General features: G+C 48.4%; 2 protein-coding genes across 2 annotated transcripts; one reads left to right on the plus strand and one right to left on the minus strand.

The window, feature by feature from the left end:
• Positions 1–10,768: 10,768 nt before the first annotated feature.
• LDLR (low density lipoprotein receptor) lies at positions 10,769–42,918 on the plus strand (the record flags this gene model as incomplete). Its single annotated transcript, XM_084249965.1, has 18 exons — positions 10,769–10,835; positions 21,181–21,303; positions 21,718–21,840; positions 23,160–23,546; positions 25,867–25,989; positions 28,477–28,599; positions 30,051–30,170; positions 30,603–30,728; positions 32,121–32,292; positions 32,370–32,597; positions 35,067–35,185; positions 35,493–35,632; positions 37,008–37,149; positions 37,250–37,402; positions 38,271–38,408; positions 40,695–40,772; positions 42,040–42,197; positions 42,883–42,918. The coding sequence occupies 18 exons, from the start codon at positions 10,769–10,771 to the stop codon at positions 42,916–42,918; spliced, it is 2,556 nt and encodes an 851-aa protein (XP_084106091.1).
• An 11,259-nt stretch (positions 42,919–54,177) lies between these two features.
• SPC24 (SPC24 component of NDC80 kinetochore complex) lies at positions 54,178–60,505 on the minus strand (the record flags this gene model as incomplete). Its single annotated transcript, XM_084249019.1, has 5 exons — positions 60,341–60,505; positions 55,994–56,178; positions 55,792–55,892; positions 55,587–55,663; positions 54,178–54,284 (listed from the first exon to the last, which is right to left on the minus strand). Exons 1-5 carry the CDS (start codon positions 60,498–60,500, stop codon positions 54,178–54,180), a joined length of 630 nt encoding a protein of 209 aa, XP_084105145.1. The 5' UTR covers positions 60,501–60,505.
• Positions 60,506–60,948: the final 443 nt, after the last annotated feature.

The raw sequence follows: 60,948 nt of genomic DNA on the forward strand, positions 1-60,948 counted from the left end.
GCATCTGTAATGGGTTTTATTCTGTCCATCCCTGTCTCCCAGTTGGCTGTTACAGATCCTTGTCTTGTTTCTGCTGTGATTTCAGTCCCTAGAATGTTCCTCGGATATAGTAGACCCTCAGGAAAAGTTTGTCAAATGAGGATTAAATATGAAGAAACAGAGATACAGAAAGGAAAAGTGATTTACCAAGGTCACAGAAGACACAGAAAAGAGATGGAAGGCTGACTCTTGGGGCTTCCAGTCAAACTGAAGCATTTCAGGGTCTTCCAGATCATTCCAAATATTTCAAAACTATTCAGGAAACCCTCCAAATGGCAGCAGTGTGTTAGGATTGTACTTCACTCAGATGTATTTCATAAACCATGACAAGACAAGGATCATTAATTAGCAAACTAGGGCCTCCCTGGAGGCACAAGGGCTTAAGTGTCTGCACTATGAAGCTATCCACAGCCACTGCAGCACAAGTTCGATCCCCAGCCAGGGAGCTAACACACATGGCACAGCAGACCTCTCCTGTCTCGCCTGCTGCTCCCCTCAGCAGTGTATTTCAGTCAATCCTCCTGTCTGTTCCCCACTCTGTCTCTGGTGAATCTTCTCACCCCCCACACCTCTGGCATGTACCCCAGTTCTTGTATGCATAAGTAAATATATCTTTTTTTTAATTTACGTATGTGCCTGAGCCACCAGGGAGGCAAAACGTAAATAAATCTTTTAAAATGTAAATAAATCTTTTAAAAATTAATTACTGAGCTATTTCAGGATTCATGTGGATTAATAAACTGACCCATGAGTTCAATATAAATATCTGTGATCTAAGAGATGGAAACTCTCCTTTCTTTCCTGCTCACCCTACCGCCTGGCAAGCCAACTCTTGCCCAGGCCCCTGTCACTCTCCTGTCCTATCCCCTTCTATGAACTAGCCAATGAGTCATCTGCCCCAATTACCCTCTATGATCTTGCCACTCCTCTAAACAGTTTCCTTCCTTTGAAAGGCATGCCAGGCCCTGGGTATGTCTTGATTTTATTTCAGCCTCCCATCAGTCCACTCACTCACCTTGTCTAACAGCCAGCCTCTCTCCCCTTTCCTCCACCTCAGTGCCTCCCTACTGTTTTTAGAGTAGTTTTAGGTTCACGGGAAACTTGTAGTGGAAATTACAGCAATTTCCCATATACCTCCTGCACTCCCACTAACCATGTCCCCCGCCACTGTGGTACATTTGTTACCGTCCGTGAACCTACCCGGATACATCACTATCACCCCAAGTACATAGTTAACATTAGCGGTCACTGTGTAAGCTGACACGTGTGCACCATGACAGTATCATACAGAATCCTTTCACAGCACTGACAGCTCTCTGGGCTCTGCCTATTCCTCCCCCCATAAACCTTGACAATCACTGATCTTTTTACTGTCTCCATAGCTTTACCTTTTCCAGAATGTCATATACTTGGAATTGCATTGTGTGTAACTTTTCCAGACGGAACTTCTTTCATGGAGTAACATGCACATAAGATTCCTCTGTGTCTTTTCATGGCTTGATAGCTCATATCTTGTTATCACTGAATAATATTCCATTTTGGATGTACCACAGTTTATTCACTCACTTGCTAAAGGATATCTTGGTTGCTTCCATGTTTTGGCAATTATGAATGTGTTTTTGTGTGGACATAATAAGTTTTCATCTCAGTTGTGTGAATTCCAAGGACCGCTATCGCTGTATCAGATGTAAGAGTATGCTTAGTTTTGTAAGCAGTTGCCAAGCTGTCCTCCAAAAGGGCGGCTCCATTTTGCATTCCCAAAGCACAAGGGCTCCAATTTCTCTGCATCTTCACCACCACTTGTTATTTTCTATCTTGGGTTTTTTAAATAATGGCCATCCTAATGGGATGAAGTGCTGTCTCCTCATTTTGGTTTGCATTTCCCCTAGTGATTAGTGATGTTCAACATCTTTTTATAAACTTATTGACCATTTTTTATATCTTCTTTGGAGAAATGTAAGAAAAATGAGTAAATCAGGCTATATTTCACCTTCTTTTTTTTATGATTTATTTATTTATGCACACAAGAGCTAGTGTATAGGCCAGAGACGCGGGAGGTGAGAGGATTCACTAGAGACAGAGTGGGGAACAGAACAGGCAGATTAACCGAAGTACACTGCTGAGGGGAGCAGCGGGTGAGTCAGGAGATCTGCTGCGCCATGTGGATTGCTCCCTGGGTGACTGGGGATCCAACTCGTGCTGCAGACGCTGCGGATTGCTTCATAGTGGAGTGCTTAACCCCTTGCGCCTCCAGGGAGGCCCTATATTTTGCCTTCTGAACAACAGACAGCCCATAACATTAAAATGTTATGTTTCCACCTTTCAGATATCCAGCAAACAAACAGATGGGCCTTGCGTTCACAATAATCTATCAGTTGTCTGGCTGTGGGCATTTAGCAGGGAAAGGGTTCAGTTGCTGTTCTGCCTCTGTCTCTGGTAGTGTATCTCTGTCTGCCTGTGTATATAGTCCCCTGAATTCAGGGGGTTGCAAAGGGCTGCAAAATTCACTGAAGTCTCCAAAATTCTCTTTTCTTCTGTGAGAACTGACAATGAACCTTCCCTGCCTGGGATGATTGAACAACAAATGCATATTTATTTATTTATTTATTTTTTTACAAGTGTGTGGTGAGGATTCAGTGACTTAATGTATATAAAGTGCTTAGAATAGTGCCTTGTACCCAGAAGGCACCATTAGTTTTATTATGTGTTATTACCTTTCTTTGCCATATTTACTCTCTCTGCCACATTAGGTAAAATACCAACAAATGCATATTTAAATTCTTCGCTCAAAAGAATATGCATTGGAGCAAAGAAAGTTTGTTCAATAAATGGTGCTGGGAAAACTGGGTCGCTACATGCAAAAGAATGAAGCTTGACCACTACCTCACACCATACACAAAAATCAACTCAAAATGGATTAAAGAACTAGACATAAGACCTGAAACCATAAAATACATAGAAGGAAATATAGGCAAAACACTACGTGATTTGCACATCAAAGACATCTTTACAGAAACATCACCCAAAGCAGTGATAGTGAAGGCAAAGATCAACAGCTGGGACTACATCAAATTAAAGAGCTTTTGCGGGCCTCCCCGGTGGCGCAGCGGTTGAAGCTGCCCGCAGCCTCTGCAGCGCCGGTTCGATTCCCGGCTGCTCCCTGGCCACAATAGGAGGGTCCCACATGGCGCGCAGACCTCTCCTGCCGCCCGCTGCTCCCCTCAGCAGTGTACTTCGGTCCTTCTGCCTGCTCTGCTCCCCGCTCTGGCTCTGGTGAATTCTCTCACCCTCCCGCGCTTCTGACTGTACCCACTGCATGTATAAACGAAACAAACGAACAAACAAACAAATAAGTAAAACATGCCTCTATAAAAGAAAAAAAAAATCATCTAGAATTAAAAAAAAGAAAAAAAGAGCTTTTGCACAGCAAAAGAGACAATAACAAAAACAAAGAGAAACCCCACCAACTGGGAGAACATTTTTGCACCCAACACTAATGATAAAGGACTGATCACAAAAATCTGCAAAGAGCTGATGAGACTCAACAACAACAAAGAAAATAATCCAGTCAAAAAATGGGCAGAAGAGCTAAAAAGAAACTTCTCTGAAGAGGAAATGCAAATGGCCAACAGGCATATGAAAAAATGTTCAACATCACTTGTCATCAGGGAAATGCAAATCAAAACTACAATGAGATACCATCTTACACCAGTGAGAATGGCACATATTAAAAAAACTAGCAACAACAAATGTTGGCGAGGGTGTGGAGAAAAAGGAACTATTCTGCACTGTTGGTGGGAGTGCAAACTGGTCCAACCACTGTGGAAAGCTGTGTGGAGATTTCTGGACCTACTAAACATAGAGCTTCCGTATGATCCAGCAATTCCACTCCTAGGTATTTACCCAAAGGACACAGAAACATCAATTCCAAAGAACACCTGCACCCCTATGTTTATAGCAGCACTGTTTACAATAGCTAAGCTTTGGAAACAACCCAAATGCCCAAAAATAGATGACTGGATCAAGAAGATGTGGTACATATATACCATGGAATATTACTCAGCATTCAAAAAAGATAAACACATGCAATTTGCAGCAACATGGATGGCGCTGGAAGGGATCATGCTCAGCGAAATAAGCCAAAAAGAAAAAGAAAAATACCAGATGGTCTCACTCATAGCAGGAATCTAGAAAACTTAAATAAGGGACCAGGAAAATGAATAACTATAAGAAAGTGAAAATCAAAATCAACAAAAAACTGTGAACCAGAGACACTTTTAGGGGGGCAGGGGCGGGAGGGGAGGGATTGGGGTCAGAATGGGGGGGCTGCAATTGTATGGGGAATATAACAATAAAATTTATAAAAAAAATTCTTCGCTCATTTTGTAGTTGGGCTATTTATTTTATTGTTGTGTTCTTTATATAGTCTGGATGTTAATCACTTATTAGATATATGATTTTTTTTTTAAAGATTTTTTTATTTATACAAGCACTGGGTACAGTCAGAAGCGCGGGAGGGTGAGAGAATTCACCAGAGCCAGAGCGGGGAGCAGAGCAGGCAGAAGGACTGAAGTACACTGCTGCGGCAGGAGGGGTCTGCGCGCCATGTGGGACCCTCCTTAGGTGGCCGGAGAGCAGCCGGGGATCGATCCGGCGCTGCTGAGGCTGTGGACAGCTTCGCAACCCAGCGCTCAACCGCTGCGCCACCAGGGAGGCCCCTATTAGATATATGATTTGCAAATATTTCCTCCCATACCGTGCCTTTTCATTCTGTTGATCATATCCTTTGGTATATAATAGCTTTTAATTTTGGTGAAGTTCAATTTATCTATTTTTTGCCTATCTTTTTGGAGTTATAGCCAAGAAATCATTGCCAAATGCAGTGTCATGAAATTTTATCCCTGTGTTTGCTCCTCAGAATTTTATAGTTTCAGCTCTTACTTTAAAGTCTTGGGTCTAGTTATTTTGATTACTATAGCTCTTTGTAAGTTTTGTAAGTGTGAGACCTCCAACCTTTTTTAAAAAGATTATTTTAGCTGGGACCTCCCTGGTGGCATAGGGGTTAAAGACAGCACTATCAGGCTATCGCCAGCCACTGCAGACCCCTGGCTGGCCAGGGAGCAACCCATATTGTGCAGCAGACCTTTCTTGTCTCGCCCACTGCTCCCCTCAGCAGTGTATTTTAGTAGATCTGCCTGTTCTGCTCCCCACCCTCTTTGGTGAATCCTCCCAACCCCCACCTCTAGTTTACACCCCAGTTCTTGTATAGATAAATAAATCCTTAAAAGAAAAGATTATTTTAGCTATTCAGGGTCTCTTGATATTCCACATGAAGTTTAGAATGGATATCTTCTATTTCTGCAAAAACCACTGGGAATTAATAGGGAGTGTACTGAATCTGTACATGGATTTGTGTACTATTGACATCTTAACCTTATTAAGTCTTCCAGTTCATGAACTTGGGGTATCTCTCCATAAACTTGTGTCTTAACTTCTTTCAACAATGTTTTTTAGTTTTTGTATCCATGTCTTTCACCTTCTTGGTTAGCTTTATTTCTAAGTATTTTTCACCTATTCAAGTGTTTTCACCTATTCAAACTCAATGAAAATATCTTTTTCTCGAGGAGCCTCCCACTTCTCATTTTGAATGGCCTCTGCATTGTGCACAAACCTGCCCTGTTCTCTCTTGGAGTCCTGAGGTCCAAGTGGTATCTTGGTCAGTTTTGACTTTCCCCTGACCACTGTTCTGGGCTCTCCATGTTCTCAATACATTTTTTAAAAAGATTTATTTATTTATGCATATAAGAACTGGGGTACAGGCCAGAGGTATGGGGGTGGTGGTGAGAGGATTCACCAGAGACAGAGTGGGGAACAGAACAGGCAGATTGAAATACACTGCTGAGGGGAGCAGCGGGCAACACAGGAGAGGTCTGCTGTGCCATGTGGGTTGCTCCATGGCTGGGGATCAAACTGCGGATAGCTTCAAAACGCTGACAACCCTTGCACCCTTCTCAATACATTTCTGATGTTGTTGCAGCCACACCAACAACTTCTCCTGTTTTCACTTATTTAATGCTTACTGCAGGCAGGTGCTGGGAGACCAGCCATGGTGTCTTCTCATGTGGTTTATGGGCGTTTTATGGAGATAATTCATGGGGAATGAATTAAGGCAGGTCCCTAATTGTACCTACTAGAAGGCACTGAGGTGTCTGTGGTTACTCCTGCTCTCTGCTGACCTCTGGGTTCAAGGCCAGATGGCAGCTCTGCTATAGCTCATCTCTGCCAAGTTAGGATTTCTTTGGGCTTCAGATATTAATTCGTGTCAAAGCCTTCTGGTGAATTAGAGAGGTGAAAACCAGCATGATGCTGGTTCATTAGAATGCTGAAAACACCCTCCCTGGGTTGTCCTAGAAGACTCTGCAAACCCAGGAGCTTTCAGATGAAGTAGGTTTAAAAGATTTTTTTTTTTTTAAGATTTATGTATTTATTTATACAAGCACTGGGTACAGTCAGAAGCGCGGGAGGGTGAGAGAATTCACCAGAGCCAGAGCCAGGAACAGAACAGGCAGACCGATGAAATACACTGCTGAGGGGAGCAGTGGGCATGGCAGGAGAGGTCTGCACGCCATGAGGGGCCCTTGCTGGTGGGCAGGGATTGAACTGGCGCTGCAGAGGCTGTGGGCAGCTTCGCAGCCCAGCGCTCAACTGCTGAGCCACCAGGGGAGGCCCAAGATTTATTTTTTTTAAATGCATACAAGAACTCGGGTACAGGACAGAGGTGTGGAAGTAGAAAATTCACCAGAGACAGAGTGGGGAACAGAACAGGCAGATTGACTGAAATACACGCTGCAGGGAGCAGCAGGCAAGTCAGAAGAGGTCTGCTGTGCCATGTGGGTCACCTCCCTGGACGGGGGATCGAACTGGTGCTGCAGTGGCTGCGGGCAACTTCATAGGTTGTGTCCTAACCCCTTGCGCCACCAAGGTGGTCCCCAAGGGAAGATGATTTTTAAAAGCCTAGGTGGAAGTTCTTCCCTGAAGAAGAAAATAAAAAGATGTATTGTAATACAAAGCCAAAAATAATTTTAAATCTATGCATCTATGGTATTTATTATGTCAGTCCAGTCATTTTATATTTTTTACTTAATCCTCCCTACAACCATATGAAGTAGTTTCAAGAGAGTAAATGAGGTTCCTAGAAGCAGAAGTAAATAGATTAAATTATTATTCTGGGAATATTCTTTTTAAAGCTGCCCTCACCTTTATGTAGAACTAACTCTGGAGACATTAAGCTCCTTTGCAGGTGGCTCTCTCCAGAAGAGAAAAGACCCCATACAGGTTTCTTTCCACCAGATGCATAAGGAAAAATTGGGCTCACAATAGAAACTGAGCTTATTAACTCTTGTAATTTTTCTGAAGGGAAATCAAACCTAATGCTCTGGCGGGGGCGGGGGGAGGAGAGGTTGGGGGAACAGCATTTGGTGTAAGGAAAGGAATTTGATAGTGACAGTCATAAATGTTGCAACAACTCCCAGAACTTGCCTATTCTTGTAAATTTCTCTCAGGTAATGCTAATTATCTCACTTGAGCCTGACCTTGAAACTACCATGGGAAGCAAGGCATTATTTCTTTTTTTTTTTTTTTTTTTAAAGATTCATTTTTTTATTTATTTATACAAGCACTGGGCACAGTCAGAAGCGTGGGAGGGTGAGAGAATTCACCAGAGCCAGAGCGGAGAGCAGAGCAGGCAGAAGGACCGAAGTACACTGCTGAGGGGAGCAGCGGGCGGCAGGAGAGGTCTGCGCACCATGTGGGACACTCCTCTGGTGGCCGGGGAGCAGCCGGGGATCGATCCGGCGCTGCAGAGGCCGCGGGCAGCTTTGCAACCCAGCGCTCAACCACTGCGCCACCGGGGAGGCCCAAGGCATTATTTCTTTTACTTTCCAGGTTGGGGAAGCTGATTTAGCTACCCAAGGTGTGTCTGATTTGTATGCTGGGGCTCTTAACTGCTCTACACTTTTTTTTTTTAAGATTTATTTATTTATGCATACAAGAACTGGGGCACAGGCCAGAGGTGTTGGGGTGGGTGAGAGGATTCACCAGAGACAGAGTGGGGAACAGAACAGGCAGACTGACTGAAACAGATTGCTAAGGAGAGCAGCGGATGAGACAAGGAGAGGTCTGCTGCACCATGTGGGTAGTTCCCTGGCTGGCCTGGGAATCGAACTATGCTGCAGTGACTGGAGATAGCTTGATAGCACTCTCTTTAACCCCTGCGCCACCAGGGAGGCACCTGCCCTACACTCTTGATAAAAATCTTCCTCTGAATTAACAACTAGTTTTCTTTCTGCTTCTTCTCTGTCTTTCCCTCATGAATTTCCCCATAAGCCTGCTGTGAGGTTAGTATGCCTGCCAAATTCAGTTTGTAAAACACCAGAGAAATCCACCTCTGGAAGAAGCCAGCAAGAAAGCCAGAGCCTTTGTAGGTACAGGAGATTCTCATAGGTGCCTTTTTGGTAAAGGGCCTCAAGCAACCTTACCAACCCCCAAAAGGCTCCCCAATTCTTAAATTATTCTTATGGTCTCTCTTGTGGCACAAGGGATTAAGTCTCAGCACTATGAATCTCTCCCCAGCCACTGCAGCATGCGCTCTATCCCTGGCCAGGGAGCTGACCCACATGGAGCAGCAGACCTCTCCTGTCCCCTCAGTGTATTTCAGTCAATCTGCCTGTTCTGTTCCCCACTCTGTCTCTGGTGAATCCTCTCACCACCAACTCCTCTGGCCTGTACCTCAATTCTTGTGTGCATAAATAAATAAATCTAAAAAAAAAAAAAAAAAAGTTACTCCTGGAGAGCAACTGTCCTTTGTGGGTTTGTTTTTTTTTTTTAATAGAGGCATCTTTTATTTGTTTGTTTGTTTGTTTGTTTGTTTTGTTTATACATGCACTGGGTACAGTCAGAAGCACAGGAGGGTGAGAGAATTCACCAGAGCCAGAGCGGGGAGCAGAGCAGGCAGAAGGAACGAAGTACACTGCTGAGGGGAGCAGCGGGCGGCAGGAGAGGTCTGCGCGCCATGTGGGACCCTCCTCTGGTGGCCAGGGAGCAGCCGGGGATCGAACCGGCGCTGCAGAGGCTGTGGGCAGCTTCGCAACCCAGCGCTCAACCGCTGCGCCACTGGGGAGGCCCTCCTTTGTGGTTTTTGATGGAGGAAAAGAATAGAAAACTTGGAGAGAAAGGAGGCACCATAAGACCAGTAATCTAGCTCCTACAATGCCAAGAGCTGGAGGTGGGGGTAGAATTGATTAACATGATTATTAAACTAGCTATGGAAATGACAATCCTTAGGCACTAACCTCTAGATCACAAGGTACAGACTAAGCAAGAGTCATGGGGGCAGACCAGAGGTGAGGATATGGAGATTAAGGGCCATTGTAGAATCTCTGGTCCTTTTCAAATTCTACATAGTTATTCAAAATCAACAAAAACAAACCACTCCACGAAGGAATGAGCCCCTCCCAAAGAGAAGACTGTATCAGGGCAATTTTTGCACTGACAGGAAGCAGCAGTCCTGCTCACCTGTGACTATGCAGGTGCTTTTCGCCCATTCTCTCCCTCCGCAGAGGCAGCTCTCTTCAAGGCTGCCTGCCTGAAGGCCTCTTTTAGCAAACCTGCTCCTTTTGGGGCAGCTCTTTCTGCCCACTTGTGTCTATGCAAGTTTCCCTTTTCTTTCTCTTTTTTCCCATAATAAACGTGCCCTTTTAGATATAACTAACGCCTCTGTCTCATGGAGAAACTTGCCTGGGAAATTTGGCATTGCCACTGAAAGAGGAGCTCTGGTGAAACTTTTCCCAGAGTTAATCCAAGGACCCCACTCTCCAAACCCAGCATCTCCCAAATTGACTTCAGTAATCAGGCAAAAGCCCTGTTTTGTTTTGATTTTGTTTTGGGGAGAGAAAGCAGCCTTCTTGTTTGTTAAACTCCTCTTACAAGGATAAATCAATATGTCCAGACCTTGAGGCTTGGGTCAACTGACTTTAGAAATGTTTTTGCTCATAATTCATCCAAGAACTGGATCCCACAAAATAAAATTATTTTTGGTGTACTTTCCTAAAGATTTTATTTAAATGCCTTGTTGATTGTTCTTCCAAATCTCTGTATAAACAATCTCAAAACAATATTCACTTACAGTCAATTAAAATCTATACACAATTCCTAGAAAGTAAAAGTGAGGTGTATGTGTGTGTGTGTGTGTGTGTGTGTGTGTCCAACTTAGCTAGTGTTTTTTTTTTTTCTTTTGAGGTAGAGGGGAGGTCGTCTTTAGATTATTAGACAATTTGGAAAAACAGCGGGATGTTAACAATCTTCCAGGAGCACCGTGGCAAAATCTCTCAGGAGGCACATTTCCAGCGTTGCAGGGTGGGGCGGGAGAGACGAGCTGGTCTCCAGCTGCCGAACTACAGCGTATCAAGCAGCCTGCCCTGGCTTTAGAAAGGGCTGGAGTCTGAGTCTGGGCTTCAAGGGTTAAGGCGTCCATGTCACATCGGCCGTTCCAAACTCCTCCTCTCCCAGTGAGGCGAAGATATTTGAAAATCACCCCACCGCAAACTCCTCCCCCTGCGAGAAACTTCACATTGAAATGTTGCAAAGGACTGGGGCCCCGCGAAGCCGGGTTTCCAGCGCCGACTCTGCGGACAGCTGCCAGCGCCCGGCCGTCGCGGGGGAGACAGCAAACATGAGGCCCGAAAACTGGGGACTGCGCTGGGCGGTGGCCCTGCTCCTCGCCGTGGCGGGGGCAGCAGGTAAGGCTACTCCGGGCGCCGCGGGAGGTTGGGGTGGGCCCCCCGAATTCGGAAATCCCTGGTAATTCGGGGGGAGAGCCAAATCACCCAATACTTCTAAGACTTGAGGAGAAATGGGACGTAGCTTTTCCCACACTGGGGGCGCTGACGAGAACCCTGGTGGAGGAAGGAAACCCCGAGCGGCTTTCCCGGGAAAGCCTCTTCCTGGTCTTCCTCAAAGCCCAGGGGGCGCTGGGCCAGGGAACTCCATGCCTGGGTAGGGTCTCCTCCCGGAGTTATTCCAGGGGTGAGGGTGACCAACCCCCGTCTGCTCAGCCTGAAAGTGCCTGCGGGCGTTCGCCGGCTACCGTTTGCCAGCAGGGGTTACCGCGGCCAGGTTGGTTTTGTGCGCCTCGAGGGCGCCGCGCGCTGCCGGCGCAAGGCCAGCACGTTCACCTCAGGCGCTTCACGCGCACTTCTGCCGCGGGCTGCCGCCTCCAGCCCGGCGGACCCGCCCTCGAGCTCCCATTGGGCGCGCTATGAACAGGCGAGTCTCGAGCCACTCCCCTTGGCCAATGGTATATGGCGGTTGCGGAGACACGCCCATCTCGGGGTGGGGCTTGCGCGCTGTGGGCGGGGCTAGCGCCAGTAACTCCAGCACCTGGTTCTTGCGTTGGCGAACCGGGAGCTTCCGCGGGAGCTGCCTGTCTCGAAGGGGGGCGCACGTCCGCTTCCTTGTAGCCGGGTCCGGCAGCAGGGACGGGGTGCGCTCTGGGCGCCGGGATCGCCTTGGCAAAGGCCGCAGTTTTCCGAGGGGTCCCTAGCGAAGCCTTCGTTCTCACTTGTCTCTGCGGCCGCCCGTGCTCTGCCTGCCGGGTCAAGTTGACCAACCCCACGGGGTTGTTCAGAGACTTTAAATGGGTTCAGCTTGTTATAGGGCCGCCCCGATATAAATAAAGCGGGTTCCTGGCTGTGGGTCCTCACCCGCGTGCTTGAAAGGGACTTATTAATCCTCCACTACAGGCACACACAAAAGGTTAATAAAAGGTTTATTTACACGGGAAAAGGAAATAAGGAAAATGTACAACTCAGGGAGAAAATAGGGAAATAAAGCCTTTAATGCGTCCTACCCGATCCGCCGACCTTCTCAGAGCTGGCCAGACGCTGCGAGCTGGCGGAGAGCCAAAATGGGGGACCCCTCCAAAGCCCACGTGTCTGGCTTTATGCCAACCTGGCTGCTTAACCCCACCCTCAGGTCCCAGCCACCTTCCCTTTGGTGGTGATGGGATTTGGAGTTCCCAGTGTCTTTGGCTTTGGCCTGGGGTGGGGGTGGAGTCCACAAAGCCTGTATGGAATTAGCTTTAGGACATCCTTTTCCCCCTAACAAGCTGAGCTACCCACTTGATTTTCATTTTAGGACGTTTCAAATTTAGATTTGGCAAGAGGATAGTGGGAGCTGGATTTTTTTTTTTTTTTAAGATTTATTTATTTATTTATTTATACAAGCACTGGGTACAGTCAGAAGCGCGGGAGGGTGAGAGAATTCACCAGAGCCAGAGCGGGGAGCAGAGCAGGCAGAAGGACCGAAGTACACTGCTGAGGGGAGCAGCGGGCGGCAGGAGAGGTCTGTGCGCCATGTGGGACCCTCCTCTGGTGGCCGGGGAGCAGCTGGGGATTGAACTGGCGCTGCAGAGGCTGTGGGCAGCTTCGCAGCCCAGCGCTCAACTGCTGCACCACCAGGGGAGGCCCTATTTTAGTAATCTTGCTCTTGATATCATTTGTGACATGAGCTCTAAGTACTAAAATTTAGAGATTTTTTTTTTAGGAAAATGCAGTATTTGTGTAATTTTAGTTATCTCCAGTATAAGGGGGTGTGGGGTGGTTCTCTGGTTTGCTTTTGCTGAACTTAAAATAAAACTGACATGGAAAATTCAAACTTTGATCTGCAATGAGGAGGGAACAAGAAAGACTTGGGGTTTCTTTGGGCTGAGCTGTTTGGAATAGGGCTAGTTCTTGTCTCCGGTGTTGGGGACACCTGTCTGGTGTGCGTCACTGGGTGATCACTCTGTTCCTGATGGCTGTTCCTCTCTTTCAACTAGCAAGCCAGTGAGAGTTCATTTCCCAGCCTGCTGTTGTCCTGCTGTGCCTGCCACAATTAAATCCATTCACTTTCAAACATTGTCCACAAGGGGTTAAACACAGCACTGTGAAGCTATCGAGGCCTCTGCAGTTTGATCCCCGGCCAGCCAGGGAGCTACTCACATGGCACAGAAGACCTCTCCTGTCTCACCGGTTGCTCCCCTCAGCAGTGTATTTCAGTCCGTTTGCCTGTTCTGTTCCCCACTCTGTCTCTGGTGAATCCTCTCATCCCCCGCACCTCTGGCCTGTACCCCAGCTCTTGTATGCATAAATAAATAAATTAAAAAAAAAACACAACAAAACATTGTCCAGAGCTGATGACAGCTATTGACAGAAATATGTAGTAGTTGGGGTCTTCCTGTTCATGAGGTCTACAGCCATCAGTGGCTAGCAAATATTGGACACTGTTGTCAGGGGACAGCTAGATTTCCAGGGTTTTTTTGTACTTTAAAGGGACTTAAGCTGTATAATTACTAGCTCCAGTCTTTCCAGGGGCACATTTTATAGATATGTCCTTGTGCAAAGCTTGGGAGAGGAGAGTATTGGGTGCGTTAGTGGCAACCCAAGGTCCATCACCTATGTGGGGGTGGGTGGAATAACAGGAGTTTCCCCTCTGAGCTATCACTGCAAATGCCCCCAGCCTGAACTTCCTTTTTAATTTTTTGAGAGGCCTGTGTGATAGCAGCAAAAAAATGAGTAATTTCCTCCTTTTGGCATTATCATGATCGGGCTGTGAGTCAGTGGGGTGTGGGGTGTATTATAGAGGCACCTCTGAGGGCGACATCCTGTTTGGAATCAGGTGTTGGACAAATCAATCATCAGTATGTGTGACCACAGCAGATTCCAGAGCCCAACTCACTGGTTTCTCTCCTCCCTCTCTCTCTTCTGCTCATTCTCTTAGTTCCCTGCACTCCTGAAAGTGGCCCCCTCACTTATCAAGTTCTGGAAATTCTTTTAAACACTCCTTGTATTCCTCTGTCTTTGTCACCTTTGTCCTCTTTTTGGCCCTTCTCATATCTCCTCTAATCTCACCTGACTGGTTTCCTGAGCAGGAGTCCTGGACTTGAACTTTACTCACAGTTTGTTTTCTTTTCTAATTGGGATGTAATTGACATACCTTTGATATTAAGTGAACTGGTCAGTTTGTCTTGCTAAGTGTCTATTTCCACATAGCCTCCTCCCATTAGGATATTATTCAATAGGATAATATTTCTAGTCTTCCAGAAAGTTCCTTTATACTCTTTCCAGTTTACTCACCACCCCACACACTAGAACAACCACTAATCTGATTTCTTCATAGATTATTTTTGCCTGTACTAGAACTTCATGTAAATGTGATCATGGATGCATATTGTTGTAAAAGACACACACAATGATTTGGAGATTTGGATACATCGATTGTCTTTTTTGTTTTTTTAAGATATATTTATTTATGCATACAAGAGCTGGGGTACAGGCTAGAGGTGCGGGGGATAAAAGGATTCACCCGAGACAGAGTGGGGAACAGAACAGGCAGACTGACTGAAATACACTGCTGAGGGGAGCAGCAGGTGAGACAGGAGAGGTCTGTTATGCCATGTGGGTTGCTTCCTGGTGGGCCAGGCCAGGGGATCAAACTCCTGCTGCAGAGGCTGTGGATTGCTTCACAGTTCTGTGCTTAACTCCTTGCGCCACCAGGGAGGCCCCTGATTTTCTTTTTTTAATCAGATGTTTATTATGTCAGACTTGGGTGGGTCCCTTTTTTGTTTTGTTTTTGTTCTTTTTTAAAAAAAAGGTTTAGGGCCTCCCCGGTGGTGCAGCAGTTGAGCGCTGCGCTGCGAAGCTGCCTGCAGCCTCTGCAGCACCAGTTCGATCCCTGGCCACCGGGCGAGGGTCCCACATGGCGCACAGACCTCTCCTGCTGCGCCTGCTGCTCCCCTCAGCAGTGTACTATGTCAGTCTGCCTGTTCTGTTCCCCGCTCTGGCTCTGGTGAATTCTCTCACCCTCCTGCGCTTCTGACTGTACCCAGTGCTTGTATAAATAAATAAATCTTAAAAAAAAAAACAACTGGGGTATAGACCAGAGGCTTGGAGGGATGGTGAGAGGATTCACCACACTCAATGTGCAGAGCAGAACAGGTAGATCTACTGAAATAGACTGCTGAGGGGAGCAGCAGGACAGGAGAGGTCTGCTGCACCATGTGGGTCAGCTCCCTGGCCTACTGGGGATTGAACTCGTGCTGCAGTGGCTGCTGATAGCTTGATAGTGAGGCCCCTGTGTTGTTCTTTAATCTTCTTGACACTGTCTAGGAAATAGAGACTGTTCTTCTTCCCCATTTTACATGGAGGAAACTGAGGTCCAGAGGGTTTAAGTCCATTGCTCAACAAGTTGTTCTATTGCATAGTTAAAAGGCCTGTAGAGCCCTTTAAAATCAGGCCTGTCTATTGGACCTCCCTTGTGGTGCAAGGGGTTAAGTCTCAGCGTTATGAAGCTATCCACAGCCACTCCAGCACAAGTTCAATCCCCAGCCAGGAAGGTGACCCACATGGCGCAGCAGACCTCTCCTGTCTTGCCCACTGCCCCACTCAGCAGTGTATTTCAGTCATTCTGCCTGTTCTGCTCCCCACTCTGTCTCTAGTGAATCCTCTCACTCCCCCCTCCTTCCTGCCCCCCCAACCCCCCCCACCCCGCAACCCACACCTCTGGCCTGCACCCAGCTGTTGTATGCATAAATAAAATAAATCTTAAAAAAAAAAACAACAAAAACCAGGCCTATCTATGTAAGCACTTCACTGCACTGCCTCTCAGGGAGTCTGCACAGAACCATCAAAGCAGAAATGGATCAAAAGGCATGTCTCTCTTCCATGTCCTTTACCAGAAATGTCAAATCAGAGTTCTTCTGTCCTTATGTTTTTGAGAACTCAAAGATATACAGATATACCTGTATATCTGACTTGTGCCTTCATCACAAGGATTTTCTGTTCCTCAATAAGAAAATCACTGTTGCTCCTGTCCTGGAGTTACCTGGGGCCCGCTGACAAGTTTTTCACTTTAGATGCCTCATAAGAACTTTAGGTCTCATGGCATGAACCCCTCAAGTTGGGCCTGGGCATACACCACACGTGGATCTTGGTACTTTCCCAATTTTTTTTGGCCTAAAGGTCAACAATTCTGCGTCTCCCTGGTGGCGCAGGGTTAAAGTTTAAGTGATATCAAGCTATCAGCAGCCACTGTGGCACGAGTTTGATCCTTTGACAGGGAGGAGACCCACATGGTGCAGCAGACCTCCCTCTCCTGTCTCACCTGCTTCTCCCCTCAGCAGTGTATTTCGTGGCTCTGCCTGTTCTGCTCCCCACTCTGGTGAATCCTCCCACCCCACCCCCTGCACCTCTGGCCTACACACCTGTTCTTGTGTGCATAAATAAATCTTTTTAAAAATAAAAAGTAAAGGTCAACAATTCTATTACCAGGGCTTTGGGAGAAATGAGTTTTGATGCAGGCTGTGTTGGAGCTTAGCTACGATGCTGTGCCCTACACCGCACTGCTCTGAATGCCTCCAGACACTGTCTCCGGAAGAGCTAAAGTTATCTAGAAAATAATAACTTTTTTTTTTTTAATAGAGGCATGCTTATTTATTTGTTTGTTTGTTTGTTTGTTTTTTTGTTTATACATGCACTGGGTACAGTCAGAAGCACGGGAGGGTGAGAGAATTCACCAGAGCTAGAGCGGGGAGCAGAGCAGGCAGAAGGACCGAAGTACACTGCTGAGGGGAGCAGCGGGCGGCAGGAGAGGTCTGCGCGCCATGTGGGACCCTCCTCCGGTGGCCGGGGAGCAGCCGGGGGATCGAACCGGCGCCGCAGACGCTGCGGGCAGCTTCGCCAGCTTCGCAACCCAGCGCTCAACCGCTGCGCCACCGGGGAGGCCCTAGAAAATAATAACTTTTACTGGGCGAAGCAACCCACATATTAATTTAGTTGTGCTCCATAGACTCCAGAGCAGGGAGAGATGATCTTTTTTGTAAGGGCAGTCTAATGTCCTAAAAATGCACAACATTTCTTGACAGCTGGAATCAGGTCATGGAAAATCAAAACCTATCTTGCCTTTTCCTGGAATGATGAAAGCCTTCCATCATCTTGTGTATGTGTGCCACGTTCAGCTGGATGGGGGGCAGTTTATCAAAGTAAACCAGAGGGGAGGAATATAGTACCACACGTGGAGTCCCACTCTCTGGAAAGGTGGATTCCAGCTGAGTTGCAGAGCCTCCGCCCAGCTTCAAGACTGTCCAAGGCTGGCTAAGATGCACCAGGGCGTCTGGACACCACTGGCCTTGTCTGAACCCCCACTGGAATGCCAAAGGCAACAAAGACCGCTTGGGAGGTGATAGAATCTGTGCGACTAGGGCTAAAGTCTAATTTTTTTGCTTCACATTTTAAACATTTCAAGAGCAAAGCATTACTAGGAGAAAATCAAACAACCCTCTGGCAAATTAAAGCAATAGCTCCCTTGGCCACTATTTTCTATGTAGAAACACAGCTAAGTTTTGTTTCTTATAAAAGCAGGGCCACGCAGAACTAATACCAACTATTCTGCACTTTGATTTTCCCCCACTTAACTATTGTGGGCAGCTTGCCACGTCACACCCGGATGCTCGACATTACCTTTTCCAGTCACGAAAGGCATCTGCATTATCATTACTCGATATACATTTTGCATTTATATATCTCTAGCTACACTTAGTCTCTTGCTACCCTAGTTATAGATGTACCTTTTTTATGTTATCTATTGCTGCACAAATAACCCTCAAGCATTGTGCCTGAAAACAGCCCACCTTTATTATTGCATGGCTGCGGGGGGTCAGGAATTTGGAAGCAGCATAGCTAGATGGTTCTGACTCAGGGTTGCGCATGAAGCTGCACTCCAAATGACTGCAGGGTCCAAGATGGTGCACTCAGGGGCTTTTGATGCGAAGCATGATGCAGTTTTGGGGGTTCTCCAGGGCACCTCATGACGCATAGTTGGCCTCCCCAGAGGAAGCGATCCCAAGAGAGGGATGGAGGAAGCTGCCCTGTGGGCTCAGAAGCCACATATCTTTACATTTGCCGTTTTCTACTAAAAGCAAGTTGCCAAGCTCAGAGTATAGGAAAATGAGACCCAGAGTGGAAAATGAGGCCTTACATCCTGAAGGGAATGTCACAGAATGTGTGGTCATATTTTAAACTGCCACCAGTTTTCTCTATTAGAAGTACAGCTTTGCAGGGCCTCCCCGGTGGCACAGTGGTTGAGCGCTGGGTTGCGAAGCTGCACACAGTTTGATCCCCGGCCACCGGGTGAGGGGTTCCACAAGGCGCGCAGACCTCTCCTGCCGCCCGCTGCTCCCCTCAGCAGTGTACTTCGTCAGTCTGCCTGCTCTGCTCTCCGGTCTGGCTCTGGTGAATTCTCTCACCCTCCCGCGCTTCTGACTATACCCAGTGCTTGTATAAATAAATAAGTAAATCTTAAAAAAGAAGAAGAAGAAGTACAGCTTTGCACATTCTTGAACTTGTTACCCATTCTTGTTAGTATTTCTTCTGGGTCCCAGAAACTTTGCGCTTTAAATTTTGACAGTTTCTGCCCTGCTGCCCTTCTAAAAGGTAGAGTGTGGAAGAGCCCACTTCCCCAAGCCTTGCTTAGCTAGGCGGTGGACTGGCCCTGATTTTCATACCTACTGAGTTATGTTATTACATCAGGCTGAAAGGACAAAAAAGACACCCCTACAATGTTATAATCCCAGTTGGTGAGATGTGGTGACCTCCAGAGCAGGTTTCAGGTAGGTGATTTAGAGGGAAAACAGATGTCTGCATATGTGCATGTTCAAAAGGAAATGGGGTGGGTGGAGGGAGCATCAGCCACACATTCATGCACTTTAGAAGCTTCTAGGCATGTCCTTACTGTTCCTTCTGGCTTTGGGCTAGCTCCACTCTTGCCATCTTCTGATTGGGCGTTAACTTGCCTGGATACTGAAGTGTTTCAGTTTTGGCCAAGATTGCGGTGAGCTGGAGGCTCAGTTCTTCCCTCATCATTCTGAGGTCTTGCTTTCATAAGACTTTATGCCATCTTGTCTTCTCCCTGCCCCACAAATGCTCCACAGATCTGTTCACCTTCATTGTATCAGAAGTTATCTGTCACCTCAAGGACTTTTAAAAAATAGTGATTTTATTTGGGAATTCTTTTCCTTTTTTTAAATTTATTTATTTATCCATACAAGAGCTGGGGTACAGGCCAGAGATGCGGGTGGGGTGAGAGGATTCACCAGAAACAGAGTGGGGAGCAGAACAGGCAGACTGACTGAAATACACTGCTGAGGGGAGCAGCAGGCGAGACAGGAGAGGTCGTTCCCTGGCTGGCCGGGACTCGAACTCGTGCTGCAGAGACTGCTGACTGCCCCACAGTGCAGTGCTTAACCCCTAAAATATTACTGAGAATTCTCATAAACTTCCCATCCCATTTCCCTCAATGTTAACATATTATACACTAGATAGAGGACATTTATCAAAACTCTTGTGCTCTAATGCTCGAAATTACCTTTTGCTTTTAACTCCTGATTTATTTGGATTTCATCCATTTTCCTCTAATGGCTCTTTTCCTCTTGCAGAATCTAGTCCTGTATTTCACATTAGAAAGGAAAATTTTTCTTTTCTTTTTTCCAGACAACAAAAGTGCTAATTTACCTGTAACTAGTTTAGCAGGCCAAATTTAGATAGTTTGTGTGTTCTTGGCATTATCACCTTGAATAAAAAACAAATTGTGGGTGTTTAAAGAGAATATCGAGGGAAAACAAAAAAGTCCTCATCAGTTGGTTTGCAGACTCTTAATCACATACTCCCATTGGTGAAAAAGATTTTAAGCATGCCCTCCCCAATATAATTAATTATTCTTGCACTAGTATTACAAATGTGTATTACAAAACAGAAATATACAAAAGCAGAACTGTTGAAAAATGAGATAAAAATAAAAAATACAACATTTTAAAATATCTTATTATTGGTGATGACTTTGTACTGTAGTCACCATGCAGTTAGGGCAAAGTTAATCATTTGTAATTGAGCACATGCAGTCACATTTCAAATGGCATTCTTGGTCATTTTTATTTATTTTTTTGCCTGACCTCCCAGAATATCTGATCAGGTCTGTTTTTATCTTGAAAGCTGGGGGTGGGAAGGGCAAAGAGCTCATTATTAGCAGTAAACTTGTCAATGCTGCCACTTAAGGCCATGACCTGGAATTCGCATGTCACATCTACTTAGATCCCATTTGCTTTAAGCTCAGTCACATGGCCACACCCACCTGCAAGGGAGATTGGGAAATTGTAGAGCCAATTTTGGGATCTGTGCCCAGGTAAAACTTGAAGGTCTTAATAATGTGGAGGAGAAGGAGAAGGACAGATACTTGGATATATTCTTTAGCCTCAGAGCAAATAACTCTATATGGAAGTTCCTACTCTCCCTCCTTTTCTTAGACAACAAAAGTGTTAAACTGGCCTGTAGCCAGTTTGCTGGACCTAGTATAGATGGTTCATGTGGTCTAGGTAATATCACCTTGGAAGCATACAAATTGTGGGTGTTTAAAGAGGACATCTAGGCCTCCCTGGTGACATAGGGGTCAAGTCTTAGCTTTATGAAGCTATCGCCGCTGTGACCTGAGTTCAATTCCCTGCCAGGGAGCTGACCCACATGAGGCGCAGCAGACCTCTCCTGTCTTGCCCATTGCTCCCCTCAGAAGGGTATTTCAGTCAGTCTGCCTGTTCTGCTCCCCACTCTGTCTCTGGTGAATCCTCTCACCCCCCTCACCTCTAGCCTCTCACCCCCAGCACCGCTGGCCTACATCCCAGTTCTTCTATGCATAAATAAATAAATAAATCTTAAAATAAAAATAATAAAGAGGACATCTAGGGGAAAAGACACATCTCAGTATTTAGTCACGTTGTAGCCGTTCTAATATTTTGTTCCCTTGTCCCATTGGGTCCACACTTTGAACTCAACAATCATGTCACAGTCTTGCACTTGTTGATCTTTTGGATGTGTTCTGTGCATTCTCTTCTATACTTTTGGTTCATGAAATTGAATATGTGGTGTGTGTTTGATTTCTTGAGAACCTGGTGTTGTCGGATTGTATGTCTGGTTGATTGTTTTGCTGGCAGGAAATAATGCAGAGAGCGAGGTCAGTTTCTGATTCTGGCTCTCAGCTTTCCTTCCCCTTTCCTCCTCTCAGTGGGAGACAAATGTGGGAGAAACGAGTTCCAGTGTGGAGACGGGCAGTGCATCTTCTACCACTGGGTCTGCGACGGGCGAGCAGAATGTGCCGATGGCTCCGATGAGTCCCAGGAGTCCTGCAGTGAGTCTCCCTGGACACACCTCCCGACCCCATACTAGTGGGTGGGAAGGGACCAGCAACCTGATACACTGAATATGAATGTAGAGAGAGAAGTTTCTGTTACCAGCTTTAAAAAAATTTGAGATGGAATTCACATAATACAGAATTAACCATTTTAAAGCGACCCGTTGAGTAGCATAAACATATTCACAATACCGTGCAGCCACCACTCCTAACCTATTTCAAAACCTTTGTCACCTAGTGTTCCTTCAGTTTTTAATAAGTACCGCTAAATTCCCTGCATTTTGAACCCACCAAAAAGGTGGATTGGGCTTCTCCTTCTGAAAACTCTGGGTGTCTCCTTCACAAATCTAGGACTGCCTAGGCAGATTGGTCTTCCTTTTGGGCTAAGACTCAATCCTGTTTCCACCCCAGTGTCTGTCACCTGCAAGTTGGGGGACTTCAGCTGTGGTGGCCGTGTCAATCGCTGCATTCCTCTGTCCTGGAGGTGTGACGGCCAGATGGACTGTGTGAATGGCTCAGATGAGGAAGGCTGTGGTAAGTGTGCCCCCACCCCCGTCTGAATGCCAGGGTCAGCACTGTATAACATCATATACATTTAAAGTGTACGTGGTGGGCCTCCCCGGTGGCGCAGCGATTGAGTGCTGGGTTGCGAAGCTGCCCGCAGCCTCTGCAGCGCCGGTTCAATCCCCGGCCACTGGCGAGGGTCCCACATGGCGCGCAGACCTCTCCTGGCGCCCACTGCTCCCCTCAGCAGTGTATTTCATCGGTCTGCCTGTTCTGTTCCCCGCTCTGGCTCTGGTGAATTCTCTCACCCTCCCACGCTTCTGACTGTACCCAGTGCTTGTATAAAATAAATAAAAATAAATCTTAAAATAAATAAATAAATAAATCTTTTAAAAAATTTTTAAAAAATTAAGTGTACGTGGTGATGATTTGATACACATATATTTTGTTTGGTTTTTTTTTAAGATTTTATTTTATACAAGAACTGGGGTACAGGCCAGAGGCGCAAGAGGGTGAGAGGATTCACCAGAGACAGAGCAGTGTAGAGTGACTGAAATACACTGCTGAGGGGAGCAGTGGGCGAGATAGGAGAGGACTGCCGTGCCATGTAGATATCTCCGTGGCTGGCCGGGATTGAACCCGCGCTGTGGAGGCTGCGGACAGCTTCTCAATGCTGCACTGAGCCTGCTGAGCCACTGGGGAGGCCTATATATATATTTTTAAGATTTATTTTTATTTATTTATGTATACAAGAACTGGGGTATAGGCCAGAGGTGGGGATGTGTGAGAGGATTCACCAGAGACAGTGGGGAGCAGAACAGGCAGATCTACTGAAATACACTGCTGAGGGGAGCAGCAGGCAAGACAGGAGAGGTCTGCTGTGCCATATGGATAACTCCCTGGCTGGGGATCAAACTCATGACTCCTGCTGCAGTGGCTGGTGATAGCTTGACTACACTGAGACTTTAACCTCTGCACCACCAGGGAGGCCCCCACATATGTATTTTGAAGTGATTGCCACAGTAGGGCTATTTAATACCTCCATTACTTCACATGCCACAATTGTGTTTTTTGCTCTTTTAATATTAACAATAGGAAACCCTTAAATAGCCCTGCTTGTGTGCCCCAATTATGACAGATGAGGAAACAGGCATAGAGGAGGAGCAGGGTGGGGCCCAAGCCTGGTGGTGATTCCAGTCTAGGGCTCCCGGCACAGCTGGCCACCTCTCCAGGGTCGCTAAGTGGAGTCTGGCCTCTCCTGGGCTCGGTGTTCCCGTCTGGCAAATAGGATGGTATGGGAAATGGGGACTCCCCTGGGACCAATTTGTCCTCCCCTGCCCATTCCACAGCCCCCCAAACATGCTCCCAGCACGAGTTCCGCTGCCAGGACGGCAAGTGTATCGCTCCGGAGTTTGTCTGTGACTTGGACCGAGACTGTGCCGACGGCTCGGATGAGGCGTCCTGTCCGGTGACCACCTGCGGCCCCGCCAGTTTCCAGTGCAACAGCTCCGCCTGCATCCCTGAGCTGTGGGCTTGCGACGGCGACCCCGACTGTGAGGATGGCTCAGACGAGTGGCCGGCGAGCTGCGGGGGCCTCGACCCGCTGGCCAGGCGAAGGGACAGCAACCCCTGCACGGGCCTGGAGTTCCACTGCGGAAGCGGCGAGTGCATCCACGCCAGCTGGCGCTGCGACGGCGGCCCCGACTGCAAGGACAAGTCTGATGAGGAGAACTGCAGTAAGGGGCTAGGGTTCCTGCACCTGTCCCCGCCTCTCCCCAAGTGTGGGCAGGGCTCCCCCACTTCAGTGGTTAACCCACCAACTCCTCTGTGGTTTCCATTCCCTGAGGTCCACATCAGATAATATCACATTCACTAAGAAATTGTAAGAGAAACCACTTTCACATAACATCCGTTATGGCGTGCTTGTTACACTTGTTCTAGTATTGTTAACCTCTTCCATGCCTGATTCATGACCTCTATCATAGTTACTTATGAATAGGAAAAAGCATAGTATGGGCAGGCCTTGGTAGCATCTGAGGTTTCAGGGTCTGCTGGGGAAGACTTAATCTCTTTCTTGATGAGGGGAACAAGCTGAAAGTTGCCACATTATTTTGGTTCAGAAACGATCCTGGGCTTGGGGCCTGACCTGGTTACCTCTGAGCTGTGTGACAGTTGGCCCAGGACTCAGCCTCCCTGTGCTGTAGTCTCCTCCCCTGGAGAATGGGGGTGACATCATTGGCCTGAGTAGACCCTGATTTGACACTCCACAGAAATTTCGCCTCTGGAGGAAATGTCCCACAACAACGCTGCCCACCACTGTAGCTGCTAGCAGACGCGGCTAGTGTGGCTGAAGAATGGAGATCTAGATCACTCTAACTGAAAGTAAATAGCCTCATGTGGTTAGTGGCTCCTGTGTCGGAGACCTCTACAGACACGGCCCTGAAGCTGACACTGTGTCAGTGATCTTGAGTGATGGCCATTATTGCACATGATTTCGGTTTTTTGTTACGTTGGCATCTCTGCCACGTCCTTAGTTTTCATAGTGTTGTTACTGCTCCATAGATGTAATCAGTTTTTTTAAGCATCGTATTTTAAATGTAATGGATGGCTTTTTATGTGATCTGTTCTAAAACTTTACAAGTTCATTTAACCCCCATAACTTGTGAGTGGCTTTCACTGTGCATTACAGTTGAGGACCCACAACTGTGACTAGATCCTGTTATTTTAGCTATCATCAGAGCTCACGAAGTGCTTTTTTTCCTTAATGCAAGATATACACATGGGTTACAAATAGAATCAGTCTCTTATTCTCACAGTGGAGTGTCCATTTAAAAATATGGAGCTTCAAACTTTGTGGTCTTTTTAAAGAAAGTGAAGGGAGTTGTTCTGAAAGTGAGGATTGTTCTGCTCAGAGATTAACTAACTCTTCTTACCAACAACCTGCAATTTTTAAATTGCAAACATTTTTATTGTGAAATGCAACCCACAGGAAAGTGCACAGAACATAAACACACAGTTTTGTGAATTAGCTTAAGTACAAATCTAGAAGATCTAGGTCTAGATGGCGACCATCATTACCTTATTCTAGTCACCATCTGTGTCCTCCGATATTTCATTGTAGAGGCGTCTTTTATCACACAGCATCATCTCAAACTTCTTTTGAGTTCAGCGTCTTAATCGTTTGAATGACCATATGGTATTGCTCCAATTTAGCTTCATTTCCTCCGCCTCTCTCTAGGTTGGGCATCTTTGCTTTTCTTTTGAGAATGACTTGTGGGCCCTGCCAGCTTTGTGACCAGTGACATGCTCTAAAAAAGGCATGCGAGGGGGCCTCCCCGGTGGCGCAGCGGTTGAGCGCTGGGTTGCAAAGCTGCCGGCGACCTCTGCGGCGCCGGTTCGATCCCCGGCTGCTCCCCGGCCACCGGAGGAGGGTCCCACATGGCGCGCAGACCTCTCCTGCCGCCCGCTGCTCCCCTCAGCAGTGTACTTCGGTCCTTCTGCCTGCTCTGCTCCCCGCTCTGGCTCTGGTGAATTCTCTCACCCTCCCGTGCTTCTGACTGTACCCAGTGCATGTATAAACAAAACGAACGAACAAATAAATAAATAAAAACATGCCTCTAAATAAAAAAAATAAAAAATAAAAAATAAAAAAAAAAAGGCATGCGAGGAAAGAGTAGAGAGAAGTGAAAACCCTAGTAGTTGTATTAGGGTCCTTGCCCCCCCCCATGTTCTTCTTTTCCAACTAATTTTTCTTCATTGTACTTGCTGCTATAAGCAATGATCTTCTCAAATTTCCATTGGTTAACATTTAGAATATGAAGCTAGATATACCTGGGGAGTTTTTCCCTGTAGTGGGGAGCAGGTAAAATGGACAAGTAATTGACTCTGCTGGTGGACAAGGTTTTTGCATCTCTAAAGCTCTACCCAGTCCACACGCTGTCCCCCAGGTCCCAGGCAGCTGCCTCCTGTTAGCCTCTTGGAATCTGTGAGGAAGGTGGGGGTCCTTTGCTCTTTACTGCTCCTGGAGAAAAACTGACACCAGATCTCTGTTTTCAGCCATTGTTACATGTCGGCCTGACGAGTTCCAGTGTTCCGATGGGACCTGCATCCACGGCAGCCGCCAGTGCAACAGAGAGTATGACTGCAAGGACATGAGTGATGAACTTGGCTGCATCAATGGTGAGCTCCTTGCTGCAGTTGGGGGTTAGGGGGTTGTGGATGGGAGGAGGATCTGGTTGGATCCTGGATGAGGGTAGAGCTGAGGAGCTGAGGGCAGATCCTCCGGGGGAAGCCCCTACCCTGCTGTGTGTCCTTGGGCAAGTATCAGATCTCCCTAGGCCTCACTTTCACTCACTGAAAAGAAATGTGTGTACTGAAAGCACCTACTTCAGGACTATGAGCTTTGATGAGGTTGGAGGGTACAGGACTTAGAGAGTTGCATGCACAGTACTATTCCACAGAAGGCACTTTCCTGAATTTATAATGGCACTTGCACTCCTGGGCATGAGCATGGGAGAAACCAGAACCAGCAACTGTACACTGGAACAACCAGAATGTTCATCAGCAGCAGAGTTAATTAAAAAAAAAAAAGTAACTGTGGCAAAATACACATATGTAAAATTTACCATCTTAACCATTTTAAGTGTACAGTTCAGTAGCATTAATTACATTCACACTCTTGAAAACCACCACCACATCCTTCTCTAGAATTCTTTTTTTTTAAAGATTTATTTATTTATGCATACAAGAGCTGGGGTACAGGCCAGAGATGCGGGGGGGGGGGGCGGTGAGAGGATTCGCCAGAGACAGAGTGGGGAACAGAACAGGCAGACTGACTGAAATACACTGCTGAGGGGAGCAGCGGGTGAGACAGGAGAGGTCTGCTGCGCCATGTGGGTTGCTCCCTGGCAGGCCGGGGATCAAACTTGTGCTGCAGAGGCTTCGGATTGTTTCATAGTGCGGTGCTTAACCCCTTGCGCCACCGGAGAAGCCCCAATATTTAAATGGTGGTATAGACATGATGGAATATCAAACACAGCTGAGAAAATAAGGCTACAACTCTCAGACACCATGCAGGTGAGCCCCTCAACCTTGGGGCTGGGAGCAAGAAGCAAGCAGCAGGGCCTCCCTGGTGGCACAGGGGTTAAAGTCTCATCAGTTCAAAGCTATCACCAGCCACTGCTGCCTGAGTTTGATCCCACGCCAGAGAGCTAACCCACATGGCGAGGCAGATATCTCCTGTCTCGCCCACTGCACCAATGAGAGTGTGCCAATAAGAGTGTGTATCAGTAGATCTACCTGTTCTGCTCCCCAATCTGTCTCTGGTGAATCCTCTCACACCCCACACCTCTGGGCTCCACCCCAGTTCTTGTATGCATAAGTAAAATAAATCTTTAAAAAAAAAAAAAAAAGCGGCAAGCAGCAGATTACTGGATATAGTATTTTATAAGGTTTGAAAACAAGCAAAATTCAACACTGTATTGCTCAATGTATTTGATAGAGCTATTAATGAAAAAAATAAGAAAATGATAGCCTCAAAAATTAGGATGATCTGGGCCTCCCCGGTGGCGCAGCGGTTGAGCGCTGGGTTGCGAAGCTGCCCGCAGCCTCTGCAGCGCCAGTTCGATCCCTGGCTGCTCCCCGGCCACCGGAGGAGGGTCCCACATGGCACGCAGACCTCTCCTGCCGCCCGCTGCTCCTCTCAGCAGAGTACTTCGGTCCCTCTGCCTGCTCTGCTCCCTGTTCTGGCTCTGGTGAATTCTGTCACCCTCCCGTGCTTCTGACTATACCCAGTGCTTGTATAAATAAATAAATAAATCTTTTTAAAAAAAATTAGGATGACCATTATTACCTCTAAGAGCATAAGAGTGAAGAGATACATTCTAAGAAGTGCTTTGGGCAACTAAGACCCTACCTGGTGTTGCCTACCACACAGTTAGGATTCATAGAAGGACAGCTGTTGGATACACATTCATTGGCAGGAATGTCACTATGCAGCACGTGATCCTGATAATCTAGGCCAGAAGTCTGCACACCTTACCATAAGAAGCCAGGTGATAAATAGTTTCCATTCTGGTCCATAGACTGTTCCAATGACTCAGCTTTGTTACCGCAGCATGGAAAGAGCCCCAGGCAGTATGTAAAAATTTGGCTTTCTGGGCCTCCCAGTGGTGCAGCGGTTGAGCGCTGGGTTGCGAAGCTGCCCGCAGCCTCAGCAGTGCCGGTTCGATCCCTGGCTGCTCCCCGGCCACCGGAGGAGGGTCCCGCATGGAGCGCAGACCTCTCCTGCTGCCCGCTGCTCCCCTCAGCAGTGTACTTCAGTCCTTCTGCCTGCTCTGCTCCCTGCTCTGGCTCTGGTGAATTCTCTCACCCTCCCACACTTCTGACTGTACCCAGTGCTTGTATGTATAAATCAATAAAAATCAATCAATCAATAAATCTTAAAAAAAAAAAAGATGGGCTTCCTGTTGACAATGAAACAATAAAATGTTGCTTAAACAAACAAGCAGTGAGCTGGTTTAGCCTTGGGTGGGAGTTTGCTAACTCCTGCTCTAAGTTTTACTAATGAATACATTTGGATATATTTTTGTAACCATTGACTATTAAATTATGAAAGAACACTAAGCAGGCTCTGCCCTAAAAAGTGCCTGACTTTGGTTCTTACAGTGACCCTGTGTGAGGGGCCCAACAAGTTCAAGTGCCACAGCGGTGAATGCATCACCATGGACAAAGTCTGCAACTCTGTCAGGAACTGCCGGGACTGGTCAGATGAACCCCTCAAGGAGTGTGGTAAGCCCTGGGGTGCCAGCAGCTCATGGAGCTGGTGGGATGCAGGGCATGTAGGGGATGCTAGGCTCCTGCCCATATACCCTTGAAGAGCTGAAGGGTTCCTATGCTTTGGTTCTGGAGTGAGACAGACATGGGGGGCCTTGGGCATAAGCAGCTTCTCTTCCTCAGTTTTCACATCTGTAGACTGGGACAGGAATCTGCTCAGGGTTCCTAGTGCTGCTGGGATGAACCCACATGATGTTCGTTGTCTCACCAATGCTCGGTGGCCTGTAACACATCATTAATGAGTACTTTTTGGTCACCTATCATTAACAGGCATTTTTAGGAGATTTCCCCCAGAAAAGTGAACTGTAAAAGAAAGAAAATGAATTCTTTTCCTGGAAACTTGCTTCTGTCTTGGGATTTTTTTTTGTAACTGGACCCTCTATGTGGTGGATACTGGAATGACCCTGTTGGGAGTAGATGTATAGTACAAAGCAGAGGCAGCAAACTTCTCTGGAAAGGGTCAGAGAGTAAATGTTTTGAACTTTAGGGCTCTAGGTCTTAGTCGCAGCTGTTCTGCTTGAGAGTAACCCTAGACAGCATGTAAATGAAAGCTCATGGCTGTTCTCCAAGAAAACTCCGTAATGGGCCCCGGCGATTAAATTTCATACAACTTTTATGTGGCATGAGCTAATGTTTTTCTTTTGGTTCTTATTTTTCTTTTCAACTATTGAAAGTATATAAGCCCTGTCCCTAGCTGTTGGGCTGAGTAAGAATGGGTGGTAGGACAGCTGTGGCCCATGCCTGGTGATGACGGCAGGAGCCTGAATTCTAGCGCCAAGTGCCTTGCATTTGAGCCCAGTGGTGTGATCTTGGATGAGTTATTTTACTTTGGCTTTGCCTCAGTTTCCCCAGTTTGTTGTTCAATATCCTTAGGTATTGAGAGGATTCACTAGGTTAATATATGTTTGTGGTATATAGAGTTTATTTTTTATAATTAAAGAAATTTTAATTGTTGTTAAGAAACATAAAATTACCTCCAAAGTGATTTTTTATGTGTCCAGTTCAGTGACATTAAGGACATCCCCATTATTGTGCAACTCCACCACCATCCAACTCTAGAACTTTTTCATCTTCCCGAACTGTCCCCATTAAACACTAACTCCCATTCCTCTATCCCTCCAGCCCCTGGCACCCACTCTTTACTGTCTGCCTCTGAATTTGACTCCTCTAGGGACCTCTAACAGTATTTGTCTTTGTGTGCCTGGCTTATTTCACTGAGTATAACATCCTCCGGGTTCATCCACGGGGTTGTGTGTGTGACATTAGTTGTTAAAAGCCCTCTCATGATACTTTACTGGCCTCCAAGTCATCGTGATTATGATAAAAGATGGTGAAATAGTGAGGGATGATGGGGGAGGGGTGGCAGGAGGCCTGGGTGTCACCGATCTGTGCCCCCACCCTTGCAGGGACCAATGAGTGTTTAGACAACAAGGGTGGCTGCTCCCACATCTGCAACGACCTCAAGATCGGCTACAAGTGCTTGTGCCCCGAGGGCTTCCGGCTGGTAGACCAGCGAAGATGTGAAGGTGATTCCTGAGACAGGCTCCTCTGTGTCTGTGCACCTGTTAAGTGGATGTGAAATCTTTTGGGAGGATTTTACTAGATGTACGGGATGTCTAGCACAGGTTGGGGCTTCCAGGAGCACTTGGTCTGCATTGGCTCTTCAGCCATTCTTGCCTTTGGGGTTTAATAATTAAAGAAATCTCAGTTGATGCAGCATTGCCCTGTCGGCTGTGCCCGGAGGTTAACCGTGCGGCCGGGGTCATTGTTGGAAGTGACACTTGTCCGTTTCCATGATTTCATTTCTGAACTTGATGGTCACTGACACCCTGGCCCCGTGGTCTTTCCCAGATTGGTGGGCTGTCCCTGAGAGGCATAACTTGGGTGGGACCCCATCATTCCAGCCACAGCCCAGAGTGAAGAATGCCCCAAACCTCTTATTCTGTCCCATTTCACAGATATTGACGAGTGTCAGGACCTTGACACCTGCAGCCAGCTCTGCGTGAACTTCCAGGGCAGCTACAAGTGTGAATGCATGGAGGGCTTCCAGCTGGACCCCCACACCAAAGCCTGCAAGGCTACAGGTGAGCGTGGGGCAGTGGTAGGAGGGGTGGGTCTGGCCACTAAAGCAAATGTAATGGGGAGTTTCGTAATCTGAACTTTGTATAGACTAAAATGACGCAGGGGGCAGACTGTTTGCTCCCCAGACCTCTGGCAGGTGGACAAGCAGCCTAGTTAGAATTAGCCTTCTTAGAAGGTTGGCACATGTCTGACTTCTCAGTAGACACAGGTCACCCCCCCCCAGGGAATGCTTTGCAGCCCCCAGCCCTGCTGATGGACTGGAAAGAGACTCTCCTTCCTTTCTGGGGCAGTTTGGGATGGACTTCAGAGGGTAAGAGGTGAAAAGACCTAATCTGCAGCTGCATCCGTTCCAGCCATTCTTATTAACAAAACGAACTCACACCTCTGACAGCAAATCTACTGAAAAGAGACCAAAACAGATTTGTTCATAATGAATCTAAGTAGTCGAGTTTCTTTTTGCTCTGAGGCTCACATTATAACTGCAACTATGCAGTCATTCTCAGGATCACCTAAACCAGGAATCTTATGGTTTTGGAGGTGTTGTTGTCCTGAGGGAGTTGTCCCATCACCCAGACACACATGTGGTGTAATTCCAATGTGGATTAATTTTGCAGAAATGTCTTAGAGCTTCCTTCATTTCCCCAAGGGTTTCTGTCTTCCTCTCCTGCAATAAGGGCTTCCTGTCCCCATGCCGCCCCACTTCTGCTGGGGTAGAGTAGCAGTTCCCTGGTATCACTTGCACTGAGATCACAAAACACACCAGGAGTTGAGATTTCACTGTCACCCTAAGAGGAGCGCAGCGCATGCTATGGGCCACATGGGAAGCAGCATTACTCAAGTCCAGGGTCAGTCAATTGACTATTTTTTGGAGAAGTAGGACAGCGAAGCCTGCCACCCAGTGGAGCTCCTGGCAGCCATCTGCAGAGGCCCACGGCTGACTCAGCAGCTCCAGGGCCCACAGGAATTGTCCCCAGGGAGGTGGAGGAAGCAAGGAGAGCTGTGGGCAGGAGTCTTGGTTGTGGTTCTTTTGGAAGGAATAGGCGAGGCAGAGTAAGCAGGTTTAGGATGGTCTCATTTGGATACTTTCTGCAGATTCAGGACAGGGCACACTGTAGTCTGATATTTGGCTCCAACGTGGGGTGAGAGTCAGGGATGGTGGTGGGGATATGGGCTGACTAGGTTGTGTTTGAAGCAAGTTGAAGCAGACGTAGAGCCCTCTGTGATGTGCAAGGTCCCTGCTTTCAGAGCTTCAGAACCTTGCAGTTCTTAATTGGAAGACACTCTTCCACTTCATATCCTGGGTGTTTCCTCTGGTCCACTCAGACCCCTAGGGTGCCAAGAGTGGGTGTGTCTAGGGTCCCTCCACTCCTCTGAGCACCTTCTTGTGTTCCCAGGCACCATCGCCTACCTATTTTTCACCAACCGCCATGAGGTGAGGAAGATGACTTTGGACCGAAGCGAATACACCAGCCTCATCCCCAACCTAAAGAATGTGGTTGCCCTGGACACCGAGGTGGCCAGCAACAGAATCTACTGGTCCGACTTATCCCAAAGGAAGATCTATAGGTGAGCTTTGGCACCTAGCCCTGGGTCCCCAGTGAAATGTGCTCCCTTGGCCCTGACTCTCTCCTCCTCCTCTTCAGCACCCAGATTGACAGAGCCCATAGCTTCTCCTCCTATGACACCGTCATTGGCGAGGACCTCCAGGCCCCCGATGGGCTGGCAGTGGACTGGATCCACGGCAATTTATACTGGACCGACTCTATCCTCGGCACCGTCTCTGTGGCTGACACCAAGGGGACCAAGAGGAAGACGCTTTTCAAGGAGAAAGGCTCCAAGCCTCGGGCCATTGTGGTGGATCCTGTCCACGGGTGGGTATTCCCAAAGCTGAGAGGGCACAGGGAATGAAGGTGTTCTAGAACTGGCTAGAACTCATGGTGGGAAGGTTTGTATCTGAAGTAAATCAGATTGAGTGTGGAGAGGGCTGTTTGGAGCTGCCTGGGAGCATGGCCTTCCCACCAACCCTCTGCGGTTCCTGGGAATCAACCCCTCTCCATGTCTGTTGTGTCACCAGAGATAAAATCGGACCCTGAAAAGTCCTGCTGTCTGGAATAGGATGTAGAATCAGAAATTACCGCATTGATTAAATTGATATTAGAAATTAACACTTATTAGAAATTTAAGTTCTCGTTTCTGTTTGTTAGTATTTAGTATCTCGCTAGTATTTTGTGACAGAGTAGCCTTTGCAGGGAGGTAATTGGAGAAAGATAAAATTACTCAAGTCCAGCATCAGTCAATTGACTTTTTTTTTTTTTTTTTTTTTGGTAAAGATTTATTTATTTATTTATTTTAAAATTTATTTATGCATACAAGAACTGGGGTCCAGGCCAGAGGTGCTGGGAGTGAGAGGATTCACCAGAGACAGAGCGGGGAACAGAACAGGCAGACTGACTGAAATACACTGCTGAGGGGAGCAGTGGGCGAGTCAGGTGAGGTCTGCTGCGCCATGTGGGTAGCTCCCTGGCCAGTGGAAGATCGAACTTGTGCTGCAGAGGCTGTGGACAGCTTCATAGTTGTGTCTTAACCCCTTGCACCTCCAGAGAGGACCTCAATTGACTTTTTTTTGGAGAAGTAGGACAGCGAAGCCTGCCACCCAGCGGAGCTCTTGGTGGCCATCTGCAGAGGCCCACGGCTGACTCAGCAGCTCCAGGGCCCACAGGAACTGTCCCTGGGAGAGCCCCATGTCCTCTGTATTTGTTGGACCATATCTGTCACCTCAGCATCTTACATGTGGAATTTCACAATTCTTGGGAGGGGTGGTGACAATCCAGGAAGGACAGCCTGTCCTGGTGGTAACAATGGGAAAAAAGGTAGCATTTGGCCTTGGGTAGAGAACACCGGGGAAGGCAAGCTTGGCTCTCTTCACGTGGGGTTCACAACTCAGATGAGGGTGAAGGTAGGCCAGGGCCGTCCCTAGGTGAACAAGACAAATGCTCTCATTTGGCATAGGGACACGTGGTCCATTAGACCTCCAACTGCAGGAGAGGTCCTCCCAAACACAGCCCACATAGATACAAGTGGTGGGAAGGGCCTCCTTGTGTTTCTTTTTTCCAAGTAGCGGCCGATCATTGTCCTCTGCCTCTTTCCTTTGATCTAATGGGAATTGTTCCCTGTGGCCATGATTTATCTATTTATTAAAGATTTATTTATTTATTTATTTATTTAAATTTGTTTGTTTATGCATACAAGAACTGGGGTACAGGCCAGAGGTATGGGGATTGAGAGGATTCACCAGAGACAGAGTGGGGAACAGAACAGGCAGACCGACTGAAATTCACTGCTGAGGGGAGCAGCAGGCGAGACAGGAGAGGTCTGCTGTGCCATGTGGTTTCTCCCTGCCTGGGGATTGAACTCGGGCCTGTAGCTGTGATAGAGCCAAGACTAACCCCTAAGCCACTAGGGAGGCTCCTCAACATCCCTCTTTTTTCCCCCTATGTTGCACACAAAGCATCTCCAATGCCTCTAAATACCTTTGCATGTGAGTCTTTGTAGTTTATCTGCAGCATAACATTCTAGAACTTGGAATACTACATAAGGGGTACGGGCAAGGATCAAATTATGCTTCATAATGTGCACCAGAAGTGCCGTGGACGCCCCATTCTCCTCACCAACACATTCCCCACTGGAGTGGGGAGGGAGAGGAAGTTTATCCATTACAACATCGATAAACTTTGAGGACATTGTGCTAAGTGCAAGAAGTCAGATGCTAAAGAACAAATACTGTAGGGGCCTCCCTGGTGACACAGGAGTTAAAATCTCAGCACAGGTTAAAGTCTAGTGCTATCAAGTTATCGCCAGGAATTGCGGCATGGGTTCGATCCCTAGCCAGGGAGCTACCCAGATGGCACAGCAGACCTCTTCTGCCTTGCCCGCTGCTCCCCTCAGCAGTGTATTTCAGTGGATCTACCTGTTCCACGGATCACTCTGTCTCTGGTGAATCCTCTCACCCCCCACACCTTTGGCCTACACCACCGTTCTTGGATGCATAAATAAATAAAAAAATCAATCTTAAAAAAAAAAAAAAAATCGGTGTTCAAGGTGTAGATTCCAGGGCCCAGTCCTGACATTGGAATAAAAATCTCCTTTTGTCTCAAAGTTTCTCAAATCTGCTGGATTTCTGCAGGTTGCAGGCCCTGGGGTCAGCAAGGCTGGGGAAACAGAAAGAACCATGGGACTTTGTATTTGGGAGTGTATCTGGAGCCCCAGCCTAGCTACCAGGTGGAAACTGGGAGCCTCCCTCACTGTCGTCATCACATCTGTTCTCTTGGTTGTCCCACCAGCTTCATGTACTGGACAGATTGGGGAACTCCAGCCAAGATCAAGAAGGGGGGCCTAAATGGTGTGGACATTTACTCTCTGGTGACAGAAGATATTCAGTGGCCCAACGGCATCACTTTGGGTATGTTCTTGGGACCAGGGTTCCATGGGGTCAGGTGCAGTCTTGGAAGAGAGAGAAGTGTTGCTAAGGGGCTCCCCAAACAGACCATGAACCAACCCGAGAATTTTATTGCCTGAGATTTTTATAACCTGAGACTAAGCTCCAGCCCAGGTTCAGGCTCACACATGAGGGGTGTGGTCAGACTTCTATGGCCGGGCTTGTCTCTGCTGCATCTGCGGGGGCTCCCTTCTTCTAGGAGAGGAGTGCCCGAGCCCAAAGGCCCCTCTGGTATTAGCCTGACCTCTCCTTGTCCACCTGTGGCTTCTAGATCTTTCCGGTGGCCGCTTGTACTGGGTAGACTCCAAGCTCCACTCCATCTCCAGCATTGATGTCAATGGGGGGAACCGGAAGACTGTTTTGGAGGATGAGAAAAGGCTGGCGCACCCCTTCTCCTTGGCCATCTTCGAGGTAGGGGCAGGAAGCACATGTGCACCTTCTGTGCCTTAGGTGATTCAGGTTGTTTACCATGTGCCACTCTCATAAGAAGCCTGAGTGCTCATGTTAAGGGGTCAATACACTTTGGCTGCTATGTTCAAGCCAAGATTCACTCAGAAAACTGCCTGTGACTGTAAACAGGTCTTAGACCCAGAATTATTTCTATTTTCTTCTCACAGAGGAGTCTCGAAAGGTCTAAGTGGTTCACACTTTTAGGTCATCTTGCCTCCCATAGGACATTTGGAAATGTTTGGAGACTTTTTGTTGTCATAACTTGGCAGGGGTGGGTGTTAGTGCTGGTATCTAGTTGGTAGAAGACAGGGATGCTGCTCCTCACCTACAAGAGGAGAGGGGCCCCATAGAGGCTTATCTGACCCAAAATAGTGTCCCATGTTCTAAAGAAATGTGGTCAAACAACTTAATTCACAGTGGCCAAGGCTTGGAATCATCCTGGTGTCCATCAAGAATGCATGGGTAAACAAATAAATGTATAGCTCTACAATGGAATATTACTCAGCCTTAAAAAGAACAGAACTTTTGACACATGCTACAACGTGGTTGGCCCTTGAGATCATTGCTAAGTGAAAAAAGCCAGTCACAAAAGGACAAACACTGTGTGATTCTGCTTAGATGAGCCCCTAGTGGTCAAATCCATAGAGACTGAAAGTCGATAGTGGGTGCCAGGGGCTCAGGGAGGTGGTGTGAGGGGAGTTGGTATTTAATGGGAACAGAGTTTTAGCTGGAAAAATGAAAATGCCCTGGAGATGGCTGGCTGCACAACAGTGTAAATATGCTTAATGCCACTGAACTGTGCACTTAAAAATGGCTTACACATAACATTTTATATTATGTGTATTTTACTACAATTAAATTCATAAGAGGGCCTCCCCAGTTGCGCAGCGGTTGAGCGCTGGGTTGCGAAGCTGCCCGCGGCCTCTGCGGCGCCGGTTCGATCCCCGGCTGCTCCCCGGCCGCTCCCCGGCCACCGGAGGAGGGTCCCACATGGCGCGCAGACCTCTCCTGCCGCCCGCTGCTCCCCTCAGCAGTGTACTTCGGTCCTTCTGCCTGCTCTGCTCCCCGCTCTGGCTCTGGTGAATTCTCTCACCCTCCCGCGCTTCTGACTGTACCCAGTGCATGTATAGACAAAACAAACAAACAAACAAATAAATAAATAAAACATGCCTCTATTAAAAAAAAAATTCATAAGAGACAAAAGAAATGATGATACCATTCAGAACTGCTTCTTCCCAGAGACCTGCAGAGATTTAGGGGTCTGAGGGAAGATAGTGGTCTGTGTCCCACCCCTTGGATAAATGAGATCTGTCATCTTTCTTTTATGTCCATCTAGGATAAAGTCTTTTGGACAGATATCATCAACGAAGCCATTTTCAGTGCTAACCGCCTCACAGGCTCGGACATTAATTTGTTGGCTGAAAACCTATTGTCCCCAGAGGACATTGTCCTATTCCACAATCTCACACAGCCAAGAGGTAAAGAGGGGGTGGCTGCTTGCTTCGTGCAGGTACTCTGGAATTTTCTAGAACTTTCTGACCTTTTTCTTGCCTTGACTCCATGTCTCTTTCATCTCAGGGGTGAACTGGTGTGAGAGGCCCGCCCTCCAAAATGGTGGCTGCCAGTACCTGTGTCTCCCAGCCCCACAGATCAACTCCCACTCACCCAAGTTCACCTGTGCCTGCCCCGATGGCATGGTGCTGGCCAAGGACAAGAAGAACTGCCTCATAGGTGAGGGCACCAGCCCACGTGAGCACAAGGCCTGCCTATGCCACCTGTTATGACTGGGCCCTGCCACTGGACTTTCTGTGCCTCCTTTTGCTCATCTGTCATATGGGAGAACAAGGTCCCAGGGCACCATTGTTAGGGTCTCATGAATTGGGGTAACTGTGTAGGGTTCCCAGACCTGATTCCACCATGAATGTGTGGAGGCTTCCCCATGCCAACAGTTGATTCTTAGACATCAACATGGTGTCTGAGCATTCAACTTAATTCAGCTCAGTTCTGACACTTTCTACCCAGAGATGCATCTGATTTCACAGATTAAGGGCTCAGCCTCCCAAGGCCACCCTCCACTTCAGAGGCCCAGACTATTACCTCTCTTTCTGAAAGACTGACTGTGGATCAGATATTCCCAGGAGCCCCTCCTTGCCTCTCCCCCTGCCCTACCTCAGGTTCAATTAATTTGCTAGAAGTTTTCAAGAACTTGGAAACCCAGTTATTCACTAATCACTGATACAAAGGATATAACTCAGAAACAGGAAGGGAACAGGTCACGGAGCTTCTATGCCAAGATTCTCAGGAGCTGTGAGCCAGGGACTGTGAATGAAACCCAAATATTTCTCATAATTCACAATGTTACAGAAAATATTGCAATATTACTGTGAGTGTTTAGGTGGATGCGATTCCCTTTTGATCATTTAATACACAGACACTATATAGTCCTATTTGGGGCCAGTATGTCCCTACTGTGAATTACCTTTTTGAGCAACAACAAGCAATAGAATAACAACCTAGCCATTAATGGAATTGTTCTCACGGCATTTGCTGTGCATTATTTCTTTATGGCTGATGGCACTCGGGAAATGTTTTCTTTCAGAGATTGAACCTGCAGTGACCACCCAGGGGCCCTCCACAATCACGTCGACAGCTGTGGGGCTGAAGCACACCACCCGCCCGAAGTCAGGGGTCATCCTTGAGCTCACCACGATCGAGACAGTGACCATGTCCCATCAAGGTAAAGACTGGAACCCCCTTGCTCCCCAGTCATGGAGACGAGCATGTAGATGTGTCCCTTCAGAGGCCAAAAGCGTCTTGGTGAAGAGAGCGTGGATTTAATCTTGGCTCCTTTGCTGTTTCTGACATGGCTTTTGCATCCCTAATGCCATAGTTTCCCTGCCCAGAAAATGGGACTAATTGCCCATCAACTTCCCAGAAATAGTGGGGATCCTGTGGGTTAAGGTGAGCGAGGGTAGAAGTTCATAGTGGCTGCAAATCCCATAGTCTACCAGGCACCGGGGCCCTAGAATTTGAAAGATTATCAAGGCTCATTCAGAAACAGAAACAGGTCTGGGCTCAGGCAGGGGCGGCTCTCCTTGGTGCAGAGTCTGAAGGACACAAAAGCACTTGGGACTCACATGGTATTTTTTTTATTATTATTTATTTTTGCATAAAAGAACTGGGGTGTGGGCCAAAGGTGCAGAGAGTGGGGTGCTGAGAGGATTCACCAGAGACAGAGTAGGGAGCAGAACAGGCAGATCTACTGAAATAGACTGCGGAGGGTAGCAGCGGGCGAGGCAAGAGAAGTGTGCTGCACTCATGTCGCAGAGGCTGCGGATAGCTTCATAGTGCTGAGATTTAACCCCTGCACCAGCAGGGAGGCCCCAAGTTTTGTTTCTGAGGTGAGTTCTGCACCCTCCTCTTCCTGTTCTCAAGGTCTTGATCTAAGGTTTCAAGGACGTGAAGCACCTCCCTGAGCTGTGCTCTGGTCATTGGAAACCTGCTGTTCATGTCTTTGTCCACCAGAGTGCGCTTGGCCTTGTTTCTGAGCAGCCAAGAATGGAGTACATCATAGACTTCTCTAGCCAGAAAAAAATGGCACATCAGCAAGTTTCAGACATTTCTCACCCACCCCCACCCCCTCCATCAGAGCAGCTGAAGCCTTTGTTCAATCATAAATGAAATAAAGCAGGAACTGCTGTGGCTAAAGGAAGCCTGGACCCTTCTCGCCCATGGCACAAAAAAACTATTCCACAGTGGGGTCCATCAGGACTTCTCAATCTGACAGAGGAGGCCTTGATTGGGGATGGGGGAGGGAGGGGCAGAGAACTTCTCAAGGACCCCACTACTGCTGCCCTAAGTTATTTTTGTTATAAGATTTCTTTCTTTTTTTCCCTCAAGACTTTTTATTTTTGCGTAAAAGAACTGGGGTGTAGGCCAGAGGTGCATGGGGTGAGAGGATTCACCAGAGACAGAGTGGGGAGCATAACAGGCAGCTCTATTGAAATACATTGCTGAGGGGAGCAGCGGGTGAGGCAGGAGAGGTCTGCTGCTCCATGTGTGTCACTTCCCTGGCCAAGGATGCTGGCGATAGCTTAATAATGCTGAGATTTAACCCCTCTTCCAGGGAGGCCCTTTGTTTCAAGGTTTCTTAAATATATACAATGGTAAAACTGGGTAGACAACTACCAGTGGAATTAAAACCCAGAAGGGGCCTCCCCGGTGGTGCAGTGGTTGACCGCTGGGTTGCGAAGCTGCCCACAGCCTCTGCAGCGTCGGTTCGATCCCCGGCTGCCAGTCGAGGGCCCCACATGGTGCGCAGACCTCTCCTGCCACCCGCTGCTCCCCTGAGCAGTGTCAGTCTGCCTGTTCTGCTCTCCTCTCTGGTTCTGGTGAATTCTCTCACCCTCCCGTGCTTCTGACTGTACCCAGTGCTTGCATAAATAAATAATTAAATAAATCTTTAAAAAAAAAAAAAAAAAAAAGAAGGATTTGAATATAACCTGCAAAGGTTAACCATGCTCACCATGTCCCGGATGTGACATGTCAATCCTACCAACCCATTTGCCTGATTGGAGGACTTTAAACTTTCATTTACATGGGGCCTGTGACTTGTCCAGCCAGGTGTGCAAAATAACATGTGTTTATGTAATGAGGTCCCTTCACCCATTATTTTTTATTATCTGGGGACATTCAACTCAAGCTTTGGTGTGATCCAAATTTCTGAGCATTATAAGGTGAAAAGGTGGTCCCTGCCCCATGCAAAATTGGCTCCTTCCATAAAATGCAGAACCAGGTTGAAAAATTCCAACAGTGATCTCGCCTGCTGGAGCATGTACGTGCACTCTCATCACAACGGGCCAGCTCTGTCCATATCTTGCAGATGCACAGCTGAAGAGCCTCCTAAATCGGAGCCAATGCTCCAAGTTCCTTTTTGAACTTTTAAGGATTTTAAGGAAAATGTCTTTACATGTCGATCATCCCACAGCTGGTTTGAGTCTCCCCTTTCCTTTCTCCCATGCAGTCCTGGGCAACGGTGTCAGCAGAGGAGAGGAGGAGGGCTCTGGTGGCATGAGGACTTTGTACATCGTCCTTCCCATCGGTAAGCACGTCCCACCCTGCTCCCGGCTTCCTGCAAAACTTCCTCCCTCCCAGCAGGCTGGCCTGGTGCACCTTTTCTCACATGAATACGGTGACCCTGCTATGTGTCGTGTTCATCACCGTGCACCCCTTTCTAGATTTATTCATTTCCGACGTACAGTTTAGTGTGTACTGTGTATCAAACCTGCTTCTGCGCAATGAGGACACAGCCAGGAAACAAAGAGTTCTGCTAGCTTCACACCTATTTTTCCTTTCTTTGGCTGTCCTTTTGAGATGTCCCTTCGACAGCCGGCCTTCTCACAGAGACCTGCATTTCAGTGCCCAACAATCGTGTATGGCAGGTGGGACTGTCCCTCACCTCTGCCTAGTATCCCACCAGCAGAGCCGGAGACTCACCCACCCTTTGGGCACAGGTCAGAATCTGGGTGTGCTAAGTGAGCTGTAGTGTTCCCTGGATGGACACTGGAGCCTAAGAACTGGAGGAGGAGTGGGTGGTGGCAGGGAGGCCCCAATAAATGATGCAAAGGCTATCCAGCCCCACTCTCATTTAAACAGAAGGAATAATAATAGTCCATGCGTGGGTGGGTAATCATGGAAGGAACCTGGAAGAATCAATAATAGTCTCATATTTGGGAGGACAACAAACAGTTGAGGGCCTACTGTGTACCAAACTTCCAGACACAGCTGGGAATGAAATAAATACCCCACCCCTGCAGATCTGACAATGCGTGAAGAGAAACAGAATGTGTCAGTGGGGGAATGGGGCCAGGCTGAGTCCCCAGGCTGGAACTCTACAGGTCTTGGTGTTTCTAGAATGATTTTTTAAAAAGATTTTAAAAATTTATGTATGCATACAAGAACTGGGGTATGTATAGTCGTGGGGTGGGGGTGAGAGGATTCACCAGAGACAGAGTGGGGAGCAGAAAAGGCACACTGACTGAAATACACTGCTGAGGGGAGCAGCGGGCGAGCCAGGAGAGTTCTGCTGCGCCATGTGGGTTGCTCCCTGGCCAGGGATTGAATTTGTGCTGCAGCGGCTACAGAATTTGTGCTACAGCTTCATAGCACTGAGACTTAACCCCTGGTGCCACCAGGGAGGCCCTGTAGATGTTTTCTTTTTTTTTTTAACAATGGGCAAGAATTGCTTGAAATTCAGAATAAAACATGAACAAGCGAAAAGACCAGGAGTTGTAACGCGAGGTCACTGTGCTTGTTGAGCTGGGTTGTGGAGTGTCGGGCAGCTGAGTGAGGGCCGCCTCTCCCCACAGCACTGATCATCATGCTGAGCTTCAGTACCTTCCTGTTCTGGAGGAATTGGCGGCTTAAGAGCATTAACAGCATCAACTTTGACAACCCAGTGTACCAGAAGACCACAGAGGATGAGGTGCACATCTGCCGCAGCCAGGACGGCTACACCTACCCCTCGGTGAGTGCCCTCAGCACTGGGATCTCGAAGGGGGGCATGCATTTATCTGCGTGTTCCTCATCCCTACTGAGGACCAGGCCTTTCCCAAAGAATGGGGGAATGGGGCAGAGAGATCTCAGGGTAGATGAAGAACAAGAAAGCCAGAAGGGTAACAGAGTAGTTCGTAGGGCTAGGAGGGAGGGGATGTGATTTTAGATAAGGTGGTTGGGGTAGATCTCTCTTAGCAGGGAATGTGTAGTGTGCAGAGAGTATGGCCTGTGCAAAGGCCCTGAGGCTGGACCCTGCCTGGTGTGAGGAGCACAGGGGTGGCCAATGTAGTTGGAATAGAGAGATTGATGGAGGGGGACTAGAGAAAGGAGGGATGAGGAAGAGCTGGGACAGATGTAGCAGTATGGTGGGTTCAGGGCAGGACTTGGGCTTTTGCTCTGAGTGTGGTGGGAGCCATGGAGTGTTCTAGGCAGAGGGACACAACCTGACTCAAGTGCTCACAGGCATTCCCTGGTGGCTGTGGGGAGAATAGAAACGTGAGGGCCTGAGGTCAGGAGGTTGGAGAGCAGGGCTGAGGCCAGGCCCACAAGGAGGGGAACTGGATCAGGGTGAGCCAGGAGGTGAGGAGTGGGTGGCCCCTGCCATGTTGATGGAATGTTGGACTGACAGTTTCTGGCATTTATCATTTGGTTGACAGAGACAGATGGTCAGCCTGGAGGATGATGCTGCTTGAGTCATGGCCTTGGGCCCATCCCTTCCAGGAACCTGCTGCTGGTCACAGGCAGGAAGAACACTTTCTCCCAGGACCCTTGACCCTTCCTGAGACCTCAATACCCTCCTGTCTCGTTCAGAGAAAGAGACCAAAAGTACCTGGCAGCTGCGGCCTCGGGCCTGTCTGCCAGAGCTTTGTTTTATATATTTATTGTCTAGGAGGCAGAACAGACTTCTGACAGTGCCTACAGAGAGGGCTTGGGTGGGGATTTGTCTCTCTCTATGTAAAAATGGAAAAGAGGAGGAAGTTGAACAAGCTGGGGTGACTAGTCTGTCCTTTCTGGGGATGTCTGGCCTTCTCCCCTCCTCCACTCATTGCTCACCTCTCTGACAGAGAGACATGTAGCAAGAGACAGTGAGTGGCTTTGAGCAGGTGCTACCCACAGGGTCCCAGGTGGCTGCTTGACCACTGTTTTCTAGAGAACTCAGGAATAAATATGTTTACCTCTGTCTTGCTGGATAGCCAGTTAGCTTTGGCTCTGACACCCCTGAAAAGGACAAACTAGGGTTTTCTTGGCTGGGTTTGCCCCACCCCCTTAAGCTGGGAGGGAGCTATGGTGGTATTGACATGGCTGAATCCAGCATTCTAGGGGTGGCATCAGCTGAGCCCCCTTCACTCACAAAAATCATGGCAGTTCCCAGGGAAACCTGAGCCAATGATCGCCTTAATATTTAAGTGCCTGAGACACCTGCTGCCTCTGCCCTCTCATAGCCCCCTTCAGGATGGGTGGTGCCCAGACCCCGCCCAGGTCCGTTCCACATTCTCTTGCACTTTTTCAGTTCAGGGTTGTACATTGTGTAAAGCTCACGTTCATATATTTTGCACTGCTTTCAGTTTGGGTTGGGATGGACTCCCAGGCCAGAGGGGCCGGTGTCCATGAGCCTGCTGACAAGGGGGCTTCCTCCCAGCATCTCGGGAGGTGTACAAAGGGTCAGGGCCCCCAAGACTTGGAAGCCAAGAGCCTGACTGGTGTTTCCAGGCCTATGCAGATGCCCCTGAGCCCTTAACTCCCCCAATATGACACAGGGCAGTTGTGGGTGACAGGTGTCTATCTGAAATGTGTGTGGCCTTGGAGCCCTACAAGTCCTCTGAGCTTGATCGTTTTCTGGGACTTATTATAAGAATGCTCTCTGAAATCACCACAAATGTTGCATATATGACCAGAGGGACCGCAGCAGCAGCCCCCCATTCCCTTGTGAAGATGCGGAAGGGATCATCACTGTTCTCTGCAGCTGCACACACGACCCGCCCTGTCGGAAACTGGGAAAGGTTTTTCTTTCTGAAGCATGTAAATAAACCCCCATATAGAGGAGGGGGCTTTTGTCATGGTTGCACTTTGTATATTTGTGGAAACATTTATCACTTATATATATGAAAAGATTATTTATTTTTGCCCACCCTGGCTGCTGTGTTTGTTTGGTCGAGGGAGTCTGTCGGAGATGCCTGTCTTTCTGTACAAAGATTATTTGCACCAACCGTGTACCACACTCTTCAGGAAAATCATGTCTGTTGTAAATACAGGTTGCTTTTGGGGGCTGGGTATCGCTCTTTCAAACCACTGTATAGAATGTTTTTATAGACTGAGTGTCTTACTGTGATCAATTAAATTTCTTAAATGAACCATTTGGCAAACCTGATGCATTTTCATCTTCTGTTTGTTCACTTCCTCCTGCTAATGGGTTGGAATATGTCCCTGGAGCTTCAGGGCTCCCCAAGGAGGCTAGGGGCTTAGGGGAGGATCCCACAGTTCCTGGTGGATGATAATGCACAATGCGTCCCTCTTCCTTCCCAGTCTGCTTTGTGTGTCCCTAAGTTGCAGTTTTGCTTTAATTTCCTGCTTGTTCAGTCATTCAACAAACATTTATTGGGTACCTATTATATGCTAGGTCTTGTTCCAGGCATGCGGGGACTTCAGTGAGTAGAAGAAAATGAAGTGATTGACAGTATGTGTCCTCAAAGAACTGACATATTAGAATGGGAAATAAACACAATCACTATTGTAGAATGTTCTAGAAGAATAATAAATAGAGTAATGGGACAGAGAAGAAGTGAGTGGCAGAGAGGAGACTTCTTTATCTAGGGAGGGATGTTTTTTCCCTAAAAAATAGTAAGAACTGCCCGCATGAAGATCTGGAGGAAAAAAGTGAGATAGGATGAGATATCCTCTTCCCCAAGGTAGCTCCATCAATACACAAGTGATATATACGTATATATATTTGCATAGAAGAACTGGGGTGTAGGACAGAGGTGGGGGACGGGTAGGGAGGTGAAAGGATTCACCAGAGACAGAGTGGGGAGCAGATCAGGCAGACCTACTGAAATACACTGCTGAGGGGAGCAGTGGGCGAGACAGAAGAGGTCTGCTGTGCCATGTGGGTCAGCTCCCTGGCCAGGAATGGAACTCAGGCCTTAGTACTGATAGTGCTGAAACTTAACCCCTAGGCCACCAGGGAAGGCCCCCTAGTGGTATTTCTGAAGAATGCTTCTCTTCAAATCCTTAGGCCCCTGCAATGGCTGGCATAAAATCAAAGAATAAAACTGTAACTATTAAATTCATCATGGCACAAAATATCGTGAGATTTCACAGCACAAATCCAAATAATTATAAGTTCTGGTAAACCTAGTTTCAAATTCCATCATGTCAACATCTGGCTAGAGCCACAGGCACCAGGGTAGTGAACTACAGGCTGCACTACACCCCCACCCCTCCCAACAGGCCTGGTGTATCAACTAGGTGCAGTCAGGAACACAAATGTCATTCGGTAGAAAGAACTTAGTGCAGAGACCTAATTTATAAAGACCTGTTGCAGCAAACTGAAGGAAATGCCACCTCCACACATGAGGATGAATGTAATCAAAACTACGACAGAAAAACAGTGCTGGTGAGGATGTGGAGAAACTGGAGCCCTGTTCCTGGCCAGTGGGAATATAAAATAGAGCAACCCCTGTGGAAAACAGCATGGCTGTTCATTGAAAAATGAAAAAGAGTTCCACGAAGGGTCGTGCTGACCTGTGAGGGCTTCCCTTTGCACCATGGCAGGAGATTAACAGTCAAAATCAGCAACTGCCAGACCGCCCCTTTGACAGTCACTCTCCCATCCAGAACCAGACCAGGAGCTGCTGGCTGAACAACCCGGCCTTCCCCGCTGTGCGCAGATGTGACCACCCAAGGTCTTCATGCACAGATGGCACCCGGCGCCTGGTGTCAACCTGGGGCAACCACCAGGCACGAGACACGTGGAAGGTCTGAACTGACTCCATCCCACCTCTCCATCCTTTCCACTGGGAGGTGAAGGGGGACCTGGGCACATGGTGACCCCAACTTTGGGATACTAAATTACTTCTTAACTGGTACATACTTGTTAAAAAAAATAAAACAAAATAAAAAGTTACCAGATGGGGCCTCCCTGGTGGCGCAGCGGTTGAGCGCTGGGTTGTGAAGCTGCCCGCGGCCTCTGCGGCACCGGTTTGATCCCCGGCTGCTCCCCGGCCACCAGAGGAGGGTCCCGCATGGCGCGCAGACCTCTCCTGCCGCCCGCTGCTCCCCTCAGCAGTGTCCTTCGGTCCTTCTGCCTGCTCTGCTCCCCGCTCTGGCTCTGGTGAATTCTCTCACCCTCCCGCGCTTCTGACTGTACCCAGTGCTTGTATAAACAAAACAAACAAACAAATAAATAAGTATATAATAAAACATGCCTCTATAAAGAAAAAAAAAAGTTACCAGATGATCCAGCCACTACTGGGTGTAGGCAGCAAAAAATTGAAAGCGGGGGCTCAGACACTTGTTTCATAAACAGCATTACTCACAGTAGTCAAAAGGTAGAAACCACCCAAGGGTCCCTCTACAGATGACAGAAAAAACAAAACTGGGTAAATCCAGACAATAGGATATACTCAGCTTTAAAAAGGAAGGAAATTCTAACACAGACCTCAACAAGGGTGTACCCTGAGGACACAAATCTCCTTGAACATTCCTGTCATATAAAGGCAAATACTATGTGATTCCACTGATATGAGGTCCCCAGAGCAGTCAAGCTCACAGGCACAGAAGGTAGCAGGGTGGGGGCCAGGGCCTGGGGACTTGGTATTTCAAGGGTAGAGTTTCAGTCTTACAAAATAAAGAGTTCTGGAGATGGCGGTGAGGGCCACCCAGTGTGAATGTGCTTGACACCACAGACACTGAAAATGGGTAAGATGGTAAATTTTTTTAAGATATATTTATTTATGCAAGAGCTGGGGTGCAGGAGAGTGAGAGAATTCACCAGAGACAGAGCAGAACAGGCACACGGACTGAAGACACTGCAGAGGGGACCACGGGCGAGACAGGAGAGACAGGAAGGTCTGCCGTGCCATGTGGGTTGCTCCCTGGCTGGCCGACAGGGAATTGAACCCATGCTGCAGAGGCTGCGGACAGCTTAACAGTGCGGTGCTCAACCCACTGTGCCACTGGGGAGGCCCAGATGGTAAACGTTATGTGGATTGGACCACGATTTAAAATACCAAATAGGGCCTCCGAGGCGGCGCAGGGTTTAAAGGTGGTGCAGGGGTTAAAGACAGCACTATCAAGCTATCCCAGCCACTGCAGCGCTGCAGTTCTATCCGCAGCATGCCAGGGAGCAACCCACATGGCGCAGCAGACCTCTCCTGCTGCTCCCTTCAGCAGTGTGTTTTAGTAGATCCTCCTGTTCTGCTCCCCATTCTCTCTGATGAATTCTCTCACCCCTCCTACCCGTCCCTGCCCCTCTGGCCTACGCCCCAGCTCTTGTATGCATAAATAAATCTTTAAGAAAAATAATAAAATACCAAATAATGGAAATAATTTTTGTAAGCCAAATGGGGAACAATGATAGAGGCAGAAATAAGCAACCGAGAAAGCTACCAGCACTACTGGTGCGAGGACAGAGGGAGGGAGCGCTGTTGCTGTGATTGGAGCCGGGTGGTGGGAGTCCTGGAGGAGACACTGTCCTTGGCAGAGAGAGGGGAGAGGAGCTCAGCCTCTCCCCTCCCCTTGTGCTCCCTCCTACCAGTGCCCCCCATTGGCTAAACCCAGCAGGATTTAGAAAATGGGGTTCCCTGTCCAGGGGAGTGAAGCAAGGGAACATGGGAATATGTGGGGAGCAGGTGCCCAGAGGGAGGGTGGTAGAGAGCGCAGATGGAGCTGGGCTGCCTAGGTTGAGATGAGAGACTTTGGGTCCATCAGAACCTCAGTTTCTCCAACCAAAAATGGGGCAGTGCTAATTCTACCTCCCGCCTCTGTGGGTGGGGGTGGAGGGGCCCAAGGTGGAGGAGGGGCGGGGTGCCCACTCTGCACACGCCTGTTGGGACAACAGGCTGTTATCTTTGCTGTGTCCACAGGGTGGCACTTCCTTCCTTCCTTCCATCTTTTGTCTTGGGAAGGTTCCAAAAAACGCCTCTGGGGGCGAAAACTGAACTGACCACACAGGAAGCGTCTGGAGCCTGCTCCAGGCAGTCGATAATTGGTTGATTGACCGATCTGATGCTTAGCCAAGTGGCAAAAGGGACACATGAACTTGAATAGAAGGAGGAGGGACTGAGAGATGTTAAGGGAGGCGGGGCAGGCTGGGGACCTCTGGGCAAAGGTCAGAGATGATGGAAATTTCTGGTATCTGGGCTGGTTTGTTTTCTATTTAAGGAATAGTTATTCAGTGGCACTGAATATGGCACAGAGGAGGGGAATGAGGGACAATTAAGAGTGAACATTTTAATCTCTCAGCTGCTGACTTTGGCCATCTGAGGCGGGGAGAGGAGGCTGGGCTCACCACCTATTCCAGCAGCTCAGGGGTGGAGGGGGCACAGTCTGGGAAAGGTCCCTCTGGGGGTGGTCCTCTCTCTGGTTCCCTGAGCTCAGAACTAGGCCCCCTAATGAAAGGTGTGGATGTCACCTAGGTCAGTTAGGTAAGTTGCAAGGCAGTTACTCAGAGTAGCAAACTTCCGGAGTGCTGGTCCTCAGGGGCAGAGGTGGGGCGACAGTCTGGAGCTTCAGGGTACAGATGGGTCCAAGTCTTACCCCCCGTCTCTGTGGGTTCAGCAGTTCTAGCCAGAATCTGGTGGGTGGTGGGAGGAAACTGCTACTCTGAGATTGAGACTGACACCCATCTTGTGCCGTCTCCCCCTCACCCCCCAATCTGCAGCTGCCTTCGGTGAGTCAGGCTGGAGCTGGAGGGCCTGGGTCCAGATCTGTGGCGGGAAGGGAGGAGGTAGGAAGGAGAGGATTTGCTGCCCCCCCCATAGGCCTTCCCCCACCATGGGGGCCAGCACCCCTCTCCCCACAGCAAGTTCCCTTGGTGATAATGAAGGGATGAGCTGGCACTGAGCTGGATGGGCGGGTACTGAAGGTCTGGTGTGACCTCTCCCTCCCAGCAGCTCCAGTTTCAGTGCTGCTTCCTACCCTCCGTGGAGGGGCTCCCTCCCTCCCGCATCCTCTCCTCCCAGGCCCAGCTGCTCTACTAACCCCAGCCTGGGTTCCCGAGCTGAGCCTGGGAAGGGGGGTAAGGGAGCTTGGGGGCTCACAGCAAGGCCAGGCCCACAGTGAGAACTGCTGGCTGCTGCGCTGTGACCTGTGTCAAGAGGCTGAGTCAGGCCACCTGGAATCTGAAAATTGTCCCCAGATCTCACTTGGGACTACAGTAGACTGGCACCATCCGGCATCTCAGTTCCCTCCATGTGACTGCTTTGCTGTCCCCACCCGCTTTCAAACTAGCTGTTCCCCCAGCCTGGATTACTAGTTCCACACTTCTGACCCCTGTGGCTCAGAGGACACCTCCTCCCTGAGGTCTCCTACAGAGCTGGCCCCCAAAAGAAACCTTCCTTTCTGAAAGAACCTAAGCTCTGCATCCATTCCAAAGGGTTCGCCACCCATCAGCTGTGAAGCCTTACCCAGCTGGACTTCTCTGCCTCAGTTTCTTCCTCTGTAAAGCAATTTGGGGCCACGTACATGGTATCCACACGACCCGTTTGTCATGGCTCCCTCTGGAATGTGGCCCCTGAACAGGGGCCTCGCACATCACAGACATCCTGCCCACATTTCTGAGTCAGTCAGGGGTGACAGGACCAGAGCACCGTCACTTCCATGCCCAGTGAACAGTCTTCCCGTAAGGCCTCAGGCCAAGGGGAGACAGATCAGAGCTTCAGATTCCACAAGCTTAGGTTCAAGTCCACCCTTGAGCACTCACTCCCCTACCCACTGATCTGTAAAGTAGGATCAGTTTGCCCAAGTCTTCCGCCAGGACCGGGGAGCACCTGGTCTCAGTAGGGCTTGATTAAAGGGAGGGATGACCCACGTGGTCACAGAGAAGGCCCGGGCGTGTTCAGAGGAAGATGCCCTGTCGCATTCCCAGGAAAGGCAGCTCACTACACCACCACTCTTGCTGGAGGCCAGGTGCGGGTGGCATTCTGCCACTTCATCCACACTTGAAGATTTTCCCAGACACAGCGATTGTCTGCCAGGTCAGCTGGGTCTGTGGATATCTGACCCACAACCACTTGTCAATGATTTTAAGTAGCTAGAATTTCAGCCAGTGCAGACATGAGCGCCTGTCCTCACATGGTCTCTACCACCTGGGTGACCTTGGATAAGAGGCAGCTGTCTCGCAGGATGTTTCTCATTCCAAAAGCTACAGTACTGCTCCATGGACCCTGGGGCCCACTGCTAGAGTTCAGACTCCAGGGCATCATTGTCCTGTGACTTGATGGTGCTGTGCCTGTTTCCCCATATGTGAAATGGATACTCCTGATGGGTTTGGGGTGATGTTGGGTAGGACACAGGGAGTACTGGGGTAGTGCCAGCAGGGGTAGTCTCAGATCTGCATGTGCTGGCTGCTGACCTGCTTCTTCATTCCCTGGTCCTAGGGTTTCAAACGCTGCTCCCACAAAAAGGCTGGGGTGAGTACTCCTTGTGCCTCTGGCTAAGCTCCATAATTCAGGAAGGCACTGGTCACTGCCTGGCTCTTGGAGGAAGAATAGGCAGGAGCAGGAGGCCACGGGCCCGAGGCTATCCCAGGCACCCAGCCAGCATGCAGCTATGAGTCAGGGCCCAGGCATTCAGAGGGCCCGAGCCTCTCCCAGCCCCTGTGAGCTCAGACACCTCCCTGCACCCGCCCGCTGGGCCCTGCTGGTTGTTATGTTCTTCACTAGCTTGCTCACTCCTTTGGTTGTTCCAGGGCAGCCTGGGGAGACAAGAGGACAGTCCCTCTAAATCTGGGTTCATGTCGCCTCTCTGAAGCCACCTTCTTTCTCTTGGGGAAACTGAATTCACGGCCGGCTCATACCTCGTTAGCCCCCTTCCTGAACACAGTAACTGTTTGGGAGGGAATGCAGGACCCCTGTGTGTTTAGGGGCCCAGGCCAGGGGTGTGGATAACCAGGGTCTGTGCTGGCAACTGTCCTGTGGCTTTCTCTCCCAGGCGCGCTGCGTGCGCACTTATTTGAATGCCTGGGGGAAACATGCTGGTGGACTCCTGGGCCTGGTTTATCCTAACATGACCTGGAGCCCACCAGGGTGGGGGTGCTCCGGCACTTTTACTCACACAGGTGACCAAGAATGTACTCAGCTGAGCCCTAGCTAGTTTCTGGTTAAGACCTCAGGGTGGGTAGGTGGGTGGCCTTGTGTGTCTTCCAAAGGACACCAGCCAGGAACATGTCTGTTTGTCACTAGTAAGGGGCACACTCCTGGAATCTAAGGGATGGAGGCCAGAGATGCTGCTAAAGTCCTAGTGTCCAGGATAGCCTCTGCCACGGAGAATGACCCAGTCCTAAAGTCTCAAGGGCAGAGGTGGGAAAACCATCTAGCTGGAGCCTTTATGCGCTTCGGAGGTGACTGAAAGTGCACGCAGGGGATTCTGCTCCCATCTCGGGCCAACAAAGACTATACAGACCTTGAAAATGAAAATGAGGGGCCTCCCTGGTGGCGCAAGGGGTTAAGATGCAGTACTGAGAAGCTATCCGCAGCCAAAGCAACATGAGTTTGATCCTCGGCCAAAAAGATACCCACATGGCACAGCAGAGCTCTTCTGTCTTGTCCGCTGCTCCCCTCAGCAGTGTATTTCAGTCGATCCACCTGTTCTGTTCCCCACTCTGTCTTTGGTGAATCTTCTCACTCCCCACACTTCTGGCCTGTAACCCAGCTCTTATAGCATAAATAAATAAATAGAAAACGAAAATGACCTGTGTGAATATTACCTGAATACATAAAGCCAGGTTCTTGGCATAAAGGCAGGGCCTCTAAAGTTCTTCTGGGGAATCTTTCACTGGGAGTTGAATGGACTGGGGCCCTATATGTCAGGGACTGATTAACAACTCCTCTTTTGGGGGTTCCATCCCTTTAGAGTCCTGACAGGCAGATTCCCTTGCTCAGGACTGGAATGGGCTAATTTGGTGCACACTTGATGGTTCAGATGCTGCTAGAACTCACTGTTCTGTTTAAAATGCCTCTCTCTGAATAAAAATGCTATTTGAGCTTACTGTATATTATTTAGTTGTACAGAGGCACACAAAATCCAACAGTCAGAGGTTCATGTACCTAACATCTGCTGGTTTCAGGCAGGGCTGTGTCAGGGGACAACATGTCAATGGGATCCTATTTTCGTCTCCAACCTCAGACAGACCAGCAGGCTGCAAACAAGCAGTTAGGGTTCATGCTGGCTTTTCGTGACAAAAAAAACAAAACAGCAATGGCACACACAAGACAGAGTTCCCTCCCTCATGTAAAGAAGTCCAGTGCTGATGCCTGGCTTCATCTTCATCAGGGGACAGTCTATCATCCCTGGAGTACTGCACACTCCTTAATTTGGCAAAATAGCTGTTAGGGTTCCAGCTATTACATCCAAATCCCAGGAAATGGTGGAGAAGGGGAAGAAAGGTCACACTGAGGCCTTTTAAGGATCCTTCTAAAAGCTTTTTTTTTTAAAAAAAAAGATTTATTTATGCATATAAGAGCTGGGGTACTGGCCAGAGGTGAGGGGTGAGTGGATTCACCAGAGACAGAGTGGGGAACGGAACAGGCAGACTGAGAAATACACTGCTGAGGGGAGCAGCGGGCAAGACCTGAGAGGTCTGCTGCGCAATGCGGGTAGCTCCCTGGCCAGCCGGGTATCCAACTCATAGTGCAGAGGCTGTGATCAACTTGATAAGTTGCGTCATAACCCCTTGTGCCACCAGGGAGGTCCCTAGACCCTTTTATAACACTTCTGCTTATATTTCATTGGCCTGAACTTCACTACAAGGGAGGCTGGGAAATTCATCTTTTAACCTAGTAGTTGAAAGGGTTCCCTTACAAAGGAGAGAGAATGTATATCAGGGAGGGAGCCAGCGGTTCTGACACAAAACCCACCTTGGGGCCAGGGATGAGCCCCTATGTAAGTCACATGCACTGAGAGTTGGGAGGGGGGGACAGTGGATCCCCCAAGGAAAACCTGGGCATGGACTATCTATATATTCTGCTTCCCCCATAAGTCCCAGGGAAAATTTCCTTGGTTGGTGTCTTATCGTTTTAATGAGGTAACACTTGGCACACAGCTCTGTACTTTGCTTAGTTCACAGCTCACGGCACCTAGCTCCTCAGTGCATCCACAGCTGCACTAGATCTCACTGTGGCGGAAGGCTCTGGCACCAGTTCACCTTTGACGCCTCCACCACCTATGAGTACATTTCTGGGCACACGGTGACATTCAAACACATGCCTTGAATGAGTAAAAAAAGTCAAATTTGAATAAAAAACAATAGGGTCCTCCCTGGTGGCATAGGAGCTAAGTCTCAATGCTATTATGCTATAATCACTGTGGCCTAAGTTCGATCCCCAGCCAGGGAGCTAACCCACATATGGCACAGCAGACCTCTCCTGTCTCACCTGCTGTTCCCCTCAGCAGTGTATTTCAGTAAACCCACCTGTTCTGCTCCCCACTCTGTTTCTGGTGAATCCTCTCACCCCCTGTACCTCTGGCCTATGCCCCAGTTCTATGCATAAATAAATCTTAAAAAAAAAAAAAGATAAACACCTGGAATTTGTCTCCATGTACTATGGTGTCATTTGAAGGTATTGTCACTAAGGTGAAGTTACAGGCCTGCACAGGTAAGTCAGGAAATCCAGGAAAAAAAATCCAGGAAAAAAAATCCATTTACATATAAACATTTAATATTAAATTGATCTCACCACCAACCTCCCACCATGCTGACTCCCCATGTGCAGGACAGTCCAAGAGGCTCCTGGTTACCATTCTGTGTCCACAAAGCTCCAGAGATAGTCGCTGATGAATTTCTTGGAGTGCTGGGTGCTGTCCAGGTGGAGGGGCTGGGCAATGCTGGGGCCGTGATGGACTGAGGTGGAAATGTAAGGAAACTGCACATAGCCCTGTCCACCACCAGACAGGGAAAGAGTAACTGTTAAAATGTTTCAAGATTGAGGGCCTCCCTGGTGGCGCAAGGGGTTAAGACAACCTACAAAGCTATCCGCAGCCACTGCAGCATGAGTTCGAGCCCTGGCCAGGGAGCTACCCATATGGCACAGCAGACCTCTCCTGACTTGCCCGCTGCTTCCCTCAGCAGTGTACTTGGTCAGTCTGCCTGTTCTGTTCCCCACTCTGTCTCTGGTGAATCCTCTTACCCCCTGCACCTCTGGCCTGTACCCCAGTTCTTGTATGCATAAATAAATAAATCTTTAAAAAAAAATACGGTAAAAAAAATGTTTCGAGATTGAAACTAATTTTTGTAAACAAAAGTTAAATTCTCTAATGCACTATAACTTTTTGAAAAATTGTGGTAAAAGATACATAAAGTTTGCTATCTTCAAGTTTTCAGTTCAGTGGCTTAATTAAGCACATTCATGTTGTTGTGCAATCATCCCCCCCAGTTATCTCCAGAACTTTTTCATCTCAAAAAACTGAAACTCTGTCCACGTTAAATACTAACTTCTCGGGCCTCCCTGGTGGCGCAGCGGTTGAGCGCTGGGTTGCGAAGCTGCCTGCGGCCTCTGCGGCGCCGGTTCGATCCCCGGCTGCTCCCCGGCCACCGGAGGAGGGTCCCACATGGCTCGCAGACCTCTCCTGCCGCCCGCTGCTCCCCTCAGCAGTGTACTTCGGTCCTTCTGCCTGCTCTGCTCCCCGCTCTGGCTCTGGTGAATTCTCTCACCCTCCCGCGCTTCTGACTGTACCCAGTGCATGTATAAATAAAACAAACAAATAAATAAATAAATAAATAAAACATGCCTCTATTAAAAAAAAAAAAAAAAATACTAACTTCTCATACACTTCCCCCGATGGCTGATGTTCACCATCCTACTTTCTGCCTTTGTGACTCTGACTCAAGTAAGTGAAATCACACAGTACTTGTCTTTTTGTGTCAGCTGATGTCACGAAACATGATGTGCTCCAGGTTCATGTGTGCTGCAGCATGCACCAGGATTTCCTCCCTTCTTAAGGCTGAGCAATACTCCATCATACAGACCATCACATATTATGTACCCAGCCGTTTGCTGACAAGACACAGGAGCTGCTTTGTCTTTGGGCTACGAACATGAGTGTATAGACTTCTGTTTGAGTCCCAGTAGTATGGGTGGGTCCTATGGAAATGCTGTTTCCAAAGTGCCTGCGCTCAGGGTTTCACTTTCTCCACTAAGGATACTGCCTTTGATCATCCCTGGCTCCGACTCATAGTCCCATTCAATTTTACTAATCCGGTGATAAAGGTGAGCCACATACCTATATAAGACCAAAAAGAGAGAGAGAGAGAAAGAGAGAGAGAGAAAAGTTACCCTAATATCAACAAAGAGCGATGACTGAACACACATACCCACACACACACTCATGTGTGCATTTGTGGGACCTACACTGCTGATGGGATGGTGACCGTTGTGTCTTCATCAACTTCCCTCTCCTTTCTTTCCAGGTCAGTCTCGATCTCCTTGAGCTCATCCAGTTCCCGGGTGAGCTGGGTAGAGCAGGCAGTTAAAGACCCATGCTCTGGAAGGAAAGTGGCCCACGTGATAACCCAAGCCATACAGGGCCCAAGGCCTCTAGCTCCCACCACACTGCCTGGTGTGACCCACTCAGTGCATGCAGGAAAGGATATAGGAGGCTGCCCGTCAGATGCGTGTCCTCCTCCCCGATCTTCTGAAGCTCGGCCTCAAGCTGCTGCAGCCTGGCACCGCCCTGTTGCACCTGCTCCTTTGCATCAAGAAGGTTCTGGGCCACTTCCCTCTCCATGGCCAGGATCTCTGCAAGGGAACAGAGAAGGCTGAGTCCCCTAAAGTCGGGATCCCTGGGGTCTGTCCTTCCCTAGGGGAGCCATTTATCTTTCTGCTGCCTCAGCCTTACCCGCCAACATCCCCATTACCTTGTCAGCAGTAACGCCCACGCCTACACATCCAATTTCCAAATGCCTGTCACAGACGTCCACCTGGACCTTCTATAAACACTCTCATTTCATCAAAAAGCATATGAACCCACAAAGTAAAATCCATCCTTCTTTGCAACTCTTACTAATTTATAATGTCATGGGCAACCCTGTTGCCCAAGCAGAACTCACTTTCCCTCACCATTTAGCTCTCCTGGCTGGAATGCCCCCTCGTCTTGCTTGTGCTGGACCTTTACCCCTCCAGGACACCCAAGTAGCCTCCGCTCCGTGTTCTGTTTTGGTCTCTGCCTTTGCCAAACTGCCAGTCCCTTCAGCTCTCTGCCTCCAGAATGGCTGCATTAGAGGCTAAATATAAAGTCATTCCCCTGCTCAAAGGCCTCTACTGCCCCAGGGGCTCCCCAGAAAATCCAGGCCCCTTTCACCATTTGTGCCATCCTTGCCCGGCTTTTCGCCCCAGTGTCCTATTATCTCTTCACGCTGTCAATACACCTTGTTTCCCACAGGGCCTCCACATGCTCCAGCGTTGCTATCACCTGGTACACAAGTACCCAGTCTCCAGGACCTCCCAGGTAGTGCCTGGTGCAGGCAGCTAGGCTGCATCCCCTCCTGCCCCGGGAGATTGTGCTTCCATGACAGCTCCCATCGCTTCCACTGCTATTCCTTGGCTTCCTCTTTGAATCAGAAATCGCACCTTACGTTCACCAGACAGTCAGCTCGTACTCAGAATAGACATACACTCATGTGTGCTTACCAACAAGGATGGGTACTGAGAATTGTGTTGTTAGGCGATTTTGTGATTGTGGGAATATCATAGTGCGACAATGTAGGGTAGGTAAAAGGTATCAGGCTTTTCTGCCCTCCCGCCATCAGGATAGAGGAGGGAACCCTGTGCTCCTGAAGGCATGCCTGATGGCAGGCATCTGAAGTGGGTACAACTGGGCTGAGAGACTGGACTTTTAGGGCGGTGTCACGGGGACACCAGCAGCAGAAGAAGCTGAGAGAGAAGCAGAGAACACAGGAGAGCCCAGATAGAATGAAGACTTGCTAGGGGCTAGGAGGCCTGTCAGCCTCCTAGCCCCCCAGCATCCCTGCCTGCTGTGTACCAGGTAAATCCCAATAAAAGCCTGCAAAAAGCCACTGAGGACTCAGACTCCTCCTTTACCCGATCTGCTGGATCATAGAAAATCTGCACTGTGTCCATTCCTGACCCTACAGACAACAAGACCTAGATGGTGCAGACTGCTGCACACCAGGCTTTATGGTGGTGCCTACAGGGCAACCAGCGGATATGCTGTTCATCTTTGATCAAAAGGTCACTGAACAAGGCATGGCTGTATGTTGAATGAAACACCCAGAAAGATTATAAAAACACATTGAGAAGGCGACTGTGTTTCTTCCCTCCCATAGTCAGAGAAGCCTGCCAAGTCTGACAACACACAGATGAAAATGAAAATACCACCCAAAGGGGCAATACTGAATTATTAACAAACTTACACTATGCTAATTTTAATCAAAGTATTACATGTATACATATGGTTGTGGAAATTCAAACACACACACACAAAACCATCTCTAATCTGCTCCATGCCTCTGAAGCAGACACTTTGAATCCTTCACTGTTTTCTCTGGCTTGAACTTCATATTTCTAACTAATTTGCTTATGCTGCTATTTTTCTATTTGTCTGAGATAGTGCCTGCTGATTTCCTGTGAGGACAGCTGAGGGCCTGGGTCTTACAAAGCCTTCCTATGCCTTCTCCAGTCACCCTCCTGCCAAGGCAACCACGTTTCCATGGATTCTACTCTAGGGAGTAAACTCTTGTGTGTAGACATTTGTCATAAGGTGCAGAGACCTGAGTGCTAAGTGCCTCAGGATGACTTCAGAGCTCTGCTCACTGTGTTCTTACAATCTTCTCAGGAAAGTGGCTTAACTCCACTCCTGGTCTAAGAGGTGAAGAATGGAAACCCAAAGCAGTTCAGTGACTTGTCCCCGCGCACATATCTCCAGAGTTGGGGTTTGAACTGGATCCTTTTTTTTTTTTTAAAGATTTATTTATTTATAACACACCAGTGGTGTGTGTGTGTGGGGAGGGGCGGAGGAAAGAGGTGAGAGGATTCACCAGAGAGAGAGAGTGGGGAACAGAACAGGCAGACTGACTGAAATACACTGCTGAGGGGAGCAGTGGGCGAGACAGGAGAGGTCTGCTGTGCCATGTGGGTACCTCCCTGGCAGACTGGGGATTGAACTCATGCTGCAGAGGCTGCAGATAACTTCACAGTGTGGTGCTTAACCCCTTGTGCTACCAGGGAGGCCCTGAACTGGATCCTTTTGATTCAAAGTCCTGGCTCCCTAGAACACTGGCTCTTACCCCTCCAGCCCCAAATCCACCATTCTGCTGAAACTCAGGTAAGCTGTAAGATGCTGATCTCCCCAAAGCTAACAGAGAAAAGAGGAGGAAAGAAAGAAGAAAGGAGAGGAGAACCTTGACCATCCATGATGCTTAGCTAACATCCAAACTCCTCCCAGAGGCTCACAGGCCTGGCAGAGTCTGGCTGCTGCTGACCTCATCTTCTACCACTTTCTCCTGGTCTCCAAGCTCATTCTCACCTTAAGATTTTTGCATAATCAGTTTCCTCTGGCAGGAACTCTTCCCCTAGAGTAACCCCAGGGCTAACTTCATAGACACTCAAGTCTCAATCTAAATGACACCTTCTTATAAAATGAGACTATAACAAGGTACTAAAAGCCCCTAGCACCAAAATCACAATGGAAGGCAAGATGGCAGTTCCTCAAAAAATGAAACATCAAGTTACCATTTGAGGGTTGGGATGGGGAGGAAAAAAAGTTATTTGATCTAGCAATTCAATTTCTGAGAAAACAAAAAAATTGAAAGCAGGGACTCAAACAGATATTTATACACCCATATTCATAGAGCATTATTCGTAAGAGCCAAGGTGTGAAAGCATCCAAGTGTTGAAGGATGGAGGCAAGGTAAACAAAATGTGGTATATATACACATAATGGACTATTATTCAGCCCTAAAAAAGGAATTCTGACACACGCTGCAACATGGATGAAACTTAATGCGAAATAAGCCAAACACAAAAGGACAAATATTGCATGATTCTGCTTATATGAGGTACCTAGAGGAGTCAAATTCATAGAGCCTCAGGTAGAGTAATGGTTTCCAGGGCAGGGGGAGCAGGGAATAGGAAGTTAGTGATTAATGGGTACAAAGTTTCAGTTTGGGATGAGAAAAAGTTCTGGAAACAGATGGTGGGTGGTAATGGTTGCACTAAAATGTGAATATAGGTAATGCCACTGGACTGGACATTTTAAAAAGTCAGTAGCTTACAATAAAAAGTCCTAATACTAAGAGCAGCAATGACAATGGCAGCCCTTGCGCATAGCATGGCACAAGCACCATCTCCAAGAATGTTTCATTGAGGTCAGGAGGGTCATTTCACATATGAGGAAACTGAGACTGGACAGAGAAATCTCTGGGGATCATAAGCTAATTGCTGAAATCCTTAACCCATCACCTCCTTGACATACCCATTTTTCTTGTTTATCCTCTGTCCTCACCCGACTGGTGTATCAGCCCTCCAAGGGATTTTGTCTTTTGGTTGGTTCCCTATTGCCACTCCAGGGATGGCAGTATGCCTGGCACACAGCAGGTGCTCAGTAAGAGATCTGAACCATCTCAGCAGAAGATAGGCCTGTCATTTACATCCATTGTATAGATAACAAAGCTGAGGCACAGAGAAGTAACTTACCTCTAATGTCACAGCTGGCAAGTGAGGGTGGTAGTATTCAAACTCAGTGATTTCATCCCTGTGTCCCAATCCCACCGACCTGAATCTCCCAGCTCCTGCGAGCGCCTACATTCACCAGTGGGAGGTGGCTGCTCTCCTGAAGCCCACTTGACGGGTGGGAAAACTGAGGTTCAGAGAGGGCAGTACAGGGCAGGGAATAGGGGTTCCCAGGAGAAAAGGAGGGAAAGGGTGTCGCCCCAACCCTCACCCCGCCGTCTCTGCTCCGCTTCGTCTTGCGTTTCCAGAAGCCGCTCCACCACCTGTTCTTGGCGCCCAAGCAGTCGTCGTTGCTGCGCTTCGGCACGGTTGGTGCCCAGCAGGCTCAGCAGCCCTTGGCTCACCTCTTCCATGTCACGAAAAGCCGCCATGACTACGCCAGGACCGCTCCCGCGCAAATTTAACTGCCCTTTGGGCCCGCCTCGTCCCCGAAGGGACCCGTTTCCAATGGTTTGTTTCAACGTCAGTCATCAGCGAATGGGGCCGCCCCTTTCGGGTCTGGCCTAGTGCGCCTGCCCCGGATGCTCCGTCAGTCATTGGCGATGACCAATCAGCGCAGGGAGGGGCTGCCTTCCGGCCTTGAGGGCCTGCCTGTCGCGCCTGCGCAAAACCAGCTGCAAGAAACTAAACTTGGTCCTCCCTGGTGGCGCAAGGGGTTAAGACGCAACCTGTGAAGCAATCCGTAGCCTCTGCAGCACGAGTTCTATCCCCAGCCAGGGAGCAACCCACATGGCGCAGCAGACCTCTCCTGTCTCGCCGGCTGCTCCTTCAGCAGTGTATTTCAGTCAGTCTGCCTGTTCTGTTCCCCACTCTGTCTCT

This window comes from Talpa europaea (assembly GCF_964194135.1).
Source record: "Talpa europaea genome assembly, chromosome: 12".
Taxonomy (NCBI): Eukaryota; Metazoa; Chordata; class Mammalia; order Eulipotyphla; family Talpidae; genus Talpa; species Talpa europaea.